Source organism: Aulonocara sp. 'chitande type north' Nkhata Bay, linkage group LG11 (genome assembly GCF_057382095.1).
Source record: "Aulonocara sp. 'chitande type north' Nkhata Bay isolate Kocher_YH1m ecotype deep benthic linkage group LG11, A_spYH_male_GT1.1, whole genome shotgun sequence".
NCBI lineage: Eukaryota > Metazoa > Chordata > Actinopteri > Cichliformes > Cichlidae > Aulonocara > Aulonocara sp. 'chitande type north' Nkhata Bay.
In genome coordinates, this window is record NC_141354.1 from 36,569,203 (window position 1) to 36,631,677 (window position 62,475).

General features: G+C 40.5%; 1 protein-coding gene across 1 annotated transcript; it reads left to right on the forward strand.

Annotated features, from left to right (window-relative positions):
• Positions 1-22,490: 22,490 nt before the first annotated feature.
• On the forward strand, positions 22,491-46,634 carry nr2f5 (nuclear receptor subfamily 2, group F, member 5). Its single transcript, XM_086312409.1, has 4 exons — positions 22,491-23,849; positions 38,251-38,531; positions 40,689-40,935; positions 44,080-46,634. The coding sequence occupies exons 1-4, from the start codon at positions 23,483-23,485 to the stop codon at positions 44,397-44,399; spliced, it is 1,215 nt and encodes a 404-aa protein (XP_086168535.1). The 5' UTR covers positions 22,491-23,482; the 3' UTR covers positions 44,400-46,634.
• Positions 46,635-62,475: the final 15,841 nt, after the last annotated feature.

Below are 62,475 nucleotides of genomic sequence, written 5' to 3' on the forward strand. Positions count from 1 at the left end.
CTTTGTTCTGTGATTTGTGTTTACTTGTTTTTGTCAGTTGTATGTATGTCAGTAACAATTATGTCTCCATTTTAAGTGGAAAGTTCAGTAAAATTACAAGAAAGAAAGTACCTTTGCAATATTTCATACAAGCATTGCAATAAAGACATTAATTTATTATAACTACTTGCTTAATTATTCGACAGCAACGTGTTTTAATCTCATCTGCTATCAAGTGCTTCTTTAAACACTCGGGCACCTTGTAGCACACTCACATTGACCATTTCATCATATTTTACCATATCAACTTCACCTTGTTGGTGATCGTTAATCCGAACATTAACTAAACGTTAAATGCGATGTAATAAAAGACAGCAAACTAGAACCAACTGAGTTTATGGACAGACTGCCAGAGCTGCAAACAAGCGATGCCACAGTGGCAGATTATTGGTTACTGCGTCAGCATTATGAGGCCGCCGGATACAGTTACAGCTCGGTGCATATTGCATTTTGTTTCACGGAAGGAATCTTTGTGCAAATCAATCGGCTGTGTTCATATTGATTTGTGTGGAACACTTGTGAACGTTACAGTGTCCGGTGCAAATGGAAGAGAGCTTTGATAGTACATTCCTCTACGGAACTATGTAGTTGTACTAATGCAGCTGCACTTTATTTAAGTATTTCTTTGTTATTCCACTTTCTTTTTTTTCTCCACTATATTTTGGATGCAAGTTTGAACACGCAGCTTTAGTGCTCAACTACTTTAAAGTTTTTTTTTTATTTAAATCTACCAGTAAATAATTATTTTTATGGATAAAGCTACTAAGTAGCATATAAGTCATTGAAAGTGTCTTAAGTATATTCTGATGCTAAAACATTTGTACTGTAGGATTAGGACTTCAATATTCTAAATATTTACTTCACCACTTTGGAAAATAGTTATTGAGTACACAAAATTCATGTTTTCTATTCCTTTTTACAAAATGTAAATACTTTTAATCAAATATTCTGATTACCCATAAATCACACTGCCTTGTGCTCCTTGTGCAATTTTTAAAACTCTCAAAATCAGATGTAGCCAAAGTCGATGGGTTAGCTGAAAACCATGTGATTTCTGTCACTGTGAGTGAGCAGCAGGGCTGTAAAACTTTTTAACTAATCCAATTGTGTCACCTTTGCTCAACACACCTGGAGGCAGTGATACTGTTTCTTTATAGAGATGTAAGTGTGAATCATATTTAAAGCCAGAGGGAGCCTGTACAACAAGACACACAACATACCGTTTCCTTATCTGACTTACGCTAACATTGCCAATTTAATCATTGAGTACTTACACGTGTATATTTGTATATAGCCAATGCTAATTTCCTACACTTGCCCACTTATTGCCATTAATTGACTGAACTGTTAATAGGAATGTTGTGTAATACCAAGTAAAATGAATATATAAAACAACTGAAATAAATCAAAACGAATCAAAACTACATTTATAGCATGACTTTATGTAACTAGTTAATGTTAGGATTGTATGTCTGGACTAAACTGTTTTACAGAGAATCTGCTTTAAACTGGCAGGTAGAGAATTCCAGCAAGCTGTGTCTTTAATTGAGACCACAGTTTGTGCAAAGGAAGGCTCTACAGTTTCCTTCTGATATATTATCCCAGAGAGCAGTCACACAAAAGCGGTTATAAGCTTGTTAAGTAAACCCAGGGTTTCCCCACTCTAACTATGAATGCATTTACGTAAAACAGGCTGTTGGCAGCGTTTGATCAAATGCAAACATTTGTGAGTCTTACAGCAGAAAAGTATAACTTGGAGAAAATATGAAATGGTCAAACATATAATCTGATCTGCGTCCAGCGCAGCAGTGTGTGAGCGGAGTGTGTTAGAGTCAAGATGGCAATTAAATCAATTAATTGACTTAACAGCACAATGACTACACCTGTAAGACGTTTTTAGCCTTATTTTGTTTCAATAGTAAAAAACACATAGATGAAAACAAACAAACAGCATTCAATGCAAAATTTTCAAAAGGATTCAAGGAAACAATTCAAAAGGCCCTCTTTTGAATTGTTTCCTTGAATCCTTTTTGAAAATTTCAACAAGTATGAAGGGTTAGGATCCCTGTTTAAGGATGACACTGCCTTTTTACGGCTAGTTGCTTAAAAAAAAAAATCAAAGACAGTATCTATAAACCATTGATCTTATCTGCACACTCAAGTCCACGGGATCTTCCAGGAACGGTGACGTGATGTTTCAAGGAATTGACTGATGAATAGGCAGCAGTTTTGTACTTGTTGATCTCTTATCTTGCTGCAGAGCAGGTTATGTTACCTTGCTAAGCCCCAAATCCTACCCCATAGTACAGACCGCATAAATGTTATTTGCAGATATGCAAAACACACACTCAGAGAGACAGGAGCCAAATAACAGAAACATATGGCTGTGCCACTCTCTCTTTCAGTCTCTTGTTCTCAGCTGAGAACAATGATAAAAAAAAGTATGATGAAGATGATGGTAGTAATAACAACAACTGTCTGTTTGCTTTGAGCTCCTTTACAAAACCCTCAAAGCTTTAACAGCTTTAATAGCTCAGTGGTGTCTTTGCAATGTGAAACATGCACTGAAGGGGTTTAAAAGTCAAAGTTTCTCTCACTGACCTGTTCTTTCTGTTTGTTTCATGACACACACACACACACACACACACGTATTTGCTACCTACGTATCAAGAATCATTTTGATCATGTGCCTCACGGGAACCAGAGAGAGTGTTTAGCCTCAAGGCATCCCAAAATGGGACTCCGTGTGTGTGTGCGTTTACTGTTTGTGTGTGTGTGCCCGTTCATGCGTGGGAGGGCTGCTAGAACAGGAGATTTTTTGTGCTGGGGAAGAGAGAGGCTTGGGCACTTCATCTTCTCTTCTGTGCACTGCCAAAAAGGGCAGAGGTCAAAAGTCAGGGCGATTGGAGAATTCCGCGCTGCATGCCGACAGATCGGGTTTCAGGGGTGGGGGAGGGTCACGGATCAGCCTGGAGGGATAGGTGCTTGTGTGCGAGCATTTGTGAGCGCGTTTGCATGTGTTCATATATGCATGTATCTGTTGTGAGGGTGCACATGTACGTATTTATGACAGGGCTTGTTCAGGCAGCACTTTTTAAAAAGACATCTCACCAGAGCTTTAATGCTCAGAGAATCCGGAAGTTGCTCTTGATGTTCGTTGCTTTGCAGGAGTCACTGGAGGAGACTCACCCATCACAAGACAACACCTAAACTCAGAAGTCAGTTTTAAAACATCTATTGAAAATATGCTTTAGATCCATTTTGGTGTATTTGTTCATTTGTTTGTCACCCAGGAAAAAATCTGAAACCTGTTCTGATTGGTGGAAGCAGAACTGCTATTAGTTAAATTTCAATAATCATTTAGTAATATTTGTTTAAAGTAATAGGTCCTTATTGTTATCATAAGGCACTTTCACTGCTCAGACAGAACTGATTTGTGGCTGTTTTGGGTAAATCCATTTTTAATTGACTTGAATCAAAGATTTAAGGCCTAAACACTAGAAATATTGTAGTCACATCCTGCTGTTGATTTTGGTCTTATGGTTCTGCTTCATAGAACATAAAAATAAAATTGTGTTAAATAATAGTTTATGTTAAAGTTAATATAAAAAAAGCTTTAAAGAAATCATTGATTGTTGTGATTCTCAAGTGGCTTTACGACTAACACGAGTTAGTCTGAGTAAGACTAGAACTGTCGACTCAACCTCCATCAATCCTTAGGGACGTGTCTTGGGTTTAAACATTTAGCAGAAGGTGGAGTCATTGAAATGGTTTGATATGTAAAGGGAGTACAGACCTCAGCAACTAGCAGCTCCAACTGTGGCCTTTGTATGTGATCATTAACGAACATGTGCTCTGGGTATTCGCTGGCTCCTGGGGAGCCCGGACTGATCACCACAGCTGTGTTTCTATTGTGCTTACCCGCCATGCTGAAAAATAACACAACACCGCAGCTCTGGCTATGTGCTGGAATTTATTGTATTTACTTTCCAAGGCGTAAAAGAAGCAAAGGTTGAAAACAACCCTGCAGTGGCCCAGCACTCAGGAAACATTAAGACGGATAATGGGAGCAATTTTATGAAACCGAATGACGGAGTGATTTATGCTGGTGTGTGCTGGGGAAAGATTATCTTACATGAAATACTGACAAGGAGGTGTAAAGAAAAGTGGGGTGTAAGCTCTCTAGTTCTTGTAATGTTTCAGTAGCTAGGTTTAAAAGCCTGAGTGGAATAAACATCCTGTGTGAACACCTCACTCAGAATAAAATCGCCCAAAATGGTGAAACTGTCTGGAGTAAACTAAAGAGAAATTGCACCATATAAACAATTCAGTGGTTATTGCATACTTCCTGCACATGCCCTTTGCTATGTGTGCATGTGTGCTGTGTTACCAAAAGTACACAAGGATGTAAATGTATGTCCTTTCAAAAAATTGTGACTTCAGAATTGAATTGCTGTGTTGAATGAATAATAGATATCTGTCCTCGAGGAACTGATCAGACGTGCTAGAAAAAGGATAGCATTCACCATCCATGCAAACAGCCAGGAATTTTCAATTAGAATGAAAAAAAAGTGTTCAAACCACTTACTGCACTGCATGTGTCCCATCCCAGCACAATCTTGTAGAGAACTGGTTCCCAGTAGTCGTTCCTTAGAATTGTTAGTCCTCCTGCCTATCGATCCCACTTATTGTTTCCACTTGCACTCGTGCTTCAGTCACCTGATTTCAGTTGATGTGTCAGAGGAGGAAATGGGGGCACAGTCTCCAGCGTGATATGGACATTTTATTTAGATTTTGTTGCACAAAAGGATGAGATCATGATGTAACTTTGGCTCTTTACAAGCATCCACACAGACAGCATGCTAATGCTAAGGTAGCCAACAATCCAGAGTGATTTAAAGCTGAGTGAACAGTTAACAGGTAACAAGGTGATGAGCAGTTAGGCTCCAGCCTCCGTTTCTTCCTGTTCGTGTTTCTAAAGAAGAATCATTGTTTTAAAGTTTCTTTGTGGTGGTTTTATCTTTGCCTTGTGTTGCCGGCTTTGTGTTCGTACCTTTATTTTGTAAAATGGTAATTATGTGACATTTTTCTGAGAAACATGAAAGTAATGTAACAAGTTGTGTAACAAATTACTTTCTCCTGGAAGTAGCTAATTAGCTGCATTACTTTTAAGAAAAGTGTTTTGTGTTATATGTGTAATAATTACTTTTTGAGTAATGATCCAAACATTGATCAGAACTAAGAGGCGAAATACCTGCAATATGCATGAACATTTGACCAGACAGCATGCAGTCAGTTTGCACAGATGTGATGTCTTTGACATGCTGCTTAACGATGATGGTGACTGTCAAAGAGGAGCCAATGAGAACCCGATGAGAACTGATAAGGAATCAAATCAATAAGTGATACTGATAATGGAATCAGAATTGCTTAATTCATATCAATTTCCATCCCTAGTTCTGGGACACTGACACCTACGCATAACACTTGCAGCAGCTGCTCAGCCATAGAAATCCATGCCATGAAGCTCCTGGCAGTTTCTGTGCTGATGGTAGCACCAAAGGAAGTTTGGAAGTCTTCAGTCACTGAGTCAGCCGAGCATTGGCAACTTTCACCTCAGTACTCAGTGATCTCGTTCTGTAATTTTGCCACTTCATGGCTGAGTTGCTGTGCTTCCTAAACGTGTTCACTTTATAATACTACCAATTTGTTTACATATATGAAGGATTAAAGCAGTGCTGCAGGTTTTTTACAAAACAGACAGATTTCTTAAATTGAATGAGACTTTTATGCTTTTGAGTTTCATGAATGTGGTTTGCTTTTCACTTTCAGTGTGCATTCGCAACTGTCTGTCTAACTTTTTAGAAAACGTCAAAATATGTCAAACAAGGTTAAAATCACAAACTGTGTAGCTAATGACATAAACACCAGCAAAATGAGAAAAAAAAAGGAAAATTAAAAAAATATACGGTGCCAGTTTTGTTGTTTCCAAGGAAACTCAAATAACTACACTGAACAAAAATATAAACGCAACACTTTTGTTTTTGCTCCCATTCCCCATGGGATGGACGTAGAGACCTAAAATTCATTCCAGATACACAATATAACCATCCCTCCCAAACAGTGGTCACAAATCAGTCCAAATGTGTGGTAGTGGGCACATCTGCTATATTGAGATAATCCATCCCACCTCACAGGTGTGCCACATCAGGATGCTGATCTGACATCATGAGTAGTGCACAGGTGTACCTCAGACTGCCCACAACAAAAGGCCACCCTGGAATGTGCAGTTTTTTGCGCTATTGGGGGTCTGGGGACCCAGAACCGGTCAGTATCTGGTGTGACCACCATTTGCCTCATGCAGTGCAACACATCGTCGCATGGAGTCTATCAGATTGTCAATTGTGGCCTGTGGAATGTTGGTCCACTCCACTTCAATGGCTGTGCGAGGTTGTTGGATATTCGTGGGAACTGGTACACGCTGTCGTATACGCCGGTCAAGCACATCCCGAACATGCTCAATGGGTGACATGTCCGGTGAGTATGCTGGCCATGCAAGAACTGGGACATTCTCAGCTGCCATCTGCCCTGAACAATGTGAACCATGATTCATCCGTGAAGCGCACACCTCTCCAACGTGCCAGACGCCATCGAATGTGAGCATTTGCCCACACAAGTCTGTTACGGCGACGAGCTGGAGTCAGGTCAAGACCCCGATGAGGACGACGGGCATGCAGTTGAGCGTCCCTGAGACGGTTTCTGACAGTTTGTGCAGAAATTGTTTGGTTGTGCAAACCAATTGTTCCAGCAGCTGTCTGGGTGGCTGGTCTCAGACGATCTTGGAGGTGAACCTGCTGGATGTGGAGGTCCTGGGCTGGTGTGGTTACACGAGGTCTGCGGTTGTGAGGCCGGTTGGATGTGCTGCCATATTCTCTGAAACGCCTGTGGAGACGGCTTATGGTTGAGAAATGAACATTCAATGCACGGGCGACAGATCTGGTTGACATTCCTGCTGTCAGCATGCCAATTGCACGCTCCCTCATTGCTTGTGGCATCTGTGGCATTTTGCTGTGAGACAAAACTGCACATTCCAGGGTGGCCTTTTGTTGTGGGCAGTCTGAGGTACACCTGTGCACTACTCATGATGTCAGATCAGCATCCTGATGTGGCACACCTGTGAGGTGGGATGGATTATCTCAATATAGCAGACGTGCCCACTACCACACATTTGGACTGATTTGTGACCACTGTTTGGGAGGGATGGTTATATTGTGTATCTGGAATGAATTTTAGGTCTCTACGTCTATCCCATGGGGAATGGGAGCAAAAACAAAAGTGTTGCGTTTATATTTTTGTTCAGTGTATTTGCCAAAAACTAGGCATATTTTGGCAGGGTTTGCAGTGTGCCCTTAAAATATTTGAGGACACTAGATAAGTGAGCAAATGAAAAGTATCTAACAGCCATCTTAGTAAAAGGCAACAACCTGACCAAGACCTTAGAGCTGGATTAGAAATTTTGATTCAAACCATCATTAATATATATAGAGGAGGTCAGAAGACAGTTACAGCAGCAAGTGTCTATAGTGATCTGTAAAGCAGAGTGGAGGCTCTGTCATGATTTCAGTCAGTGGTCTTGGGGATCTTATCACAACTGATACAAATATGAATGAACAAAAGTATCCCAAAATGAAATCACTGCCAGCATCTGGCTGACACTAGCTATATTTTACAGCATGACATGGATCCCAAACACACTGTCAGTGCAGTAAAAGCATACCTGGATTGGACCCAAGACCTCAAGGGGTGCAGATCATCTCGACAGAAAACAGAACAAAAAGCAAAAAGCATCTAAAGAAGGACTTTGAATGTCATTCATGAAGCCTGGAGAACTATTCCTGAAGACTACCTAAGAAATTACAAGTGAGCTTGCCTAAGAGAATTAAAGCTATGTTAAAGAATAAAGGTCGTCATACCAAATGTTGACATTAATGCTCATTAAAATTGTACAAACTCTGTTTTTGTCTTATATTCTGTATTTCCATGTCTGTTTTTACACACCTCAAAAAAGAAAGAAAGATAAGAAAATGAGGTCTTGCTCAAGACTCAAGACTTGAAAGTATTTAAAAAAAAACCTGGATACTGGTATCTAAGTTGGGAAGCAAAAGATGTGGAGCTCCATCTTCTATCAGTTATTCATTGTTATGATACAATATAAATTTTAAGACCATATTGAAGCACACTTATTTTACTTTATATTCGATTTTGCTTCACTACATTTGCAGAGCTGTGCCTTTGGCTGTTGTTGTGGTGGACACAGGAAGTTTTTTTTCACCAGTGAATTCTGAACAAAAGGGCCTCTCTCTGTGGTTTCCACGCAAGACACCGGGGCCAAAGGATCAGCTCAGTCACAAAAAACAGATATTGTACGACAGTACTGTATGCAAATTCGTTTAACCCCTCGCTGGTTTGGACACCGGTTTATAGAGATTGACAGACCACGTGACTTTCGCGCGTTGCATTGTGGGTACCAGTGGCAACAAAATCAAAACACTGCATCAAGCGCTAGCATTTCCAGCACAGGTAATCATTAATTCTGTGGTTTTAATCACTACTTGCATTTTATTTGCCCCAAAACAGTTATGTAGAAAACAACGGAGAACACGGCAGGTCCACACAAAGACAGACGTGATGAAAAGGCAAAAAAAAGTAGGAGAAAAACATCAAAGGAGTGAAAGGGTGAGACCCATACGAGCATACAGAGTGGAGTAAGGACGTTAGCGTGCTGCCCGACTTTCATCACGCACATATTTATTATTATATGATCCTAAGTGTGAGTGCATACACTCACAAAATGTTTAGTAACGTCAGATCCCTGCAACAAGCCCAGGTCCAGTTTACTTTGGTGATTTGGACTATTCCATTTCACAGCTGTTGTTAATTTTTTCCTTTATCTCCTGTACAGGCAAACACATCTATTTGTTGTTTCAGGTTGTAGTGTTACACAACATTTTCAGATCTAATAGAAATATAATAAGTGTTTCATAATTCACTCAATTTATTGTCTTTATTTATAACTGGCATTATTGTTTCATTCTATTATAGAATCTTACAAGATAGAGGCAAATTTGTATTCCATTGTGCTTTATTAGCTGCTTTGGTGAAAAACAAATCAACAATGCAAAAAAACAAAACAAAAAAACATTTCAGAACAACATACTGGAAAACAGTTATTCATCACTTGCTTGCTTCAATACAACACTTGGGCACGTATATGTGTGACTTTTCATGGCTGTTTTGATCTCGCTCTTTCTCTTACCCGATCAAATCTGGCTGTGGTAGCAGCTTTAAACTCGGTCTGACCCAGGTTGATAGAGGGGGCACAGTCTGGATCGCATTCCAGCATTTTGTAGGCTGGTTTTCCTACAAAACACAACAAACATTAGCTCGCAAAGCCACAGTGAACAACGCAGTATAGCGCAACGAATTCAATTCAAATCAATATAAGACTTATTTGTAACCTACATCAACTATTATGTTATGATAAATTACGTAATAACTACAACAGAAGACTGACCTTTGTGGAAATGCTTGGAGCAGACTAACATGTGAGCTGGAGTGTTCTGGGACGTTACATTTGGTCTTCGAATGGCTGCAATCCAGGCCATCCGTCGGCTCTTTGTTACTTCGGAAACATGGCTTGAACAATTTCTCTTCCACGGAATCCGATAAAAACCATTAGGCGTCGGCTTCCCGTGGCTGTCATGCAACCGGCAATTGCAGTTAATAATACAACAGCTTCTTGCCATTCTTTGTGTTTCTTTTTATCGCTGTGTGACTGTTTTCATGTGAAAGCCTGTGTGCGCTAGTACCGCTTGCCACTCGTACCTACAATTCTTTGCGGTTTTACCCCGGAAATGGAAAACATTATTTAAAATTTCTGTTAAACTTTCCAAAGAGTTTATATTTGTTTGACTGTAACAGCCAAGGAATACTAATGGTGATTGTGCGATTATTTTTGCTGAGATTAACCATAAAAAATTATCATTAAATTACTGAACAATGATTAATAATGAATCTTCTTTTATTACTCACCACAACCCAGTCAGGAGATTTTAAATAATTCTAATTTTTATTTTAACAGATGATGAGAAATTAAAAAAATAATTTATTAAAACATTATTTTATTATTATTATTCTTTCATTTAATATATAATAATGAGTGAGTAGGTAGATTTAGCTGAACAAGGACTCGTTAGCTGCTTATTCCTATTTCCAATCCAGTTCCAGGCCTGGATTTTAGCTTATAGCTAACACTGATCTTCATTGTCCAAGTCCACATGCATTAACTTAAAGTCATAATTTTTCTTTATCAGTCTCTCACAGAGTTGTGGAGAAATTTTAGCCTGCTCTTCTTTACAGTATTACTTCAGTTCATTGAGGTTTGCTAGCATTTGTTTGTGCACAACTCTTTTAAGCTCCTACTTAAACCATTTCATTTGATGACCATGATTTGACCATGATGTTTCAGACAAGCTTTAGCTGTCAGATGGATGGTCTCATATTTGACACTAGAATACTTTGGTATTCAGAGGAGTTCATAGTGACTACAAAGTGCTCAAGTCATTAAAGTTAAATCATCATCCCCTTAACTGCTGTACTTGAATTTGAGTTGGTATGAGATGTTTGTGCTAATATGCTACATTTGGTTTTTTTGTCAAACCTGGCACTGTGCATATTGGCCAAACATTTCTATTTGGTCGCCCCTATCCAAAGAACATTGTTCCAGACGTCTGCTGATTTCTTCAGATGGACCTCTGCAAATCTAAGCTGTGCTGCCACATACTCTGAAGATGGTATCCCCTTGCAACCCTTGCAAACAAGCCAGACCTGCTTAATCTCTTTTAAATGTATTATCACAACATTTAATATTAAGCATGCTAACTGAGGCCAGCAGAGTCTTAGATGAAGCTACTGATTTCTGTAAGCATTCCACAGTTAGTTTAACCTCGGAGTGAATTTGCTGGGATGTTCACTCCTGGAAAGATTTGCATCTGTCTTCGATGTGAAGATTCTTTCTCATAGTTGAATGATGGACTTTAAATTGACCTTATAACCCTTCCTAGGTTGATGGGCAGTGTTAATATCTTTCCCCTTTGAGACAGCGTTAAGGCACAGTTGAGTTTTGGCAGTTTGCTTCAGAAATAGACCTGCCAAAATTTGCACTTTCATAGAGTTACTCATACTTGCTGGTGACTAAGTTATCAGGTACATTTGATTAGCAACCTCTGAATGTTATTTACCCCCCATGGAAACAGTAATCTTTCATATACTGCTGCATTTAATCTTTCACACATTGCTTCTGCCTTTTGGCTGAGCTTGTGTTAAATAAAAATTACACAGATTTGTTTGGTTGTTCATCTGAGGCTGTAATTTTGTAAGATTTTGTAAAAAAACAACCAAAAAACCCCCCAAAAAGCTGGTTTCAAACTCTAGAGTTTGACAAGAGTATTACACCACAGCCACTACCTGCTGCCCCTAATGCAGATTTAGTAGCTACTCTGTCAATTTGGACAATTAGTCTGAGCACTTTTTGTATCTTTTACAGATATTTTGCCACTGTTTTCATGCTTTGCTGTGGTTTATTTTTCCTTTTTGACATGCCCGGGGTTCATGAAAGAGTGCAAATGAGTCAATGATGAATTGGATAGAGCAGTCTAAATGTGGGGTTGATCTCCCTGCCCCTCTCTTTTTCCACTCCCCGGGCTGTTTGAGCAGAGTGTTCGGATCAGGGCCGACTCTCGGGCCCTAATGGAGGCAACTCATTTCAAGAGGGCTTGTATCTTTGATGCGGAGCTGGTTAACAATGCATCCTTTCTTTCACTGAGTTAGAACTCTCCAGCAGGGTTCCAGAGAGAGGGGAAAATGTAAACTGGGGATTAGCTGGACTAATGGCCCCAACTTGTCGTTGATGTTAATTAGTGTTAATTAGGACTCTCTTCATTTAGCAGGTGGGACTGAAAGTCCAGGGCAAACTTTTGGTGTTTTTGCAAATGTCCTGGCACATTTTTATGCACGTATGGTCAAATCCTCGTACACACATTTTCACACTTGCACACAAGCCAGAGCCCCTTCTTGTTAATTTCAGCATCCCGTCAGCGCTAGCACTTGTACACTGACGGCTTTCTTCTGTTTGTTCTTTCCTAGTTGTCAGAGGCCATTTGCTTTCGGCACAATGACTCCCTTTTACTGGGTTTGATCTTCACAGCTATTCAACCTCCTCTTTTCTAGTGGTCAAGATAAGACTCCACCATTTCATCTCTACTCTTTGCACAGCCTAAAATCTTACCATATCCCCTCCCCCTTCTGTATGTTTGTGTGCCCAGTGATCCAAGAGAAAGACAGTGGTTGGATTTGGAATCTTTTCTGCTTCCAATGTCCTGCTACTGACACATAATTGACCACTTTGTTTGGTCAGTTAACCCTTTATTGTTCCAGAGGCCCTTTGGAGCCATTGAGGTTGCCAGTAGTGGACCGTTGTGCATCATATGCATGTGCAAACACATCTACATACATTCAGGATATGGGTGACCCTCTCACATGCACACACACACACACACACACACACACACACACACACACACACACACACACACACACACACACACACACACACAGAGGGCATGTCCCAAACTCTACTTGAGGGGTGTTTTTACTTTGACATGCACGGCCACCCCTTCTAACAGGCTCACTCTCAGGCTTGATGTCCCAGCAGGATTTCGTGGTGTGAAATGGGGGGCCCAAAGTTTGTTGCTGGTGGGAGTTCAGAGAGAAGAAGGGGGAAATGTTTCTCTCTGGCCAACACCTGGTATCACTTTATTAACCCTTGGCTGCCTTGACCCCTATGAGCCAAGAAACTGCAGGGCCAAAGGGGGCCACAAGGGAGTAAGAGGCAAGGGGTGGAAGAGGAGAAGGGGTGCAAGGGGTGTATGGACGTCACTGCGCAGCCTTTGAAGGCAGAAGCGATGCCCCTGCATCGGAGGCATGGCGATGACTTTACCACTACTGTGACCCCCCTTGACCCTGCCCCCTCCCCACCCTGTGTACACCCCAAACCCCACCCCCTCTGATTGCAGCTGCTGGATCCCATTGGACTGCCATAGACTGCCGTGGCAGCGGGAAGAAGAGAAGGAGAGATGGAAGGAAAGAAGGGAGTGGCGAGATAGACGGGGAACAGCAAGATGGGCCTATGGAAAAGGTCAACTGTTGGTCAGAGGTTTTTATTGGGATTGCAAGAGGGAGGGAGTGGGAGAATGTGTTAAAGACCACCGTCTGAGATTTTAACAACAGGGAGGGGAATTTGGCCTTTTTCCACCCCTACACACGTTTAACTGTTAGATGATGGCCTCTCAGTAGATCTGTGTGCAAGTGGCCTAATGGTTAAGTATGCAGAAGTTGGGTGCACCTCTGGACACTGCTGGGTCGCTTTCAGCTTTCAACTTTTGGGATATCCTGCATCTTGACTGGTACTGTACAGCAGCCAGACAGAAAACTTCAGTACCAGCACAGAGGATGTCCTCACACCATTTCCATTGCTTATTAAGAGTTATCCAAGATCTCCTGGGTCAAGTAATTATAAAGGGTCTAGTAGGCCGGTGGAAATTCCATCAAAGAGACATCATACTGGAGGATTTAAACTTATCCAATCAAAAGTTATGATCAGTCCGAGCTGAGACAGGAAACCCTAAATGAGCCCCTGATTAGTTACTGGCAGAGTCAACAGGGAGTGATGATCCACAAATAGAACCTGTAGGAACAAGTTAGCTCCTCTGACCTTTCACAAAAGTTCCATCAAGTTGCTAACTTGCTGTTTGTCTTACTTGTATTCTAACCAGCTGCTGCACATTTATAAGCAAAAATACATTTTGAACTCTTAAACTTGTAACTTAGAGGCAAATTATTTTATCTGAACATTTCATAGATTTTAAGGTGACCAAGTTACTTCATTTCCCAAAGAAACAAAACACAATCTCCCCTCTGCTCAGGAATATTTTTTTTGATTGTAGTATTACTTGTTTGACTGGCAACATTTTCAGAATAATGTGTACTAATGTAGAATTTTAACCTTTCAGAATGGGTATACTTTTACTTTATACTTTTAGTAACTGGACAGCTTATGTTGTGAGCCATTTACTGTACAGTATGGAAACACTTAAGGCCTGTTTGTAGACAGTCTGCTGTCACAAGTCTTGACATTGCATAAAGAATGGTGGTCAAAATGCTTAGATATTCTGTCACAACTGCCTCTGCTTACATGATCACTTACATCTTTGTATGCATTGTGAGGGGGGAGATATTTTCCTCCAGTGGTCATGCAGTGCAGTAAACTACAGTAAGCAGAAAAATCCTGGAAATTTGCAAAGCGTTACACAAAACAAAGCAAAAGAAAAATGTATATACGAGCAAATAAAGCATTGGCACTATTACAGTAACAACAACAGTGCTAGGAATCACTGGACTTCCTGACGTTCTTCCACTTTTGGACACAGATTCTCATCCCCCTTAAAGCTGACCTTCTACATCTTCCTATGTCTTCTCTATGCTATACATGCTTACAGCTCTTCTTCCATTGGAAGGTGTTTCTGGCCTTAAAATGTTTATTTGAACAGGGTCTCAGTGACAACTATATCTCAGTTTTCTATTTGTTTAACAACTTCTTATGTTAGCAAGTTAAATTGTAACCTACACATTTATACTCCACTAGGTTAACCCTTTCTTGGGCGAGGAACCATGTTTGCTCACTTCACTGACCTTGATTTGCAACAGAAAAATAAAAAATGTTGAAAAAAATCAATCAAATAAAAAAGTGCTGTGATATAATTTAATAATACTTGAAATGTTGAATTTCCATTCACTCAGTAAGTGCCCTATAAACGGTTAAACCTGTTATACATCATCTTATTATACCTTGTCCTTGCCTCTAAATTCATATTGGCTCTCCAAAAACCTCTGAATGGTGTAAGGCAATATGTTTTTATCTTTATTTGTGGAGTGGTGAGTTCAATTAAGTCATGACATTGTATTCTTCTAAACACGTCTGAAGTTGATCTTTAATTTAGGATAAAAATAGTGGAAAGGTTAAACCAACGTGGCTTTTTTTGCTCAACATAGACAAATATTCAGTCATTAAAATAAATTGGTATTTATAATTCTATCTACAAAAAGAAAATCACTTTTTTTTATGATCAAAGCACTTTTTTGGTTCCAGATACATTCATTCATGAAACTGCAGACAGATTTCCCCACTCTAGGAGCCACAAGATGACTCCAAACTGCCCTCACTATCTCCAGCCTCTTTGCTGTGAGCAGACATATTGCCTAATTTTTACTGCTCCCCCTATCACCTCCTGAGCTGAACACAAATATGACATCTGTCCAAAGACACAAGTCCTCAGTGAGCCTCTTTCTGTGGAGGGGGCAGATTAGATGCTTTTTCCATGGTCTAGTTGGGCCTGCATCCTGGCTCTAGTGCATGATCAGGAGGTTGTCTCCTGACTCAACCTCTGCAGTGTCAACACTGTTCTGTTGCAGCTCACCTCGATCAGGGAGTCACAAGGGCTCCGGCTTCAGCCAGGGTCCAGAGATTAATTTATGGCCTGACTGCAAGACCACTGTTTGAGAGCCAAAATGGCCACAAACACTGCATGAGGAAGGTGAGATAGATAGATAGATAGATAGATAGATAGATAGATAGATAGATAGATAGATAGATAGATAGATAGATAGATAGATAGATAGATAGATAGATAGATAGATAGATAGATAGATAGATAGATAGATCTATCTCTCCTTTTTTCTCTCTCTTCCTTTTCTTTCTTTCCCTCTTTCTCTCTGTGGGCATCTTTTTATGGAACTGACATTCCTGGAGTGATCGAAACAGAAGCCCTTGTTTAGAGGCGAATCCCTCCCACCCTAACCCCCTTTTTCATCTTCCTAGTTTTGGAGCCCTGGGTCAGAGGTCAAGACCCCCTCCAGCTTCAGAGACATGCCAGGTCATGCAAGCCACATAGCATTCCCTGTATAGTCGTCCCCCCCCCCCCCCCACACACACACCAGCCCACCACACCACCCTGCCTTCCCTTCACCTCAGCAAAAAGGCCTGATGCCTCTTAACACTGACTAACACGCTTACACAAGAGGTGTGACACTATGTTTGACTGAGTAAGTGCACGCGTGACATTTTGAGAGATGCCGAGTACTACAGATAGTGAGTACATGGGATCACTTGTGGATTTTACATTGGTGAAGATGAGTTTGGGATGTCGTGTGATAACGTTTTAAGCTTTCAAATATGACGCGTTTCAAGACAAAAAGCTGTCTAGTTAGGCAAGTCGGTAAAAATGTATTAACGAAGCAGGGAAATTCTACTTTAGATCTGACCTACTGTGAGTAGAAAGGGAAACATCCCTCTATAGAATTTTGTTTGCCCCCGATAATATGATAAATGTAAAAACCAAAGTAAATAAACAGAAGATGTCATGTCACAAAACAAATTGGTGATGTGAATAAATGTGCTTAAAACAAATCCTTTCCTGAAATGATAAGCTAATGCTTCATCTGCCAGAATTTTAAACTCTCTTTCACCGTGTCTGTGAAAAGACGCAAGCACTTTAATGAAATAATACAAAAATAGGAAATAAAGGGTAATAAATTAAAGCCCAGCTGAATTAGAACTGTCAGGAAGCAATTAGGAAAACACCATAATTCCTCTAAATGGGGCCAAAGTTGAACAGATAGCAAAATGTGTTAAATGAAAATAACCAATTTTGGGAGCGTATCGCTGCCAAATGTTAAAGGTCACGAGACTCGGTGGGGCCTTCACTCGTGTCCTCTTCGCTTAGTCAGCAAATGGAACCAACGTTGAATCCCACAAGAAACAAGATGAAAAATGGGTTTGAGATGCACAAACAGGGCAGAGATGTAGTGCAGAAAAGGGTGACCCCTTCCAACAGATAAACAAATAACTAAATAAATCCTGGGGACACTGGGGGTGAGGGAAGCTACCCCCGAGGGGTCAGAGCAGGAACAGATAAATCTCCCTTAAAGACGCCATGACTCTCCACAGTTAACCTCTTAATCAACCCCAATCGCCCAAAGGAAACAGCAGTGACTTTCAAAAACTCAGCCCAGTGTCTTTGCAGTGAGTAAACACACTTGTGTATTTGTGTTCCCTAATAAATGTATAGAAATAAGGAATCATTCGCTTCAGTTTGATGACAATTTAATCATAAAGAGCTGTAGAAAAGGGGAAGTTCTGTGGAGTTCATTTCCAGCATCTGAAGGAAATTTAGATTGCACATACCTTTTTAGTCAACGTGATCGTTTTTTCATGCACAGAAATACATGTTCAGGCAAACACACTCATTTCCCAGTGAATCTAAATTTCACTTCTTCCTTGTCTGTCTGTCAATACTCTTTTCTGAAGCACCACACAAGCAATTAATAAATTGTGCCTCTGAGCACAAAACACTCAGATACTATCTTTTCGAGGGTCATGCAAGGCACAAGACGTCATAACAAACATGTCATTCTTGCCTTTGAATTTCTATTTCAGTCATGTGCTCAGGTTGCATACCTGCTCACTTGATGGCTTCTTTCCTCAACGGGACGCATTTAGCATCAGCTGAAGTGCAGTTGCATTGTTGGCACGGGTGTTGTCAGGTTGTCCATAAATTAACAACTAAACCAGTGGCCCTTGCATTTCCTAGGCCATCCGGTGCGGTCATGTTTACCACCCCTTGCCCTCAGCCTGACACCCTCATGTGTCAAAGCCTCCTGAACCAGTTGGTCCAGCAGTCCTTCATGAGCATCAAACAGAAGAGGCAAACTGTCATATGTGCTGGTTTTGAGATATATCTGGGTATGAAAGGGGAAAGGTTACCCTGATGAGGGCAGATATCCTGATACTTAATTTATTAAACACTACTTTTTTATGGTGTTTGAACACCATGACCCTGCTATATGGCCTTTTGCACCACTACAAACTTTCAACTAGTGGCTCTGTAGTGGTGTGCTTTACTCATTCACCTAACAAGTGAGAGATCTCCGGTTATGGAGTTGTGTCATGAAGGGCATCCAGTGTAAAAATGTGCCAAATCAAACATGCAAAATGACCCCTTGTGAATAAGAGAACAGCTGAAAGTAGCTTCTTCTACAGTTCTGAAACAGGATGAATCAAAGACATGTAACAGGACGAAAACAAACATTTTCAAGCCAATCACTAAGACAGAGTTTGATCACACATGGCTTCTTTTGTACAAGCGTGTAAGAAAGAGACATTTTTTTCTAATCTACTTCAACTGAATGGAGACAAAATTAAGAATCTTTAAAAGTATGTTCAGATCAAGTTTGTATGGTAGCTCAGAAAGCCAAAATCTTGATGTTCTTATTATTAATTTTTGACCTGTGACACTTTTACTGTCATTTCAGCACAAAGATGATACTATGACCCAAATGACTAACCTGGGAAATTTTGTGGATATGTGAGTGTTGCATTATAACATGCCAAGATGGAAACAGTGCTTTTAAATTTTTGCTATGTCCTTGTTTCTTCAGATATTTTTGTCACCTCTTTACATCCAATATATAACTGGTGACCCACTTAGGATTAATGTTAGGGGTAGGATTTGGTTAACACCCTCTTATATTGAATTTTCACCTTTCTGGATCACCCAGATGGATATGATTTTATCATATAAGTTTGAATACTCAAATACAACATCTGCTTTGTGAAAAGCAGGACACGTGTATTTGTCTCCTCCAAACTGAGAAATCACTAAGAAAAAAACATTACTCAGTGCTCAGTACAATAACTCTGACAGGGACGGGACTTTATTCATCAACAATGGGCCTTTTCTTTAATTTACAGAGTTCATACCACCACTAAATCTTTGGGAGTAAATTATAATTATCTTTGACAAACGCATGCACATACACACAGAACTGTGATCTCAGTCATCAGCTGCATTATTATATTCCAGATAGTTCTGCCATAAATGGATGCAGAAAAGCTACGTACTGACCCAGAAACATTAATCAGAGTGCAGGAAATGAAGTTTAAGATTTCCTGGGGAAGGAACTACTTTCAATTAATGCCCAAGCCCAATGCAGAAACAAAACCTACGCCCATGAATTTACAGTAACTACCCGTGATGACCGGCTTCTGCTTGTGAAAGCATCACAGGATGTAAAGATCAACAACACTCTGCTCAGCTGAGCTGCAGTGTTAGCTAGCTCCAAGTTCATTTGGTTAGGACCAACAGAAGGTTGAAAAAATAGGTCCTAAATTAAACTGATTCAAAAATTATTGATTTTACTTATTTACTGTATTTTGAATAAATACAGTTCTTTTCTAATATATTCTTTTGGAGCTTTGAGCACCCAGATATCATATATAATATCAGTTATATCAGTTTATCAATAAAAGTTAGCGATCTCTACGTCTTATATCCAACAAACTGGGCAACTCATGCTAAAAACAGTTTAGACAGATATATACATCCTCTGGTCTATAATCCTTTGATATTACAGCCCAGATATAAAATGTGCAAATATAATTACAAGTCATAATTTTATCTCATTTTCTTGATTTTTAAACTTTCCCTATAGACATTAATCTGTTTGTGAAGGTCTAAATCAGGAGTGTCCAACTTGTTATAGTTCATGGATCACAATCTGATTATAATAACCTGTGTGGAAAAAACAAAAAAACATATAAAAAAGTAAATGTACATTTGGTAAACTGTGACATTTTCACAGTTCATAAACCATCAGTTTAAGAAAAGATCCTAAGATTTTTTTTAAAGAAAAATAGACATGTAGAGTCGTAGTTTGTGTCTTTTGTTTCACATCAGTCTAAAAACACTTGTATACACATATTTTCACCACACCGGAAATTGTAGCACATTGAACTGAAAATCACCTAAGGAATTAATGACGTCACTATAATTTTTAACACTCTCCACACAAGTGGACACCATGCAGTGGGCCAGTTCTGGCCCCTGGGCCCTATGTTTGACACCCTTGGTCAACATAAGAATTAAACCACGGTTCACAAAACACGTCTTTGTTTTCATTTGGTACAATGTTATTACTCAAAGAAGGCATGTAACAATGGCCTTTTCTCGTCTTAATGAAAGACTTAAAGAAGAGTCTCTGCACTGATGTGGTCTTAATTGAGGGATTAATGAATGGATATTACGTACATTACCAAACCATATGCTGATCCTCGTTTAATTAGACTCTTTTCGTGAAATCCTGGTCAAATTGATCGTAAGCCGGGTCGAGTCGAGTTACACTCTAATTATTAGGCCCCAAACCCTGAGGTGCCCTTGGTCACTGGCTCTACAGCTCATGGGATCTCCTAATGGAGAGTCGCGGGGCTAATTGGGACACAGGTAAGGTTACATGTGACAGCAATTAAGCCGAGCAAAGGGCCAACTGTGTGGCCTCCGGCGATCCCGGCGCAGCACTCGCGATCCCTGAGTGCTGTTTTTGTCTTTTTAGCGCTTTTTTCTTTTTTGGGAGAAGCAAAGCTGAGAAGTTTCCCCCCTTTAGTCTATAGCAGAGATCAGATTATGTAGAGAGCCTAAATCCCATATCGTTTTCAGCTACTCTGGACATATAAATTGCTAAAACGTTTGCGTTTTACTTTGTTTTTAGTTCACTTTTCCATTTTATATATATATATATATATATATATATATATATATATATATATATATATATATATATATATATATATATATATATATTATTTAACGCACACATGTTACGACGTTTATTTAAAGACTTATATGTAACAAGAAACCTGGTTTATTCAATTTCATCGTTTCCATTAGATAAACAATTATTTTCCCAGAAATCAGAGACAACTATCATGTAAACTGACAGTAAGAAAACCAGAGACTGTAGTTATTGAAAGAAAAAACAAAAGCCAAAACCAAAAAACAGCCTGCGTGTTGTCCAGAGGGGAAGTGCGAGAGCGTGTCTAAACGCATTATCACTTTTCAAACCTCGGTCTCATGCAGCACGGGGCGGTGGGACACTCGACCCCCTGGCAGCGGTGTTGCTGGAATTACCTACACATGACAAATCAAGACCATATCTGGGAAAATAATCGGGTCCCCGCTGCGTGAAAACTCCCATTAGGGAACAACACTGCCACTGTTAATTACCGAAATGGGCTTTTGTTCGCTGGCAGAGACTATAACTACAACACAACAAACCCGAAAAATCAACACTTTCTCCATTGCTGGCCGATTTAGCTTGGTGAGACCTTTGGCACCTTTTGCTCTTGTTGACTTTGTGGAGGACACGGGGGCTGTTTGCAAACACCGCCAGCATTTAAGATATTCAGTTATTATTCTGTAAGTTTGCCCGCGGCGCTGTTTTTACAGTATTTAATTGGTGGATAGGAAACTGCACGATTTCAGTGATGACCAGTTTATCAGGAACCATCTGGAGTGTTTCGTCCACGCCGACAGTTGGTCTGAGATTGGTCACAAGGCTGTGGGGTATAGATAAAACAGTTGGCAAACCATGACCTCTAGTCGTTCATTAGTGGGAAAAACATTTCCAGAAAAATACCAGAAATATGTTCTAACTTATAATAAGAAATAACTTATGATTTCAAGAAACACACAATTTCCTGATTCTTAAAGATGCTCCTTTAATATGGCAAAAAGCTTTAACGAGTCGAATAGATTTTTAAATCCAAAACTTTCATTTTAATAAAAAAAATCGAAACTTCACTTTAGTTTTAAGTCGTAGGCAACTGTAAATACTGAAATATTGTTCATTCCAAAAGTTTAGTAGCGATATTTCTTCCGCCTCCGTAAACTACATCGTTGTGCATTTGCGCTGTGGGATTCAAACCTTTGTAAGACTCATATGCATTAAGATTAGTTTCCAAAGTAGATGCAATGCCATAGACGTCTGCTCATTTGTGCACTTCTTAAACTGGGAGTTAAGTTGAACACGGGGCTTTGAGCCCCGCCGGAGTGGAATGTGAAAACTGCCCTCTCGCCTTCAAGCATCTAAATAATGACAACTAATGGGCTTTTATGCGGGTAAGCCACTTAAAATGTCTCTCACTCCCATCATTAAGGTTTAACCTTTAAAAGACGTAAAATCTTTTTAAAGAACAAAACTATTTGAAATTATTAGAGAAATCTACAAAGCTACCACACGTGTTCAGCAGCTTCTATTTTATTAACTTCTTAAAATTGCTTATTGGTCATTGGTTATAAAGCACAAAATGCACAGTAAGCTTATAATTTCTATTGGACATTGATGGAGCCCACTTAAAAGTACTTGTATCGCAACAAGCGCCACTGTCTGTCAATCCCATCCAGTCATACGATGTCCAATCAGGTTGCCCCTTTTTCCTTTTTTCTTTTTTTAACCACACTTTTGGGGCCTATCACGCCGGGCCCTCAAGCTCTCACTTCTCCAGCTGAGGGGAGGGGATACGACCTTATTTGGGATTTATGACCTTATATGGAGCGCCGCCAGTGGAGGGCAGCCGTAGGAGGCAGCCTTGCCAGTGACACTTTGCCGAAATTGTAGCTTTGACTCTCAGACAGTCGAAGGGTAAAGCGATAGTACAGTCGAGCGGCAAAGCTTGTTCAGCGAGGTGTTTCTATTTAGACTCTTCCACACTGACGATCATCCAGAAGACACTGGAGATATTTCGCCCGTGTAGTTGGTAAATAAATGTCAGAGCGCCCACTGACGTCGCTTTCCAAATCGTCACCTCGGCGCGCAAGAAAAAGAGGAACAAGGATTGCGTGCTCCCCGGGACTTGCGCTCCATGGGCTGCGTTATCCAGAAGCTTGCTGGGACTAAATACATCGAATGATATGAGCATGTAGTCAGTGTTAATTCTGCTTTTCATTCAATTTAGACGTAGTGTTGAGCTTGTGGCTGAAGAAAGGCGCATGAGGCAACACGTTTTCTTCTATATTCAGTTTCATTTGTCCAACTTTAAATTCTAGAGGCAAGCAAATAATCAGACGGCTTTTAATTTTGACAGCAGAGACTCTGACTTACTGGACTGACTTTCCCGAGAGGTTACGCTCTGAAGAACAACGTGTTTATGGATATCTGCGCAGCAAGGAACATCGGGAGTTGTAGGCTTTGCACTTCTGAGTCGATCATGTTGATACCTTGCTTTTACTGTAAACTTTGATAGATGTTTACAGGAAGATTTCGGCGACAATAAGAAATCACAGTTCTGATACGCTCAGACTGACCTCTGGGGAAAGTGGGACGCGCTTTTTCGCCCTCCCTCGTTTTTTTCTCCCGAGACGTCAGGACGGATCTCTATCACGCAATCTGACTCTGCTTCTGTGGTTTAAACAAAGACCAAGTGTTTTGGGATAGCATGGCAATGGTAGTAAATCAATGGCCAGAGAACATTTCTGCAGATCCGGGGTCTCAACTCCAGATATGCGGCCAGGAGCCCGGCGGGGCACCTGGAACACCAAACGGTTCTACCCCAGGGAACGACGCACTTTCCGGGGACAAGATCCCCAACGTGGACTGCATGGTGTGTGGGGACAAGTCCAGTGGGAAGCATTACGGTCAGTTCACCTGCGAGGGATGCAAAAGCTTCTTTAAGCGTTCTGTGAGGCGGAACCTCACTTACACCTGCCGGGGGAACCGAGACTGCCCCATCGACCAGCACCACCGGAACCAGTGTCAGTACTGCCGGCTGAAGAAGTGCCTCAAAGTCGGCATGAGGAGAGAAGGTAAGGCTGGCTGCTCTCTCTCTCTCTCTCTCTCTCTCTCTCTCTGCGTGTGTGTGTGTCGGATGTCAGACTGTATTTGTAACACTGCAGACATTTATTTACAAAACGTATTTATGTGCGTAAAGCTGTGCGCAGTATTCTCAGTTTTTAAAACAAGAGTGCCATTAAGTCTGGAATTCAGTCGTAAAAGATGTAAATGTTTCTCTGGTTTCACTTGTTTCATTACTTCTTAAAAACACATTTGAAACAAGAAAACACGAGTGCAGACGAACCCCTATCAAAAGCAGGCGAAAGAAATCAATAGACAAACCGAAGGCAGTCTTCACTTTGACAGATTTGCTCTGACTGCAAGAAAACAATGCATTCAAACCTAAATTCATGTGACGCTCACACAAAAAGATATGTGTGTAAAAGAAAACCTCGTGCCATCTTTTGTTTTGCATGCACCCTGACTGGTTTACGCGTCTTCACTTTTTAGTTATTATTATAATCAGCATGCTTAGACCTTCTCACACTTCACTTTTTTTTTTACTGAATCTGAACCATTCATCCCAGCGCTCTCTGTTCCGTGAAATCCTCCCTTTGTCACGCAGTTTTAATTATGCTGTTTGCACACCGACACCCCGAGCCGCTATAAGAGGATGCCGCTACATTTGTTGCATTGTGTTGGATTAACAACGGGTCAGTTAGTGTCAAAGAGGAGCGGAGCAAACGTGCTGGAGAAGAGCTTTCCCTTATGTATTGTCATTCGGTAGCGCTGCATCGAATCAGGAAGCATGAGATTGTGCATATTTAAAATAAGAACCAGCATGTCTTCTGGTTGAGTTATAGATTCATTAAAGTAGTTTCTGCATTTTGGAAAGAAAATAAAGAAGAACGGGGTACTTTTAATTTGACCGATCACTATAATGGAAATGTCATATTACTATTACGCACGATGTTACACAAACTGTGCACATAAGCCATATGCGAACAGGTGAGATATGAGCAGTTAGGTTTTAATTATACCGAGTGAAAAAGTGGCGTGACTTCAGCGGTCCTCAAGAGACTTTAATGAAGATGTCACACTTCGCCGTTTTTTATTTTCCCTCTCAGAGGACAGAATAAGGTCAGCAGCTGCGTCACCGTGAGCAGTCCTCCAAAGGCACTAGGCAGTGGAAGTTGAAGGACAGACCCCGCCGCCTTTTGCCACAGCCAAAATGTAAATAGCAGACAAAGACGTTGGAAATAACCCGCTCTCCTTAGAGACGAGCTGAGAGGAGATGATCCCTCAAGGGTTAGTGTGATTGAAGTCTGTGCCTCTGGCAGTGTATGTGTGTGTTCACTGTACACACAGTATTACCTCATGTTAAGTACCCGCAAGCCACACCAACTCAGTCATGCTCCATTCCGACTGAATGAACCCGAGGAAATCTCCTGACGCGCCGCTGCGTGGAGAATAGCCAGTCCTTCTGATTCAGTCTGTAAGAAGGAAAATGTTAAAGAGCTGAAAAGACATCAGTGAAAGGGAGTTTTGGTCACAGTTTGCACGAAAATATAGTGAAATAAATACGTTACAAGAAAGCAAAATATTAATAATTTAAGCGTAACATCTTAGAAGGCGTTTATGGGAAATGAACTGTTTTACAGCCATTTTTTAAGAATATTTCTTGGCGAGGCTGAGACATTAAAATTAAGCATTTTCTCATCATCTGTAGAAATCACAGTTTTTTTTGTCTTTTGGCACAAATAGATTCTTCTAATTCAGTCGGGCAAAAACCAAAAGTTAAAAAAATGTTTCTCATTTAAATAAAACCTGAAAATATCAGTCGACTGAAGAAAGAGTGTGAAAAAAATCACGAAAGGTCTCATTTTGAAGGCAGTCGCTCATTTACTTGTTTATATTGACCATTTCTGCAGTGTTGGTTTTTAGTTGTGTGCAAAAGGCTTAAATGTGGAGTAGGTCAACTTACACTGGATGAGCTCATCTGTTGGTCCATTTGGGGTCAGTTGGATTAATCGCTGTCTTTAAATCCTCTTTGTCGACAGACTTCTGTTTATCAGCGATCATTTGTCTAGTTAGGACCATATTTGCTAAAGCATATTCATTGTCGGGGAATTTTTTACTGTGATTTTAATGGCAGGACGATTTCCAAATACAGTAGGAAATAGAAGTGAATTAGACGTTTCAGGGGCGTTAAAAACAGCTAAACTGCGTAAACACGATTTTTCATAAACATTAAAAAATAAAAAATAAATCCTGACGTCTAACTTTATTATTCAATCGCGCATTAACCAGCCTAGAAGTTAAAGATGATGGGTGTTAAAGAAAAAGTTTAACGACTTTTAAATCATATGTTCTCTCTCACCGTAGAGAGCATATATAAATATTGTTTTCTTCATATTTTTTCAACAGGCTAAAGTTTTCAAACAGATGCACATTTTTAAATTATGATTTACACAAGACATCTGCTAAATTCCAAAGTTTGACGATACTTTTAAAATAAAGCAGCAGATGTGCATGAAGATGTAGTTTGTTGAGCTGATTTGTCATTCTGTTAATTATTTAGAAGCCTTTTCACTTCCCTTCAAATGTGCTCGGTGATAGCATTTAGGTCATATGTGGGTGCAGTTGGCTAGGACATGTTATGCAATTATTATATAACATGGTTCACCGGCTATTAGGTATTAGGATATGGGAAGATTATGTTTTTGGATAGCAGAGGAGAGTTGGTGATTAACCTAGTTTTCATCTTCTCGTCATTCCGCCTCATGTAGAAGCAAGAGAACGCATGCTTCAAGTTCATCAATGACAGCGCTTCATGATATTTCTGCTACAATAAATAAATATTGATCTGCCTGAGAAGTCGTGCTAAAAGTTTTATGAGTGGATTGTGGCAGATTCTGAAATTCTTTGCTTTCAAGTGAGTGGTATTTGTTTCCCAAAGGGGACATTTGACCTCTTTCTGTAGACTGCTGTGTTGAACATAATATCATTTGTTGGAGACTCTTAACCAGGGCACCTTTCAGCAGCATGACAGCAAACATTTCACTGCTGGCTTCAGTAGGAGTCAAGCCCCTAAAACCTTGGCAGCATTAGTGTCATTGTCTCACCAGGCAGCTACATAGAACCTCCACTTGTTCCTCTGTCAGTGCAGTTTCTAGGATGACTAGGAAGCAGAGAGGCAAAAAGAATCAGCCTGACAGTTCCTTTGAACCAGAGTGAATGTTTTAATTTTGAAACACGCTGCAAGGACGAGCCACTGACTTTAGTGAGGACGGAAAAGACACGTGGGAGTTTACTGCTCTGATTAATTCATTCATACACAGTGATAAGGTCATCTTGTCTCTTGTATGTGTCTTGAATCAGCTGTATGCACGCAACATTTGTGGACACACGCACAGCTTTTGGAGTCTAGTGATAGTAAATAGTCTCAACATCCATTTGTAGCACAAGAATCTGTAATACCCAAACTGAACATGCTCGGTGGGGAGACTGCTGCCTCCTCTGACCCACAAAATGCCAACAGCAGTGAAAAATATAGGTCAACCAAATCTAAAACATTAATAACACACAGGCTGAAGTCAAAGTCCAAAAGTGTGAACCGTCAGGGGCCTCTACGGTGAATAAATACCCTGCTGGAGTGCTAAAGTCTAACACGGTATTAACTAATCCATCCTCCACAGCGAGCAGGCAATTTAACACCAAAACACTGCAGTTTGGCCTAATTTTGGCACTAAAAATCTTTACGTATCCCAGTTGTTTGGCTATCGACAAATTTAAACACTTAACCCCTGTAACTAGACTCATGAGCTAAGTCATTACCAGAGAGCTCTCAGAGGAAAATGACTACCAGTCAAATGGCAAAACCACACAGTTTTCTCCAGGGTTGAAAAATGAAGCAAATGCAAAAGTGCCAAATACTGCAGTTCCTCAGTTAGCCAGTTGAGACCGGTAACAAAAAGAAAGTAATTTCCCATAGATTCCTATTCTACGCCATGAATTTTAGTTTTACAGAGAAAAAAAACACGTCACCCTACTTTTGGGGAACTTGGTGCTCCTTGTTTATATATGTTTAAAAAAATGTTTGGAACTCTATGAAACAGAGGTGGATGTCACGTTTCTGTCATTTGACATTTGGAGTACCGTTACATCCTTACCTTACCTTACATCTCCCTTCATAAAATCTTGATTCTGATTCTGCGATCCTCTCGTACCTGCTGTCACTCTCATCCAGTTTCCTGTCCTCACAGAGGGAGTGACCCTTACTGTCCAATCAAATTCTTTCCTGTTCTTGCCCTCATTTCCTGCAACTTTTTACATGCTCATTTTAGTGCATGATTTGATCGCTTACACATCCCATCACGTCCCAATCCCTGCTCCAACACACCTGATTCAAATAACCAACTGGGTATTATGTGCTACAGCTGTCTAAATCCGGTGTTTTGCAGTACTGAAACACCTAAAAACCTAAAACAAGCTGTCCCGAGGACCAAAATATAGAACCACTGCTTTACTATTATTGCCCAAAGAAAACTGTCCTAACTAACTAAAAATACTTCTTCACATTTTCTTGAACTTGCATGTGTTTTTTAAAATATGCTTAGCTCAAGTTAAACATACAAAAAAAAGATTTTGTTCTTAGCAGTCGCTAGCATTCTGTCACATGCACATTTGACTCCTGAAATAATTGCTCCACCCCAATGTCAAAGGTCAAACCGTCTGCTACTCATCATTTTACTGAACACTGAAGTGTTTTGTGTCACAAAATAAATAAATACATGGGGATAGTATGATCACCAAAAATTTGGTTTTCTGCCTGAGGGCAACACCATGGCATAGAAGGTTATAAAGTCCAACTTCAAAGCAGAAAAAGGATGTTTACAGCTGTTTTTCGGCACTATAGCTAATTTCCCCTCTCAGAAATATTGTAAGGGGATATTTTTTAATAGCTCACCCTTTTAAACTCCAGTCAAGTTTGAATATTAGGAGTGCGTCTGATTTGACTGATGGGTGAGTGACGACATATGCAGATGCCTGTCATGGTTCGACTGCTAATTTGAGTCGCCTCTCTACTGTGTGTGAGTCACTTCTCTACTTGGTGCCTTTTGAAGCATTTTTAATGCAATGAATTCATATGACCTGCTGTGTGGTAATTATATTAAAAGCTTAAGGATAAATCCGTGTTCCACTTTTGGTGAGTGGAACACGGATTCTAAGGTTTTCTTTAAAATCGAATGTGGTCCTGACCAAAATCTGAGTGTTAAGGCTTCAAAAGTTAGCTTCATAAACCAATGGGTGATGCACGGCGGCTACATTCTAGTGATGGGTCGGTTGCGAACGAAATGGCTCTTAGAGCCGGGTCTTTGACATGAACGACGCGAGCCGGCTCCTTATCGCAAGCTGTGGTTTTTTTTTTTTCTTTCTCTCACCCTCTCTCTCGCACTTATTTCCGCTTCACTCCGCAGGTGAGCCTTGTGCTTTACGCTGGGAAGAGGGGGGAGGGGCGGTAGTTACACTCAGTTGCACAGGAACAGAGCGGGAGGGAGAGAGAGAGAAAGAGAGCCAGGGACAACAAGGTATAGTGATGATCCACAACTATTTTCAGTTGCAGATGATAAAGGATTCAGAAAGTTTATTCATGCAGGTCCATATGACAAAGAATATGCATGTTCTTTTAGTTTTCATATTATAATTTACATTTAATTGTGTTGTGGTTTGCAGTGTTTTGTGTTGTTTCACTTTAAATTTGTAAAAGGAAAAAGCTGAAAACTTAAATAGTTAAAAGTTGAAATGTGAATAGTTGGTTTTTGTATTATATGATTTATTTATTACATTTTATGTGAAGTGAATAAATAAAAGTATATTTACAGTGGCCCCTACAGACAAAGCACATACAAACTTCAAATCACGTACGAACCCTGGAGCACGTACAAACTCCAAAACACGTAAAAACTCAGAAGCACATAAAAACTCAAAACACGTAGAAAAGACAACAGAAGTGCTCCAGGATGCTAGCGGCAGTGTTGAACTTTTGTTACCTAGTGGCTACACAAGCCAGCAAGTACCAACGACCGGATTTGGTGTGTGGTAGTAACAGGTAAATGACCTTTTTTTTAAAAATTTGACTATATATGAATGCTTGTGTATAAATACACAAACGATACACATATGCTTTCATGCTTTCAATTGTGTAATTTAAGTGATCTAGGTAGCTCTGTTTTGGAAGTTCAGAGCTACCTAGGTCACTTATGCTAGAAATGCTAGAAATGCGTTTTGGAGTTTGTACGTGTTTTGTCTCTAGGGGCCACGTCATATATTTATATATAAACATATATAAATATAACAACTTTTTTTTTTTACATTAGTAATTCCTTTTGTGCATAATTTTATATTATTGTTAACAATAAATTAATTAAAGCAACAAAACAACCTGAAGAGCTGGTTCGGAGCCGAAAGAGCCGGCTCTTTTTAGTGAGCCGAACCGAAAGAGCCGATTCTCTAAAAAGAGCCAGAAATCCCATCACTACTACATTCATCTTTTATAGGCAGTTTATGAGCAAAATATATTTTAAGGTGTTACAATTGTGCCTATAGTATTATCTCCAGTGCTAAGGCGTTGTATTGCTGTGTACTACTGATGCCATTTCTTGCTCATCCCACAGAATCACCAATGCAACAACAGCAAACGTAATGTGACCTTTCTGGTCCATTCACTCAGTCACTCCAGCAAACTGACTCTGAACTGTTTTGCTTGCAACTGAAGTAGCTCAACCTGTTTTCATGTGTCACTCAGGTCACTTGTACTAATGCACAGTCGAGAAAGAGTCATTAAATATGTCAGTCTGTGCGATGTGAACACCCCAACAGCCTTCTCCTTTAATCTGCCACACATGTGTTCCCTAACATAGCACTACTGGGAAGCCATGAACATTTATATTTTAGGGGCTTAGCTGATGATCTTATTCATGCCTGTTGGGTAGAAGTGTAGTAGAAGTATTTATAGCCGTACCAATAAAAGTTGGAGATGAAGCTCTAATGCGCCATAAACAAATGCACCTTTACATGATAATAATTCAAGAGGGACATCTTAGTCCTGCTGTGGCTCGCTGTGTGGTAAATAAAGTCAAGAGGAGGGGCGTGTGGAAGTGTAAATAAGTGTAACATGAATCAGACCCACTGGGCTGAATTCACTTTGCTAATTAATTTAGGAACTGCCTCATCAAAGTCTGAGAGAAAGAATGAGGCAACCTCGGCGATGCAGCAAAGCTACCAAACTTCCTCACGCAAAGCTCCTCTCATCCCTCCACGTCTCTTGTCTCTCTCTGTCTGTGTCACCTCACTTCTCTGCCGCTCCTGCACTGCCTCCGGTTTTTCTGCGCTCCCGTTCTGTTGTGTCTCTCACGTTCGCTGCATACCTCAGCTCCTTCATGATGTTTGACAGACAACTGGGGACACAGCCAGTCCTCCTACAGCGTGCAGGTGGTTTGTTCTCAAAACATTTCTCTTAAGATGGAACCAAAAAAAGGGTAGTGAAGTTGAGTGAAGAAATACTATTATCGACCAACTTTTCATTTGTCTACATTTTATTTCTCTTTGAAGTGTTGCATTCATTTATATAGAGCTTTGTAAAACCAAACAGTGAAGTGCAGGAGGCTTAAGATCGCTTTCAAGTGTTGCAGTCAGCCATGACTGCACTGCAGGGTACAGACACCTGCATTTAGTTTGCATACTACCCTGGCAATTAGTAACTGATATTTTTACAACCTGAGCCAGCTTAAACGTGTTGCAATCACAAGACTAACATATCTATTTCACGAGGAAGGAACAGGCCTTCACGCATTTTGATAGTGAATATTGGATTGGTGAGGATCAGTGACATGCGTGCTGCAGTTTCTTCGATTTTGGAAGCCTCGTCCCCGAGAGAGAGGGAGGGGGCACGGAAATGAAAAAAAAAAAAAAGGTGTGTACAACAGGTAGGCATTTATAGACGCATGGCAGGAAGGCTTGCGTTTGAGGCGTGGTCCTGCTCCTGAACCTTAGATAAAGTTACTTCCAGCTTATGGAATTTAGCAACATTAGCATTCATGTTTGTTTCTTATGAATAAAAGTCTCTCCTTTTAACTCTGCCCTTCACCAGCTCCTGAGAGTAAAATCTGTCTTTAACTACCAAATGCTCCACTGTATTTCCTTGCTGTCTGCTAACCTTTTCATGCCTGACAGGGTGCATGCACTGTTATCAAAGGTTAACATCATTATGTATACAAAATGGAAGATAGAGGAGTACAAGCAAACCAAAATAGTAAAGCTGTGGGCTGACACATTGAAACAACGACCCGTAAAAGTCACACAGCTCATCGGAGCTGAGGGAAGCTGCTCTTTAGGTCCAATAAATGTAAATAGGTTCACTGACAGCTGTGAAATCCACTGTTGTTCTAAAATTTTGTGTCACGGTCATTTTAATAAAGAACTGTTTTGTGATTTCCTGAAGTGCTGGATAAAGTGCTTCATGGTGTTTGTGGTAGCTAAAATATTTCTGTGAGATAAACAGAAGGAATAAAAAAATAAGAGCCTGCTATTGAACAATACCACTCCATGGGCTAGGTGAGTGAACCATGGACCACACAGCACAATATTTGTAGATACCACATAAAGGTCATTCTTTGGAAGAATTAGCACAAAACCCCGAGCTACAGTGTAATCATTATAGAAATAGCTGGCTCAAGTTTTTCTTAAAAAATATGAATGAAAAAAAAAAAAAGCCAAAAGATTAATAGCAGTGCTTACAAGCTCCAAGACCGAGAACTGAGAATGAATTCCAAATGAAAGTTGAAAAAAAACCCCCAGCTAAACATTTAATTATTTCTTTTTTTTAAACTTTGCTTTAATTGCAGGAGTTTCGAACGCCTCACGGACACAAACACACACGTGACCTCTCTCTGTGACATGACTCAGGGACGCAGTTTCATTTTGGGAAACGTGTTTATTGTTTGCTTGCCAGTGGAAGTTTTAGAAATGGAAAAGCTACTTATTAAATGCAGCTATTAGACTGAGACAAATCTATAATGCGTCTGTGTTGCCCCGGCACTGTGACCTTTTAGTCCAAATGTTGATAGGCCTTAATTGTATTTAGCTGCTGTAATTCCACTAACAGTCTGACCCAGAGGCTAATCCAGGGCAGCCAGGCAGCGAACTGTGCTCTCTGCCAGCTGCCATTTGCTGAAGTGGCATTTTGAAAGTCGCAGCTGAAATGTCCCATGGTACCTCTGTTTGCATGCACTTTCCTCCTCTCCCTCATTCTTTTGCCCTCATTTCATGGCCTACCTACACAGGATGCTGTTTTGTTTGGGGTTTTAGGGATGTATTTGCCTTTTTAACTGCTTTCTCTGCCCTCAATTTGGATTCAGATTAATTTTATTTAAGAGAAAAAAACAAAAACTGTTTATCTTTTTAAAGTTACTATCTGACAAGCTCAGTCAATTGCATTAAGGTCAAGCACAGTCCACCAATTAAAAAGCCAGAAACGGATTATGGCACAAACTCAAATCTGACTTTATACTCCCATCCCCCTTTTAATTCTCTGTTTCCTTTTTTTTGTCCCCGGGCATCTGTTTCTATCTAATGTCATTTCTGTCTCTTTTGCTCTCCCTTGGCCCATCTCCGTGTAAATATATCACATCTCTTTGTCTCTGCACTGGCCTTTCTACCTCTCCATTTCTTTGGACCTTACTCCAATCACCCTTCTGCCCTTTCCTTTTTATCTGTTCCAGAGTCTTGTACAGCAGCTGTAGGCGAGTAAAAACAGAGAGCGATGTGTTTTAGTCAGGCGTACTCAAGTGCTCTGCCTCTCAGGCACGAGTGACCCCCACAATGAGGCTTTTGAAAAGTCAAGTGGATCAAGTAGATTCACCAACATCTGCGGGATTAACCACTAATCAATATGAGAACATATCAATAGCTGTGAATTCACAAATAAGGGACATAAGGAGCAGGGGCGGATCTAGAGAAATTTTCTTAGGGTGGCATAGAAATCAAACGGGGTGGCAAAATCGAAGCCCTTTTTTTCATACACTTATGCAGGTGGTTATATATGGTTAAAATAATCCAAATGCAGTAAGCATACACGTTTTTCATATAAATAAAGTCTATAACTTAATTATTGTCTGTAGCCCACATAATTAAACACTTTAGCTACATAAAACATGTGAGTTTTGATGCTATGTACTGTACAGCCTGTGTGATGAATAAATATGTAGCCCAATAAGTATAAAATCCAGAGAGCTACACAACATGGGGCGGTTCATTTACAAATGCAAGTCTAACTTAGGTTTACACTGTTTGTTGTCAGAAAACAGTCACATTGTTACAGCTTAAATTACACAAAATGTCAGAAATCTGCACTGTCATGAACAAAAATTGAAACCTAATTTTTTCATGATTTGTTGGATTAATCCACTGAGGTCTGAAATACAACCGGCAATTTCTGACTCCTTTTGAGTTTACGTTTGTATTTCACCCTCAAATTGTTTATTTTTTTATTCTTTTCCCTTGCCTTGTTTGGTATCTTTTCAGCTCAACTTAATTTAGTTGTTTTGACTGACATACTGCATTAGTATTACTGACCTGAAATGAAATCACACAAATAACTTAAAATCCTAGTAGTATTTTTTTACTGCAAAAAAAAAAAAAACCCACACAGACATGTTGAGTAAATTTTTATAACTTGAAATGCAAATATAAAATGTACATTTTGTAAACATATACAACTATTTATCTAAAAATGCAGCCAATACACCTGCTGTTGTTTTTTCATTTTGTATAGGAATTTGTAAAATATTACTAAAACTAAAAGGAGAGAACAATCAGGTGTCGCAATAAGATGCCCCACAAATGATGTGTGCCAGTAAAAAATAAGTTTGTTCTCCTGTCTTTTGGTGGACAGCACAGGGATAAACCTGCAGCCCTGACAACAGGAGGTGTATCACTCAGCTGGTTTTCTAGTGACAGTGTTTACATTGCAAATGTGCCTTTGTGACATTCATTAGTGCCCTCACCGACACACAAAACAAAACAACGACTACACAACACAACAACTACATAACACAACACACTAAGTATACACTCCACACTAAACGTTACAAATCTGCCACATCTAAAAACTCTCTCTCTCACTCGCTCTGTCTCATAAACATGGCTTGCTATGGGCTGAACCATTTGTTAATGGTGCAGGGGGGGAACACTATGCAATATATTCAGTTTTAGCATTTATATTCACTGTTGACTGTAACTACACTCAAACTGTTAATGCTATCTTATTTTAATAAACAACACTGTCATATGCAAAACTGGGGTGACACTTGGGGTGGCAAGGGATCATTTTAGGGTGGCACTTGCCACCCCATGCCACCCTTCTAGATCCGCCCCTGATAAGGAGCAGCGGGGTCTAAAAAAAAAACTGTTTCTTTCAATTTAAATTGTGATGAATTTAATAAATTCCTCTTGGAGTTCAGGCGCACTGTTTTACAATTTACTCAGTGCATAAAGGGGAAAGTCAAAAGTAGTTAAAACCAGGTTGTTCGCAGTAGAAGATTTTTTTTTACATGAAACCAGGACAGAGTGACAGATTCAGTTCACAGAAGTGCTCTGACTTAGATATGGACCAAAGCGCCTTTTGAGTCTGTCTCCCTAAAGAAGTTACCAGACAGAGTCTTTTTAAAAGTGCCCTTTTTGGGATCTGCTACAGCATTTTTATACTATAAGCTAAATAAAGGATGCATGCTGTTTTGTAAAAGGCCATTGTGTTTTATTTTATTTTATCCTATTTTTTATGCTGCAAAAGACACGGAAACCATCAAGAGGTCCAAATTCAGTGCTTAGAATTAGCTGTAGTGAAGGTTAGCTACCAGCAGCAGCTGCCTGTGTTGGCAACTGCCTGTCAGTTAATGCATACATTTAAGCCTTTAGAAAATGTATACAGTACATTAAAAAAATCACCTACTGTGCATTGGAATGAAGGAGGAAGTTAGCCACATGTTAGTTTCATCTCTGAAGTTCATTATAGGATTCTGTGGGGTTGACTCACTTAACCCCATGTGGTCACTGGAGAAAGTGCATTTTAGCATTTCTTTTTAGCCTTTTTAGCTGTATTTGGCTTTTAGAGAAAGCAACTTTATTCACCTTAATTTAACACAGTTCTTGGTGAACAAATTAGGAAGTCAGCTGATGTTTTCACAGAGAAAAAGTTTGCAAAAGACAAGTTCAGGAAAGCCTCCCAGTAAACTGCAAATATGAACATATTTCTCAGATCCATTCTCCTTTACCATCATCAGAGTCACCCTTTAACCATGTTGTTATTGATTCAATCGCAAAGTTAAAGATTTCATAATCTTTGAGAAGTACATATTCCAACCTGAACCCCAATGTTTCCTGTGTGTCTCTAAGATGTCTCTGTGCAAAAACCTCACTGTCAGATTATATACATACATATATACACAGATATATTTTTCATTAAGGGATTTTGAATGGGTTTAAAAAGGCAAATAAAAAAATCTTTGTGTAAGAAGGAGTTATAAGCAACATTTTCTCTAATCTGGAAAATCATTCACAAGCCTGTATTACAATAAAATGTCTGACTGAAAGGATCAGCAGTGTATGATTTAGCAGTCTTTCACTTCACACTTAAAGCACCTCAGAGTGACAAAAAAAACCATATTTGGCCAGGTAATCTCTGTGGAAATTGCAACGACTTGCTCTCGGAGCACTTTCACTCCTGCTGCTCAGAGTGCAGTTTTATTTTCCCTTGTTTGTGAAATCCTGCAAAGACAGATGCATGTGGCTAATCTGACAGCCATCTTTTGCAAAGCGAGACAGGAGCCGCTGGAGTGCAAGCGACGAGGAATGTCCCGTTGTGCAACATTGTCTTTGAGACAGGCAAAACCTCTTCATAGCTCAGCAAAGTGAGACTGCGCTGTTTGCCAGAAGAGATCACATTCTTTTTTCGGGCACACGGGTTGACACAAGTTCACAAGGAAAACTAGTACTTTGAGGTCAACACCTTTTGTGCAGAGGTATTTTTTTCTGTTAAAAGGACAGGCTAGAATTAAAGGCATTTTTATAACTTATGAGTGATTTGACCTCTCGTTTTTCCAGACGTGCCATGGTGCGTTCAATTGGCACAGCTGCTGTGTGTGAGGTGACAGGTGATGGAGAGTTAAAAAGCATTTTCCAAGCCCTTCGTCCTCCCTTTTCTTTCACCCCCTCCCTCCACCTGTCTCTTTATGTAAACCACAGCTTTCTATCTGAAGCCCCATCTCGGGCTATATTCAAGCACATTGAACTCTGCACCTTCTCTCTCTTTCCGTCGCTCCACTCTTCCCCAGACCTCGCATCGCCCCCATCTCCCTTTTCTCAACTTATCACCTTCCACTCACTCTTTCTCCTCCTTATCTCACCATTTCAGCCTTTTGCCTCATTTTTTCAACCCCTCTTTGCATTTTCATTGCGTCTCTCCTCTCGCTTGCCTTTCTCGCTGGCTCTGTGTAACTGAAGATGGAGTTATTAGTCAGACAGTGGATGACTGAACAGGTGTTTTCCAAATGGGCCTTTGAGCACTCGCCGCATCATCATTGCTCCACACCAGAGGGGGGTGGGGGTGGAGGTTAGGGCTTTGTGTGTATGTGTGTGTGCAAGAGCTTGGCCTCTGCGTGCCCCTTTCACCTCAGGCTGGGCCATTTGCCAGTGCAGGGACTGAGGGCGGGGGTGTTACCGTACGTATCCATGAGTGTGTATGCATGTGTGGGTGCATAACATATGTAGGTGTGAAGAAGTGTTATATTTTTACCAGCTGCTGCTTGTCGTTACTCATTGAGGCACAACAGCACTGTAGAATAGCCTTGGCCTGGCCACTTTCCATCCCTTCGCTGAAAAGACGAGCGCTGACACTTTTAGGGGTACGAGAAATGTTGTGTTGCTACACTTGTCAACCCTTAACCCCCATCCTGCCCCCCCGATCACCCGGCACATTTGACATGCTCAATTTGCTTCTTTCTTCTCTGTCTTCGTCGCGTCTCCCTTCTGTTACTCCTGCAGGTTTTTAGGACCTTGACCGTGCAGCGCCCCTTTGGATGTAGTAATTCTGTAAACTACTATAACAAGCTTGCTAAATGATAAAAGTTTCATAACAAACTGATGGAAGATTGCAAAAAACACAGTTCTTGGCCTGTCTTCCAGAAACATCCAGCGGCCTGCTTCCAGAGGAAACAGTGGATCTGGAACACAGATATGAGTTTATATTAGTGTGCTCCAGTCCCATTTAGTCCTTAATGACTTGTGTAATTAAATAAAAATGCTGAAGCACTGTTAAAAAGTCTCAGGTTCACCCAGATAAAAGTTCAACTCATCCTCTTCTTTGTTTTCAAACAGCAGTACAACGAGGACGTACATCAAACTCCCAGAGCAGTCCAGGGCAGTACCTGACCAATGGCACCGACCCGTACAACGGCCAACCCTACCTGTCGGGCTTCATCTCTCTGCTGCTTCGCGCTGAGCCGTACCCAACGTCTCGCTACGGGGCTCAGTGTATGCAGGGGAACAACCTCATGGGTATCGAGAACATCTGCGAGCTGGCGGCCAGGCTGCTGTTCAGCGCTGTGGAGTGGGCCAAGAACATCCCCTTCTTTCCTGATCTGCAGCTCATGGATCAGGTGAGTGTGAAGAATGACCAGAGTAGACCAAACCTAATGAGAATGAGACCAGGCCAGGCTAACTGCTTTCTACTGTTTTCAGTCTTTATATTGGATTAAGTCACACAAACATGAGAGCGGTATCTGTATTTATTTTCATCTAACTCGCAATAAGAAAATAATTTTATATCTATATATCTATATATATATCTATATATATATATATATATATATATATAGTTCTACAATGGTAAATTGTTCCTTAATAGATCATGCACAGAGAAATGCCAGAAAACAAAAAAAAGTAAAGTAATAACTCATAGTTCAAAACACTATTTTCAAGCTACTGGCTAAAAATTCATAAAATGTCATCCCCACTTACATTTTGAACAGAACTAAGCTAATAAATATTTGAAAAACACATTAATATTTTTATTCCTCTTTTGTTAACCATCATGTCGCAGCACATCTGTTTTGGCACAAACCTCAACTCCCAACATTTGGTTCAGATCGACCTGACATCAATCATGCATATATAGATTTATATCAGCTATAAAGTCTTGGCACAGAGTAATCCCCTGACCTATAAATATTCACATGCACCTCTGACAGACATAGTCATCACAAATATGTCCGCTGTATCTGCACCAAATCATTAACATATCATTAATGTCAAGTTCACATGTTGAATATTTCTGACCTGTAATGTCAGCATGCACTCAGGTGTTTTCTGCAAACCCCACTCTTTTTAGACATGTTATCAAAATCCATGTAGGTTTTCTCTTTTCAATATCAAAGCGCTGATATTGTGTCAAACACTGTCTCAGAGATACACAGCGGGTGCCCTTTGGCATCTGTGTGTGCAGGTCTGTCACTGTTCAATTCAATTCAATTCAATTCAATTTTATTTATATAGCGCCAAATCACAACAAAAGTTGCCTCAAGGCGCTTCATAGATACAGAGAAAAACCCAACAATCATATGACCCCCTATGAGCAAGCACTTTGGCGACAGTGGGAAGGAAAAACTCCCTTTTAACAGGAAGAAACCTCTGGCAGAACCAGGCTCAGGGGGGGGCGGGGCCATCTGCTGCGACCGGTTGGGGTGAGAGAAGGAATTCCACATGTGTAAAGGACCCCTTTGGATCACATTTAAAACTATATGTGTAACTTTTCCAGCATCCAAAGTTAGTGGTGGGAAACATGCAAAGTAGAACTTCAAGTCTAAACCTAACCAGTAAAAAAGAAGTAAAAATAGAAATCCCCAAATGGGACACAAACTGTATTCTCCTGGCAGACAAACTTGTGACTTGCTCCATCGCCCCTTTAACCTCCTACTTTGTGGACTTTGTAGCTTTTGCAAGGAGAACTATTGACACTCGCCATTCAGTGATACTGCGGCTGGTGCAGAGGGCACAGATGCTAAAGGACACTCTGTGCTTATCTCGGTTATACCGGCCAAATCTGATAGAGCAGCAGTATTTGATGCCCTAGGATGACAACTTGTTGGGTCACCTCAATAAATTCTAATTATTTTTTTAATGTTTAACCACATCTCCAAACATGTTTCTGTTACATAAGAAAAGTTTAATCCTCTTCTACGTGTCACAGTGCATGCTTTCTCACCCTCTTGTATCCTTTCCAATCTTTTAAAAGTAACAATAAACACCTCATCAGACTAGCTGTCTAATTTCTGACGGGTAGGCGTGTCAGGAATGTTCTGTCATTCCACCGTTTCTGTGTGCTTCCCTATTCTGTAGTGAATAGGTACCTGTTTGAATGAATGAAGCTCTTGTATGTAATTTGCATTAAGTATTGGATAATGTTACCAAATTCATATCATCTCCAGGTGATATGTGGTGGTTTAAATGACCGAATGTTAAATATACCCTGTGTCCTTCTTCGCTCTGGATTAATGTGTATGTGTTGCTCTCTGGTTACATGTCAGTGATGGGTATAAATGCTGTCTGAAGCCTGCTGAACTCTAACTGGAGGGCACTCAAAGTGCTCAAACTCTGAGCAATTCTCAAAAGGGCTGTCACAGTTTTAGGCTTCAGACACATTTTGCCTTTATTCATTTTATATTTGCAACTAAAAGCAGAAAGGCCAAAGCCAAATTAGTCATCCACATGGGTAATCTGAACAAAAGTAATAATCATCCTATACCGCTTGTTTCTAGGTGGCTCTGCTGCGAATGTCATGGAGCGAACTCTTTGTTCTAAATGCTGCCCAGTGCTCCATGCCGCTTCATGTGGCTCCTCTGTTGGCAGCGGCCGGCCTGCACGCATCACCTATGTCAGCAGAGCGTGTTGTGGCCTTCATGGACCACATCCGAGTCTTCCAAGAGCAGGTGGAGAAGCTGAAGGCCCTGCAGGTCGACACAGCTGAATATTCTTGTCTCAAGTCCATTGTGCTCTTTACATCTGGTGAGTTTAAGTGAAAAAATGTGGTGTAGATTAATTTAAATGACAACTATAAATCATTAAAATGCTGTGCAAAGGTGCTACCTATACCTGCTACCCATAGGTGATATAAAAAAAATGCTCAGATTCATCCTAAAAGTTGCAAATACAAGCTTTAAGAAAGAAACAAAAGGTTTGTTAACACAAACCCCTGTACGACATACACCTTGTCTGAGGTGCATTTGAATGGAAACCAGTACTATGGCTGACTGAGAGGTGACCTCTAATGCTGCAGTAGATTGTGTCTCATTGGCTCCATATGTAAATGCTGCTGTTAGTCAGTCATGGTCTCTGCCCTCCATGAATTTGACTGTAATTTGATCACTTTGTCATACTGTAAAAGGCAGCTCTTGACCCCTGTGAGCTGCTCGTGCCTCACTTGAACCTCTTTGTTTTGCTAAATAGAAGAATAAGCTTTCACTACGCATTATAAACTTTGCATTTGTATTTTGAATTCTGTCCATTTGTGGGAACGACTCTTTGAAAAGCAATTTATTTCTTAATTTACAGTAGCAAAAAGAATCTGTTTATATAAAGTTCAAGAAACAACAGATTCATTATATTGTATTGTTGCATGCCTACTATTTGGACCCAAAAATCCAGTGTTATAAACCCCTTATTATACACAGTACAGTACTCGACAACAAAGAAAATGCCTTTATGCTAGAATAGATTTGTCGGTTTGCATCCAAAGCTTAGAAAAACAGGGCTCTTGAGCCTCACAACCTTACATTATGTGGCAATATGTCCTCCCCACTGAGTGACAGAGAGAATTAAATCAAAATATAATAGTTTTACTTCTTGGCAAAACCCCTGGCATCTGCATTGTTTTGATCCTGCTTATACACAAAGCCTGTTGAGGTTTATCCCAGCAGTCACTGGGCTCCAGTGTCAGCCAAAATACTGTCACATCTGGGATATTTCAGAGAGAGATCATGCTTTGTGACCCAGGGGGAAATGGATGGTGAAGAAGCCAACACTGAGATGTCTATCGTCTGTGTTATTTTACTGCTTTTTCCCCCCTTTCCCATCTTGCATGGCTTGTCAGATTCACTCTCTGCCTACTGAGCATCTTCACCAAGCTCTCTGTATGTAGGTAGCCACGGATCCTCCTCTCCCTTCTTTTGCCTGTTTTCATCAGCCATCTCGCCTTCATGATCCCATCTATTATTAAAACCAGTCATCCACCCCTCCTCCCAACGCTCCCCAAACCCTAAACTCCAAGACCAGCACAACCCAAGCCCCAGGACCCCTGCCCCCACCACAGGAGTTGAATTATGTATGGTGCATTTCAGTGAGAAGGAGGATTCGCCATGACCTACATAACCCCTATAGCCCTAAGCATCCCATGTGACCTCCCTATATGCGCAGAAGCACATGTATACACATTAAAAAGCTGCACATCTTGGCAAGACCCTCGAACAGGATATTGTATGTCTTTGTGAAATATTCACACTTTAATGATCAAATCCTGAATTTGATGTAAACATGCACACACCGTAAATAGACCTGTTAATAAATCTGACCCTTGCAGACCTGGTAGGATGACCTAACAAGCTCAGATAAACACCAATTGTCTCCCACCTCCCTCTGAGTCCCCTCCCACCACTCCCCCTGTGAAGCCCAGTCCGATCAAGCTACATCAGAGAGCGGGCATCTCAGTCCTGCCACCCTGATCCTTCACCCCCAATGACCCGGTGAGTGCCCAAGGATCAGACAAAAGAACACGGCACTTGGCGTAGAAGGGCACCCACAGAGCTGTCGCTTCAGCACACGAAGTGGTTTCAGTCACACAGACAGCTTCGCTAATCCCGACCGGGCAGTGACTGCCTTGTCACGAAGGACTCCAAAATGGTCGGGCTGACAAAAACGCAGTCCATCTGCCTCCCGAGTGGATGGAAATACAACCAAAGTGGGAACAATTATTCACCCGGAATGATGAGAATAGCGGCTGCTGGGCGGGTGGGGAGGGATTGACATGCTTGATTAAAATATGAGGTGAATTAATTATTTTTTTGTGGAACTGAGGCAGGGTTTTACACAGGGGACAGATCAAAGTGTGAGAAGACAAAGGAGACCTGTGATGCAGGGTGACGGGTTAAAACTCACGGGCCAACGCCTTTTAACCGAAAGACTAAGCTTGAGAATAAATAACCCTCATCGAATACCTGCCTTCAATATGTGGGTTCACGCAGGGGGCAGGGTCAAAGAGCACTCCCACTTCTCGTACAGTATGTGGCAGAGTACAGTAGAATGCGTCTTTGTTTTGAGTTCACACATCTCTGACCTGCTTTGCAAAATCCCCTGTGATCTCCGCTCCACACACAGGGTGTGAAAAGCACCGCGTGCTGCGTTACACACTCTTGGTTGTGCGAGACTCTTGCCCAAGGTGGGGGCCGGTGAGACGAGAGGTAGAAGGAGTTGGAAGGCAGAAAGTGTCTCCCCAGCTGAGGAGAAAGTGAACACAGACCACAGGGGTGGAAGTAGATCTCCGCTGTGACAACCTTGATTTTGTCAAGTTGTAGCCAGATTTCTCTGAAAGGAAAATGCCCTGTTACATCCTGGTTCTTTCTGGCAATGAATAAGTATTAGGTGAAGACACCACTCTGCCACATACTAAAAGGTTTTGTTAAAATCTTGCACAATTGAAGCTTCTTTCACTAAGAACAAATTTCATCATATGCCAAACAGTATTAGCCTAACATAACATTAATCCAGAACATTAGTAACCAAAATATGGTATGAGAAGTCATTTTTCTTATGCAGTTATTCCTCGTCCTGCAATTCTGACTTACGTTTTGACACATGACATACTGGAACCCGCAGAACACTGGTTATTATTCCATGGCTAACACCTGATTTATCCTTCAACATAAAATCTACACAGTAAGCTATAATGTAGCCGCAAACCCCTCTGACCCATCAGTCTAACCTAGCAAATGCAAAGCAGCCCACAACTACTCTGGTTGGCCTAAAATTAAATGAAAGTCAGTGTGTCACAAAACTCACCTTAATGTCATACAGTCATTCTCACAAAAAGACTACTGCTTAAGTTGGATAAATGCTTATATCAGTTCTAAATCTTCACTTTGTATTCCTTTCTACTAGACGCCATGGGCTTGTCAGACGTCGCCCACGTGGAGAGCATCCAGGAGAAGTCTCAGTGTGCTCTGGAGGAGTATGTAAGAAACCAGTACCCCAGCCAGCCGAACCGCTTTGGACGCCTCCTCCTCCGCCTGCCGTCCCTGCGCATTGTCTCCTCTCCAGTCATCGAACAGCTGTTTTTTGTGCGCCTCGTCGGCAAGACTCCAATTGAGACGCTCCTCCGTGACATGCTGCTCTCGGGCTCCAGCTACAACTGGCCCTACATGCCCACAGTACAGCGAGAGCGACCGATCTCTCTCCACTACAATGAGAATGGGCCCTGAAGTGGAAGGACAGACCAAGGAGAAGCTACGGGGGAAATTACGGTTGAAGGCTGACCTGACTGCTCATCAATCCATCTCTCCTTCCCTTCATTGTCTGCGTTCAACTTCTCAGCTTCCCAAGAAGAAGTATCTCCCTCACCATTCCGCTTTAAACACCGACATTGATACACCATCATCCCAGTTACACAAGCCAGGCTAGCTTTCACTATCGCTAATACAGAGACTTTGTGGCCCGTTGCAGCTCCTCAGCCGAGTCTACATTTGAGATGTGGCGTGAGATGGACAGGTTGGTAGAATGGGTTATTGCGCAGTTCACCAGCAGGTCTGTTGGACTCACTTCAGATGTCATTCTCAAAAACCATGCAAACAATTTCAGCGAGCATTTGCTTCATTTTCGGTGATACACCTACACATACGGAAACTGTGTGCTAGCATCTGCGTACGAGCATGGAGAATACTGAGCAAGGGCTTTACCAATGGGACAGCCAAGAGCACAAAGCCTGTTGTAAATATACCAATTTTTAAAAAGAGAAAACCAGAAGCCATTAAAAAAAGACAAATGCCAAAATGTCTTGAACTTTTGCAGAGGATGTTTTATTGTGTGTTTGTATTAGCACTGTTTATATGGAGAGAAAACCCATGATTGTGTCCATATGTACAGTATATCATCGATTCATAGACATCTAAGGCATATTAGGGTTCAATTGGGGAAGCTCAGGTTCAGAGGGTGGGCAGACGGGCATGTCAATATCAGAACAAAAAAGACAAACCCAGCAAATTTTACACTTATCAGCAGCCTGTGCCAAAGCTGACAAATCATACGGTTTGGAGTATTTTTGTGATAGTGTTGGCTATTAAAAGAAAAGTTTGGTTTGTCTATAATTTGACTTGTTGTGGGGTCTGAGGGGCGAGAAGGAGTTTGTAATGAATACAAATAAAAGCGTAGGCACTTGCATTGAAAAGTAGTCAGTTTGAATCTGCAGAATCACAGCACTGGTAGATTGTTTCTACCCTTACCCTGTTTGACTGAAGTATATTTTTTCTTACTCTAAAGACCCATGGTGTTAACATCGGGGTGGCAAAGCTCATCCTCCTTATTGTCATTACTTTTTTTTTTTTTGTCAGTATTGGACCCTTTAGACAGGGGAGTGGGAGGGTGGTATGGGCTTTTACAAAAGTAGCTGTACTTGCCTTAGAACAAAGATTCTGTCACTGAGCATTTATCTTATGACTGTGCCATAATCTCTCGTTACCTGTTATAACAGGTATTATGTCCTGTCAGGATTGGAAATGAGTTTGCATGAAGTTAAAATGTGATGTGCAACATGTCATTGAAGAGTCATGCACAATCCAAATATTTTAATTGAGTTAATGCAGAATCCCTTCTGCTTTTTCTTATTATACGCACACACACACACACACACACACACACACACACACACACACACACACACACACACACACACACACATATACATATACATATATATATATATATATATAATTTGAATTTGTATATGTACTTCCTGTCAGCCAAAAGCCCGGGCTTCAGACAGTTCAAATCAGAAAGTCTTTTCCTCCTCTTCACTCTGTTTAATCAGTAAATTTCTAATATGGTTATCTCAGACAGAGCTCTGGCTGTGAGAACACAAGTCCTACACACCTGCTGTTCAAACCTTTGTTTATGAGGGTCAGCCAATCAAAAGACTAAGGATTAACTGAGCGGCTGCACTGAGGCCCAATATAAGATGAATAAAGATTGCTCTGATTTCCCTTTGCTGGGAGAAGGCACAACTGAACCATTTTGACATCTTTCGCACTTTCTGTTTTTAGACCTCATGCAAGCTCTTTCGATATCCTGGTGATATTGTTGTGTAGGGAAACCCCCTCGATTCATGTCATTTGAGCTTATCGTACCGATACCATAAAGTAATGTATCACTAACCTCTGAAAACCTCAGTCTATGTTACAATATTATCCCCAATGGACTTATGACTGTGACTTAGCTTAGGACTATTTTAAGTTGGTTTTTATTGTTTGACAACTTGTCTTGCATGTCCAGCACGGCACCCTAGTGTCAACCACCAGTGTTGATACTGAAAAAGCCACCTTGGACTGTAGAAAGCTGTTTGTTGGTGAATAAATTGACAGAAAGTTTCTATGAATTGTTTTTATCCCCTCTACTTTTGTTTGGAAATATGGATTATCCGTTAATTAAAATAAAATTGTTTTGTTCACACTAACTTTTCTAATGTCTTTTACTATCATCTTAAAGTAAATGCATAAGAAAAAATGCAAGCCATTCCGCATTAAGCTTTTTTTGTCCCCTGAGCTCTTTAAGTTTGAGGAACACTAGCTCCTAATAATGCAATTTAACAGAAAATCTTACAAAGAAGTAAATATTAAAATATTTTAAACATTTTTTTAATTCCTTTGGGTCCTTTGGTGACCCTTCAGATATCATTTCTATGCAAAAAATGGACTCAGAGGCACAGATTTAATCTGTCATAATTCAGAACATTTTGTTTGTTTGTAATTTTCTAGTTGTCAAGTGAAAAGAAATCTTAATGTGAGTAGACAAAAGCTTTAGAATATATCATAATTATCTTGGCACTGTGGCTCTTAGGTAGAGACCTGCAGAAAATAAATCTTAGCTTATTAGTGATTGGATATTTCTTGCCTAAACCTTACATCTTCATTGTTTCAGGGTAAAATAAGTCACTTGGTTGAGCAGATGACCCATGAGCTGTAAAGCTGCAGGTCATTCTGCCTTGTGCATCCATCTCTGCTCTCCAATGCCCCTGCCAAATAGAGGCTGAAAATAGCTTTTATCTATCCATATCTCATCAAAGCAGCAGGACATTACCACTCCTATGAAAAAAAACAAAGAATTAATTGTTCACATTGTCTATGCATAGACAATGCAACATGGGAAAGCCTTTTATTTGCATGTAATCAACTAGGTTTCACCTGTTTTACAAAGCTGTAAGACCATCATATATCTGCCTCATATAACTGAGCTGACAGAGACTGTCTTTATATCAAAGATGGGAAATTGTCAGTTTTATGCATCTGATGTATCTAAACTGACCATTTTAATGTTTGATCTTACTTAACTGATTTTTTGGCGCTAAAAGCAACAAGAAGATGAATACCAAATAATCAATTATGCTAGTAAGCCTGACATAATTACCTGCTAATTAGTGCTAAGAACAAAATAATAAAATCCTAGAATTTCACCAAAGCAGAAGAGTGGGGTTATTAGATGGGTTGCTGTACAGGTAAGTGTGCAGCGAGTCATTATTTGTTAAAAACTCAGCTAAGAAGTCCAGGATCAATTAGCACAGGTAAAGCCATCAGAGAGCTACCAGCTTCAATCACCTGTCAGTCAAATCAGTCAAACCTTTGGTAAAGCAACTTTTATAAAACATAAAATATTTTAAGCACGCAAAGATAGAATTCACCAGTTGTTATGAAAAGTACACTAGAAAGAAAATTTATTTCTGATGTAACAGAATGAGCATTTCAACATGGGAGTCCATGAAAAGAACCTCTTTTTAAGCCATCTGCTAGCAGACATTTGAGTCAACGTCAGGTTTTGGAATTTCCAGGTGGTTTCATTTTTTTCATAAACAGATGAACTGATGCTTTAAAAGCTTGGGGTCTGTTCTTTATTTTATTTATAATGCTTGGCCCATGTCTTGTACAATCCAGACACAAATGGTAATCTTTTGATTCTAATACATCCATATGCTGACTTTGGATTATGTCCTACCATAGCAAAAGATCAGACGTTTAAGTTTTGACAACACACACAAATAAAACATTACCTGTCACCTCAAAGAATTTAGGGTAAATCCATTAACTGGTCAATTATACATAAAATACTTTGATTCAAGGAGGGAAAGAGACACCAATCAATACTGTGGATCAATCAGTGATTTTAAAATAAATAGGGGATTTTGTGTGCTCGCGTTAGGAAGCAGCTCAAATGTTGATAGAGGCCTGGTTGATGCATGACAGAAAGTAAACAAAAACTGTGACCCAGAGCACACATGCTCTGTGACCTTTGGGTTCAAGGTGTGTCACCAGGTGTATGCACGTGTGTGGCTGCACATGTGCTCAGGTTTGAGCACATATAGCTGCTGGTCAGCTCTCAGTGTTCACATCGGACAAAGAGGAGAGAAAAGAAAAATAGAGCAAAAACGGCTTGTAACTTTAACATGTCAAGTTCTCTTCTTCCCACCGCAAAAACACAAGGGCTCACACAAAACACACTCCCCCACATGGTAACCTTGTGCCCTTTACACCCAACCTCCCCTCCTCCACCTCCCTCTTCAATCCTTCAATCTCCGCCCTCTACCCTAACCACCCGCCGCCATCTCACCTCCCACCCCAACCCGTGTGTGTGCGTTTGTGTGTGTGTATGGAGAGTAGCCGATTGACTTATGCCTTCATTTCAGAGCTGTCACTCCTGGCCAAACACCATGACCCTTCAACCTCCATTTTGGAGCTGCACATTTTTTTCGTTCCCTCACCATATGAATATAAAAAACACATGTGGCCAAAAGGTGTGTGTGTATGTGTGAATGTTTATGTGCACAGGTAAATCAAACTGACAGAGCTCCTTTGAATGGCAGGAGCTGAATTACTTTTGCACTTCAATTTTGCACACCTGCCATTTATGGCAAACACTAGGCCCAGCATAAACCATAAAAGCAAAATACGTTGCTTCAAGATACAAATCAGAGCCAGTAAATATCACAACCTCCAGAGCCAGCTGCAGCAATTACAGTCCTTTTTTTTTTTTTACTCTGAAGTTAAATTACTTGGGATATTAGAAATTACTGAATACTACAGTTGGTCTACTTTATAGGCTAATATGTAAAGACTTAGTTTTTCCTTTGAACAGAACAGCTGAAAATATTCTATAAACAGTTTGTGTCCCTTTTAGCACAGTACATTCATGTAGTGCACTACATGTAGTAGTAACTAATGTGTGAATTTTTGGAAAGAAAGCGTTGCTCAGTTTTAATCCTACCAGATACGACAGTTGCAGTGTTAGATTGCAGCTGCTGAACATTTGCAACTTCTATCAACTTGCCTTTGTAGTACTAAACTCTAGCTAACATCATCACTGGTGCTGATGATATACCCTACTTCTACTAGGTTAAAATTGGTTAGTGGTCCCTTCTTTTGCATTGCAAAGCCCAGATGGAACTCAGTGAGGGTAACAACGTTATACTATGAGTGCACATGCCGGTACTTAAAGTGCACTTTATGTACAGTAGCCTTGGTTGGCAGCACGAAAAAAAACTACATTAAAAATTGATGAAGTTTCTGCGTGTAGAATTAAAACACCTTCAAATGACTGTTGTGAAAAGTTTTTCACAGAACTGTTCTGCAGCCCTGTGAAAAGCTAAGTACCCTCACTGTTGCCACAATGGGGGTAAGTAGCAGCCAGGCACTGACAATCAAAGCATTTGATCAACTGATTATCAGCAAGTTATAAGAATAGAATTTTGTGAGTGCACTCGTCTGGAGCATTTACGTGGGTGTTAACACAATACCACAAAAACCTAAGAGCTATATCTCAGACTCTACTTGAGTTCAATTTTAAAGTTCATGACTGCACAATCAGGAAAGGACGGAACAAGAAGAATTCTCCTTGTAAGTAAGAAGGCTGACCAGGAGGACGCCCCTTCTCTTGAACATGGCAGCATGGTGAAGATTTGTAAATTAACCACAAGACCTGTGGAGTAACGTCTTTTGGACAGATGAGACAAAAGTGGTGATGTTTGGTCATAATGCACAGTGCCATTGTTGGCGAAAACCAATCACAACACATCAGCACCTCTAGCACAAACACCTCACACAACCTTCAAGCACGGAGGTGGAATGGTTTTGATTTTGGCTTGTTTTGCAGCCACAAGTCCTGGGCACCTGGGCACAGCCATTGAGTCAACCACAAATTCATCTGTATACCAACGTTTTCTGGATTCAAATGTTAGGCCATAGGTCCAACAGTTAAAGTTGACCCAAATATTAGAAGCAACAGCTTAGACAACAGAATTGCTGAAAATGCACAGAATCAAGGTGTTGTTTTGATGCAGTCAAGGTCCAGACCAAATTGCTTGAAATGTTGTGATGGCACATCATTGGAGCAGTGCATACAGAAAATGAATAGTTCAACTTATTGCTGCTGAAGCTGGCTCTAAAGAGTCCTGTAAAAACATTATTTTTAATGTGACTGGTTTAAATTTGCAAGATAAACATAAACCAGTGGGTCATCTCATCGTGTTTACATCCATCTTTCATGTGCAGTCTATAACACACACATGGCTATGGATGCAAGAATGCATTTTGAGACACGGCTAGTCACTAATTGACTAATTTAAACAGTTTTTTAGGGGGACTATTCAGCGTTAATCTGGTATTTGTTTCACTTATTTTCTGTGGTTTCTCTTTTCAAAACATCTTTATTATATCAACCAATTATTTAATTGTATAACCTTTTAACTTCACTTCAAGATTTTTTTCACCTAAAACCAAGTGAGAGTCAATTCAGTGTCAGTGTAGTGCCACACTATATTTACATTCACACATACACAGAAACAATGTATCCATCTGACTTGTCTGTAGGTAAGTGGCCATACCAATCAGGTCCCAGCCAGAGGTCGACATGACAAACACAATAAGGCAGCAGATTCATCACCCTGTGCGCTCTGACAGTAATTGTCCTGTGTCCATGTCACGGTTCCACCTTGTTAAAAATACTAGGGATGCTCCTTTGACAGAGATGACATCGGCCCCAGTCACATACATTTAAGCCAGACACCTTCGCCATTTGTTATGACACACTTTCAATTTAACAAAAGGGCCCCACTGAAGATGAACAGTGCCCTACGTGGGAGGAGAAAGGCCGATGAATATAGGGCAGTGTGTGTGTGTGTGTGTGTGTGTGCGTGTATAATTTAGTCTTTGGTAGATGAGGTGAGACATCTGGAGGGATTTTGTTTAATAAAAAGGCACATTTCGTCTTGTTGCTAAATGTGAATGTTAGCAGCACAAGAGCAAGCCAGACGTCCATCTCTGGAGAATACGGCAGTGCAGATCGATAGGTGGGATGTCAGATTGAATTGAGGTCACTCTTTGTCTCCCCAAAGAGGTGCCACTTACTGGCAAAATAAAGCGGGTATTAAGTTAAGAGTGTGGGGGGCGGTGGGAGTGGTCGACTCATATCTGTGACCCCTCTCTTGTCGGCGTGGTGAGGCTTTTTGTGCTGCAACATGTTCATTCTCTGTTGTCTGGAGGGAAGGTGAACATTTGACACCGAGAGAGTCTATTCTTTGAGGGATCAATAACCTGATGGATGTGGTGAGACTGCTGTTCCTCAGTTAGACCCGCCACCATAGTCGACCTTAAAATGTTGACTCTTTTATTTTGCACATTTTTAGATTGAGTAATGTGGTGGACTGGTGGTGTGAGGCAAATGGAGTCACTGCAGTCTGGGGCTTTATTGATTAGTCAGTGGAGCAATCATTTGTTTGTCTGAAACCATTTCTAATATGTGTTTTAGTTATGTTAAGACGCCTACAATTGAAATACTAAAAGTTTGTTGTTTTCTTCTGCTACTCATTGCTACAATAGCTATGGGTTTTTATGACTGCCCAGACAGTATAAATCAGTGTAAGGACTGGCTGAGTGGTGGAGGACACACACTTGGAGGCAGAAATGATCTTCGACTTGATTTATTTACAACTCTTACCAGACAAACAAAGCCATTCAGGGTGATTTTAAAAGAAAAAAAAAAAACTAGGAAAGCTGAAAAGAACAGAAGAAAACGAGCAGTCAGACAAAAGAAAATCCATTGGAACTATCTTAAACTGTGTAGAAAATTGAATATAGACCCCATGAATCCAACTATTTTATGCTGAAGTCCCTTTGTAAAGAATGCTAATATTGGAAACCTGGCATGTTGAAAGAGAAGTGACACTTCCTGGGAAACCAGAGGACACTACACACTCATATGGATGTGACCTGTTAGCTCAATCATGTTATATTCAGTAATACTTTAAACTGGTAACTGATCCCACAAATTCATCAGTAAACTCTCAGTTGCGCAGGCCTAGAGACCAGTCAGTGACACCCCGGGCAACCTTTGGTGAGATGTTGCAAAGGTTTCTGTATATTTGTGAGTGAAATCGGGTGCAAATAGGGTGCTGCACTAAATAACTTGTTGTGATTGTTTGATTACTAGCAGATTGTTGTGGTCACTGAACGTAATCCTTGTGTACCTTGTAGTTCTGGTGTGGTTAAGGGAAGATAGCATCTGGGAAGGTATCTGGCAGAAAATGTTTGCCAAAGCAAATATATGAATTACCACAAAAGTTCATACCATCGGTCAGGGTTTCAGGTTAACAACAACAGCCTCAGGTGTTGTTCGCCAACAGGGTGCTGGTGGAAACTGTGCTACTGTTGGCCAAAAAGGGGGAGGGATATGAGGAGGCAGTGAGAAAGCAGAAAAGGAAGAAATGCGTTGATTAGAGGAGGGAATTAAAATGTAGGAACCATGACTGCCATAGTGAGAGAGATGACTAATAAAATGGAATGTGGGGCAGGTATGGTGTTAAGGAAGGAAATGTGGACGAACAGTCAGTGGTGGAGTTTGCTAAAAGAATGGAAATGGCTGTGGTAAACACATATTTCAAGAAGAGGAAGGAACATAGAGTAACGTGTAAGAGTGAAGAAAGGTAATCACAGCTGGGACTACCTACTATGCAGAAGGTGCAATCTGAAAAAGATTGCAAGGTGGTGTCAGGGGAGAGTGTAGCTATGCACCATCACATGGTAGGCTGTAGGATGGCTTTTGAAATAAAGACGAGGAAGCGAATGAAGCAATAAGCAAGGATACAATGTTTTTAAGTTGAAGAGAGATGAATGTTGTTCAAATTTCAGGGAGGAATTGAGACAAGCTTTAGGTGTTAGGCAAGTGTTACCAGATGACTGAGAAAGTACACCTGCCCACAAGGTATTTGGTGCATCCTCTGGACAAAGGAAAGAAGACAAGGTGACTTGGTGATGGAATGATGAAGTACAAGAAAGTATTCAAAGGAAGAAGTAAGAAATTTAAAAAGTGGTATAGTCAGGGAGAAGAAGAAAGTAGACAGGATTACTGGGACACCAGGCATATAGCAAAAAAGAGAAAGGTGGTATATGTGACACTGGCCACTATGTATCAATTGGCTAGACAGACGGAGAGATTGAGTTGGAAAGGATGTTAGAGTGATTAAGGATAGATATGGAAATGTACGAGCAAGTGAGGAGAGTGTGCTGAGAATGGGGAAGGAATACCTCGAGGAGCTCATCAATGAAAAAAAATGACAGCACAAGGAGGACGTGTGGAGGACACTCACTGAATAAGGAAATGCAGACGATAAGTAAGGAGGAAGTGAGGACGGCTCTGAAGCAGCTATGACATACCTGTGCAGGTACGGGGATGCCTAGGCGAGAGCGGTGGATGTTTTAACCAGGTTGGTTAATACAATCATGGATTGTGATTGGATTGGATAATTGAGAACTGGATTTTCAAGAATGAGTGTGACGTGCAGAGCTGTAGTAACTATACAGGGATAAAGTTAATGAGCCGTACCATGACGATGTGCGAAAGAGTTGTTGAGTATTTTGGAGAGAAAGTTAGAAAGATGAAGCTGGGATGGTTTGGAAATGTGCAGAGGAGAGACAGTGGATATATTGGATGAAGGATGTGGAACTTGGAGCCGTCAGGCAGGAGGAAAAAAGAGAAAGAAAGGTTTCATTGATGTAGTGAAGCAGCAAAAGCAGAAGGCTGCTGTGATAGAGACTCCCTAAAGGGACCAGCTGAAAGAGGAAAAAGAAAATCTGTTAAGCCCTTTAATGACTTTCTTATTGTCTGCTTTTATGTCCCCCCAACTATAGTATTTTGTTCAGTTGCATCAGTCTCATTGTGGCGTCATCTGTAGCTAAAAGCTCTAAACACCTAAATGACAACACGAGGGATAAGTGACGATCAAAGCAGTTAGCATCTAAAGAGCTAGACATTTCCCTGAGGAGGTACTTTAAGCTACATGATAATTAAATATACTGGACTAAAATTGTAAAAAAAAAAAAAGTTAAAGAAAAACAACCAAAATTAAAGCTAACATTGTTTTATACATAACTTGATCTAATAAGGCGGTAATACAGTAGGGCTGTCTTGTATCTAATCATGAGTTACATGTTCATTTTTACTTGTTCGGCTGCTATGTCACTACAAAAAAGCTTTGACTTTTGTAACCTGTATTTTCACGGAGCTCGACAAATGCAGCTGAAAATCTCAACCACCAGTGTATGCTGTGTAAATGGTTTATGAGAACAAGACAAAGTCAAAGTTCATTTTTACTTTCATTAATTTCCTCACTTGTTCTGTCTTTCTGTGATTTATATCTGCATGCATGAAAAGGGCCAGGCCTGAAACTCTTTACTGAGCACACCCTCCGGACACTTGATATACCGTGTAGAGCAATGCATCTCCAAAACTAATATTGTAATAAATTGGATCTGTGTCTACGTGTGTGGCCCAACAGTGGACTGTTTGCGAAGATGTCCCAAAAGCAATACCTCCATTTCCAGAATCAACAGACCCCAATTTAGCATTCCCAGATCCCCTGAAATGAAACTTTCATTTTTTTCCCCACAACCATCATCTCCGGCAAAGCATTGCGAGGGAATTGGATCTGTCTCAGCACAACCCCTCTCCACTCAGATCTCATCAAGCGTGGGTTGGAGTCACCCCTCTCCCACGGAAATTGCTCTGAACGGCAGGAAAATGTACATCATTGAGGTGCCGACCAAAAACGGCTTCGCTCCCCTTCTCACACAGACAGCAGCCCCCCACTCAGCATTCGTCTTATAAATCCTTAAAAAGGGCCCTGACTCCAATGTATGGCAACACCATCAATATTGATGTGGGAGAAAGTTCTTCCAAAGCCGCCTCAGTCACAGAACATTAATATTGATAGTGTTGTGCACCAGCCCGGACGCTCGGTGTGACTCTAAAATGGTAATGGCATCTGGACCGAGGGTTAGAGGCCAATATCGTTGCTGAATATGGACATAGCTGTTTAGCTGCAAGCAGAACAGGAGGCCATGCCAATCACTGCGTCCTCTTCGTCAGCCTGACCAACCCAAGAAAGCTATGTCGGGGTTGCTGACAAACTTTGACTTTTACTTCATTTGATTTTATTCTTCCAGCGAACTTTCACATCGTGGACAGGCCCTGTGGGCTTACAGATGTTTTTTCATAAGGGGGATTCAATTAAGGTGTTGCATTATGGCACAGGCATTGACTGTGTCAGTGATTAATTTACCTTTTTTCTCTTGTGGAGTGCTTCTAAAGCACACATGTTACTATGCACATGGAGTGTTTAAAAGGAAACCAGTGCAAAGGTACTAATGGGCAGTTGAGGCTGGGTGTAAAACTGAATTAAGTGTCACAGAGACCAACATACGATAGAATAGCTTCATATTGTCATTGTACATGTACAGTAAAACAGTGGGTGCTTCAGACTAGCTGTGCAGGAAATTTAGATTTAAAGCATTAAAATCAGCCTAGTATAAAAACGGTTTTCGGTTTTATGGATAGTTTCATCCTTCATAACAACTGCACAGTAGTTACATTTTTATATCATTTTATTTTTTACACTAGACTGTACCCGTTATCCTTGTATGCGCTGGCTGTCCGCTAGGTCGTACCTTTTCTAATCCAGTTCCAGCTCCAAGCTGTTACTCCATTCATTAAAGCTGCTGTCCCTAAAATAATCAGGGGTCACTGTTGGCCTCCCTGGCTTTTTATTAGAACTTCATGTGCAGCACGTCTTTAAGCTCAGTTTTTAAAACCATATGATGCAACTGCAGCTTGAACACTCACAGTTTGCCACCAAATATTTGAAAAGTTCAAAAAAGCTAAGTGTGATTTCAATGCGTACATGAAGCTCAGGTAGGATCAGGAATTTTTCATATGAATCATTCAAACCACACAGCAGCATATTAATGACTAACCTTATGTTAAGGATGAATCACTTCAGATGTTCTCGTGTCTGAAGTTTGGTCCATTTTCAGAAATAAAAGAAATTTGAACCCAAAAACTACTACTAATGAACTAATACTAATAAAATGCTAATAACTACTAATGACATAAGACTCAAGACGCTGGCTGAAGTCATTGAACTGGACTGCTCCAATCTCTCTTTGGTGTTTTTACATAATTATTTGACAAATAGTAAGACTAAGGGCAGCACAGTGGCGTGGTGACTACCACTGTTACCTCACACCAAGAAGGTCCTGAGTTCGACTTTACCATCTCAGCAGGGCCTTTCTGTGTGGAGTTTGCGTGGGTTCTCTCTGGGTACTTTAACTTCCTCCCAAGTATTTGATTAGTCTGTTACCTAGCACTAATTAGAAGACATACTTAACCTACATAACCATGCACCTGCACAGTCTCTAGGTGCAGGTTGCTAATCCAACTTATTAACATTAGCGAACTTAGAACTGCAACTCCAGTCTAACGCGTCTAGCTCCAAATACAGCTTCAGTCAGAACACTAATGTTAAGACTTTAAAATGCACAATACAGAAACTAGTGGGCGAGTTTATGGATTTTATGCCGCTGTATCCTTTTTTTTTTTAGCATTTGAAGATGCAGACTGAATCATGATAAATGTAGAGTGCATTTTCTTCAGGTTGAGCCGTTCTAGGGCTCTAAAGTCATAACACTATGCCCTGATTTTGGCAATTTGTACTTTATTCTATTCTCCTTTATTTCAAGAATGTAGGAGTAGTTATGGCTTGGGAGAGCGGTCATCCTCAAGTCAGAAGTTTGGTAGTTCTATTTCTAGCTCATTCAGTCTTCGTGTCGATGTGTCTTCGGGCAAAATACTGAAATTCCTAAAGTTTACTCCGTGTGTCAGTGCATGTGTGTTGTATATATAAAAAGTGCTTTATGAATAGTTGAATGTGACTTTGTAGGGATGCAATATCCTTTAATGTTAATCACTAGACGACCCTCTGAAGAACATTTTACAGCAAATACCTGATTTAATCATTCACTGCATGATTTTATCAAACTTAAATAATTGATAGACATGCTTTGTTTGCATGTGACTTCAGTGCATTTACCTGTGATGCATACTATTAAATATACTGTGCTTTTCATAATAAGAAATAGCCCACTGGCCCCAATGATATCATGGCTCCATGTTGTGTCCTCTGTTTGTGCAAACATTAGATTATGCTGAGGTTGTTTTCTGGGTCAGTAAGTTAAATATTTCAGATGGTTTATTTTTAGCGCCGTCTGTTTCCACTTTGTGCATGCTCTGCACGTTTGCGTGTTTGTGTGTATGCGTTGGTGCATCTCTTGCTCTGTCTGCAGGCTGCATTTGACCCAGTAAGTCATCTTCACGTGCCCCTGGGGTTTATCAATTGAGTGTTGTATGCAGAAACAGGCCATCACAATTAGTGGCCAAATAACTGTTAACACCTCTGATAGGGTACAGTGGGGTAACAGAACTCTTGAAACATCACATAGATCTGTACAAAGCTACTTGTATTTATTGTTGTTCTGTTGCTTTCACCAAACTAGTGCAATCACAACGCACCTCGGTATAAAATATCCAGTGTGCTTAAAGCAGTGGGGAAACCAAATCCCATTAGATCACTTGTACATGGCATTGAACTGTCACGGTGCAAAGAGGGCACTGTAATTGCTGCACAGACGAGTGGTCATTGAACTGTAAAAAGCAGGGAGGGTTTTCCACAGATTATGAAAAACAGAATGATTGGAAACTGCCCAGAGGCAGAGCTCCCATGATAATTTCTGACCCTACCATGTATGTGGAATCAATGCAGGGCTCTGTTGTTGACCTTTGCTGTTCTCTGCAACAAATACCGTTGCTATGTTCTGTAAAGACAGCCCTCCTACAGTATCTCTCCTACTCCTTTCTTTTCTCTTCTTCAGCTAACCTTTCTCTGACTTTCTTTGTTTGTAGTTGCTTTGATCCTTTGATCTGTCTCACTTGAAACTTTGTGGAAATCAGGTTTTGTATCTCTCTGAAGTACACCTCTCTTATCTCTGTTCATTCTATTGTTTTTTTTTTTGGTTTGTTGGGTTTTTTGTGTATTTGCAGTGAAGGAAACAGTATTGTTTCTGTGGCTTAAAGTTCAGAACAATGTATTGATTGTGTTGGAATATTACTTAACAATTAGATTCTGCTATTGTATTTTTTATTACTGAACAATCTGAAAGAAAACACATAAATAAAAAGGAAAAAATGCTTTGGAGCAAATTTAAATGCAGGAGAATGACTTGATTTAAGGGCTTTTAAAAACACTATGGAGTTAAGTATGACAACACTGTATATTTGCAAAAATGTTTTAGCAGAAATGAGCATACATATGTTTTTAAAGGGCAACAGAAAAAGGTTGTTTGTCCCACATTTATTCTGGCATTCTCAGCACAGGTAATCCCTGAAGTCTAAATCATAATTTGTTACTGTGACTTTATAACACTAACTGTGCATGATTCAAAGGTGAAATAATCCTGGGTGTACATCTTAACCATTAACAATCTGAAATGAGTTCCTCCTGCTTTCAGGTCACCCTCCCTTTACACCAGCTTTCATCTCATTGGCTGTGCTTTAAAAACAGAAGGATGAACAGCAGTTAGGTTTCCTGCTGTACTCAGAGAGAGATTTGTGAGATACCTGAGATAGCGATGTTAGCAATATATTTATTCGCTCTTATCTGAGTTCGTGCACATCTAAGAGTAGAAAGTAACTCTCTGAAACAAGCATTAAGAGCAGTCAAGCTTTTGGCTTCCAGGGATTGTTAGATACATAGACTTACCTCATTTTAAAGTTTAAATATCTTCCTTTGGCCATTTGTTACAAATGCAGTGAAATAAACTGATATCAAGAAACCTCGAATGAAGCTGTCTGTTCTTAAAAGCCCTGTTTCTAAAGTAGTTCTAGCTGAGCAGTTCTTCTGTGAATGGCCTTGCAGCCGTTCCAGGCGATGCCACAGGGCTCCATTGTGCCTCTGCCAAGCTGTGACAGAACCATGTCCAACTTCTCACCTGCAGCATTGTGCACCCGGAGAGCTCAGTGCAGAATAATTGGGAGCTGAGATTCCAGGACAAGTTCCTTTTTGTCCATTTTGTGGGAATTACTGACCCGGAAGTGTGAGGTCACAGCTGTGGTAATTGTTGTTGGGTGATGCAGCTGTGTGTATCTGTCCCTACATGTGTGTTTGTGTGTGTATACTTCCATCTGTGTACTATTTTTTCTACATTACACAGGGTGTGTATGGACAGTATTAGCAATGCAGACTTTTTTTTAGATTGAGTTTTTCCCAGATTTGCTGCATCTGTCTTTAATCTGCAAAGATGGGAGCTGATTCTCTTTATGTGACATGCTACATTTTAAATTCAAGGAGAACCAGCAGCGAAGTAAATTTGTTCCACTAAATATGATGCGATGTACAACACAATCACTTCTTTATCCACTCAAAAGTGAACAGAATGATGAGAAATTAGACTCTTAATTATGGGGAAAATCAAAAACCGAGCCTGGCTCTTTTCCAAACGGTGTCTTCTCCATCTGCGCTACTGAGTGTTACTCTGCATGAAGTCACACTCACAGCAGTGAAGGACACTCCAGATTAAGGTTAAGGGTATAAATAAACAGGTACTGTGGGGCACACTCGCTTACTATTCATCATGAGCAGGAAACAGTATACTATAGACATTCACGGACTCCTTGACTTTATTGTTATTCATTTTTTCCTGCTCATACATGTAGATTAAATGCAGGATAACAACATTTGGGGTTTCTTTAAATTTCTTGCACTGTACAGTTAAATGTGTTGTTGTTCTGCACTTTTAAACAATTTAAACTGTTCCTTAACCTCATCCTTAATTCCTTATTGTACATTTTAGTTTCCTACACTTGTTTGATCTTGTCAGCACTGGCTGGATATTTGTTCACACTAGTTTGGCAGTCTTTTTTATGAAATAGTGGCATTTTCTCTGACTGTGTCCAACAAAAGACATACTAGTGATGCACAAGTGTCATCAAAATCCCAGCTTGTTACCTCTAGTGGCCCTGTTATACTATTAGCACCCTTATTCCTATTGTTCAGACTTTGGTGCTGTTAATGTGGTACCTGATGTCATTAAAACTCCCCCGTGTTTGAAATAAGTAGACAAAAGTGAATAATCTCCATGATTTGCATGTAAGCAGCTTTAACATACATGAGACACATTGTAAAGTTGACTTTTTAAAAGTCATGCATTGTTTGCATCCAGTTATTGGCTTCCTCACCTCCTTATAATTATATATGATTAGATTTCTTGGCACATTACTGCCACAAACTGTCAGTCTGAGGAACAGCACAAGGCCAACATCAGGATTGGGATCATGTTGTGCTCTGGTCTCATTATGTTTGATACAAAGAAAACAGATTGTCCTAGCAAAAACATCGTTTGATGACATTACCAAGAGTCAAAAGGGTTATAGAATACCTTTAAATACCTTTCATTTCCACACTTTGGCAAAGTTTGAAAATTGATCCATGAAGACGCTGCAGCCAGCTAACTGTTTGGCATAAGATGGATGGCCAAAATCCCTGTTTGAGGAACTGGTGTGCCATCTGTAAAAGAGAAAATGGGGCCAAAGTAACATCATACAACAAAAAAATAAATATACATAGACATATTCCAAATGATGAACAGATTAATTAATAATTATGGTGGTTTATGTGTTAAATCTACACAAATCAGAAAGTGTATAGATGGATTAGTGAAAAGTTTTCTATGAGAGCTGCATGGTTTTAACACAGTGGAGAGGTGGGTGGGCAGAGACAACCTCAAACTAGCCTCTCTCCAGGCCCCAAAGCATGGGACACCCTGGTTCTGTAGGTGCATGTGTACCACTGATGATATTGCTAAAGGTCTGTAGGTCTGGAAACAGACCACAAATCAACAGTAGGGCAAGTAGAAGCTGTCAACAAAAATTATACACATGCAATTGAAGCCATCTGTTAGCACAAAAATGTTGCTTGACGATGGAAACTTCTTGGACCTGGACGCACTGACCCCTCTTTGGCCCTGGAGGTGAAACCCCATCCCAGGTCAGGATAGCTGCTGCTGACACCAGCCTCCCCCCTGTCAGTCTACATGTAGCCTGGGTGTTCACTGCCTGATCTCCTCAGCAGTTGCTTGCATTAGCACGGCTTCGGGACACCACCACCTGTCATGACCTAGGGGAAAACTAAATACCGCTTTATTTTTAATTTCAACATTTTGCCTATAAACAAGCATCTCGCTATATGAGTGAGGCTTTGCTCTAGAGATGTTTACAGTAAAAATCTGATTTTACTTGATTCAAAAAGATCTGTTCAAAATCCTGTACTGAGAAAAAGACACGATTTTCTAGGTATAGACTAATCCACTTTACATTATGGGATCAGGGTTTAACAGGGGGTATTGACCCGTGGATGGGTCAGTTTACCTCGAGCTGTCAACAAAGTTGCCAGGTCACTGCCACTGACAGGCAATCTCTGTGCTCTGTAAAGTAATAATGGAAAAAATGCTCAAAAAAAAGGAACCACTTTTTGAAAGGTTTCATCACATGATAAATCTGACCAGCCAAAACTATTTAATTTTGATCTACAGTGACCCTTCCCTGTGCTATAGAAGTGGGAAATTAATTTCCCCACAGAGCTACAAGTACATGTTGGTATATGTTTTTCCTTTATTTTGACACCTATCTGAATATTACAGCTGCATCATGTTAAAATGTGGTGATTAAGAGCAGTGTTTATAAAGGCTGAGGTACTCACAACATGGTGCCAGAAAACAGTAACAAAAGAAAAACAAGGTAATTTTCTGCAGCAGAACCATCGTGATTACACCGAAGACAGAAAGGAAGAGGGATACTGATGTAGCACTCTCATGTTAATGGACATAATACATTACACAAAGGCTATTACGCATGACTGGCAAT

Bases quoted from the DNA above. Each gene is read 5' to 3' on its own strand.
- nr2f5 (XM_086312409.1), top strand. From the start codon at position 23,483: ATGGCAATGGTAGTAAATCAATGGCCAGAGAACATTTCTGCAGATCCG. The intron at 23,850-38,250 runs GTAAGGCTGGCT...GTTTTCAAACAG, and splicing joins AGTCGGCATGAGGAGAGAAG to CAGTACAACGAGGACGTACA. The intron at 40,936-44,079 runs GTGAGTTTAAGT...CCTTTCTACTAG, and splicing joins CATTGTGCTCTTTACATCTG to ACGCCATGGGCTTGTCAGAC.